The 72,089-nt window shown below is 35.5% G+C and overlaps 3 protein-coding genes across 3 annotated transcripts in view; all 3 read right to left on the reverse strand.

The window, feature by feature from the left end:
* Window positions 1-299: 299 nt before the first annotated feature.
* On the reverse strand, window positions 300-7,725 carry LOC110453570. The gene is made up of 3 exons (XM_021502548.1): window positions 7,270-7,725; window positions 2,518-2,679; window positions 300-1,890 (listed from the first exon to the last, which is right to left on the reverse strand). Exons 1-3 carry the CDS (start codon window positions 7,673-7,675, stop codon window positions 1,634-1,636), a joined length of 825 nt encoding a protein of 274 aa, XP_021358223.1. The 5' UTR covers window positions 7,676-7,725; the 3' UTR covers window positions 300-1,633.
* Window positions 7,726-17,993: 10,268 nt separating this feature from the next.
* Window positions 17,994-23,040, reverse strand: LOC110453573. The gene is made up of 3 exons (XM_021502551.1): window positions 22,460-23,040; window positions 20,798-20,959; window positions 17,994-19,926 (listed from the first exon to the last, which is right to left on the reverse strand). Exons 1-3 carry the CDS (start codon window positions 22,902-22,904, stop codon window positions 19,646-19,648), a joined length of 888 nt encoding a protein of 295 aa, XP_021358226.1. The 5' UTR covers window positions 22,905-23,040; the 3' UTR covers window positions 17,994-19,645.
* A 43,093-nt stretch (window positions 23,041-66,133) lies between these two features.
* The window catches only part of LOC110453577, a 24,281-nt gene continuing 18,325 nt past the window's right edge, over window positions 66,134-72,089 (reverse strand). Inside the window, exons 3-5 of the mRNA XM_021502556.1 lie at window positions 67,896-67,969; window positions 67,333-67,477; window positions 66,134-66,871 (exon numbers count right to left, since the gene is read on the reverse strand). Coding sequence (XP_021358231.1) covers window positions 66,462-66,871; window positions 67,333-67,477; window positions 67,896-67,969 — 629 coding nt within the window. The 3' untranslated portion in view covers window positions 66,134-66,461. The remainder of the gene's footprint in view (window positions 66,872-67,332; window positions 67,478-67,895; window positions 67,970-72,089) is intronic.

Raw genomic sequence — 72,089 nt, forward strand, 5'->3', positions numbered from 1 at the left:
CTAGAAATGAAGACAAATAATATATGTTTGATTGATGAAAGACTTTTGATTGCGATTTGTTTCAACCAATGACCTAGCCTCTCTCGTAGACTGTCAGGTAAATGTCCATCATATTTATAAGCAATCTCTTACAGACTATTCGAGAATATTATTCATCAGATTGGACACCCAATTTGCGTACACTTCCTCTCATTTGAGACTGCAATATTGGTAGATTACTACTGTGAAAAAGAAAGCCTGCTTTAGAGGCAAGATATGGACATACACTAAGTATATTAGATGAATAAAAATACAACGCGTTAAATTGGTGTTATCTTTATTGAAAAAACACGAAATGCATAGGTTAGTGGTAAATCGTACAAATTAACAAACAGCCAAATGCGATACATGTTATGTACATTTAAGTTTTATCTAAAGGTGAATACAGTATAATTATGTAAAGACATTTAGACATAACAGAGATACCCAAACGAGTTTCCACAGCATCGTTTTGATAATAGTTACTTTAGTGAGCTTATAATTGTCAATAAACATTGAAACACGTTTCAGATTCTCTTTTATCATGATGCGCACATGTACATAAATGTAGAAACAAAATTACACAAAATTCTTATTAACTCATTCACCCATGAAGGAAGATTTGATTTCTTCTAATTCAAAGGTTGGAATAGTTAATTATAAAACTTCAGGGGTGAATGAGTTAAACCGAAAGCATTGATAAGTAAGCAACATATTGAGTCTACATGTGGTGTTAATACAAGCATGGAATACAATACACGGAGTGTTATTCAATATGCAATTATTTCGAAAATGTTAATAGACATATTAAAGTTTCAATTCAGAGTAATAAACTGTTATTAGGGCCTGTATTCATGAAACTTTTTTCAAAGCTTGAGCACAGAATCTGTGCATGAGCATGAGAACGGTTTCATGAATACGGGCCCAGGTGTATGCTTCGTGACACATATGTAAATTAATTCCAAATTAGTTTATCAAGATGTGCGGTAACCATCTTGTAGCAGACATTTATTTTGTTCAATACTGAACCAATTTAGCAATAAATATACCATGTAAAAAGGACATCACCGTCTCGTTATACTAAAAGTAAAAACTTCAAATTATAATAGCTGGACATTAAATGTAGAAATATACCTAAATAAAACCATCAAATTCAGCAAACTATACTTAAATGTCGGTAATCATACCACGGCAAGAGGTCATACCATAAGTAGGAAATATAATAGAATAAAAAATAAGTCTAACATATCTTGAAGGTAGAACAGAGAAATGTTCAACCCTCGGGATGACGATTTGGTTGTGTATCCCTTTAGCCGAGAGTTGGATCACCAAATGTTCATCCAAAGGGTAGGATATTTCTCTGTCAAATCTTCAATGTAGGGGACGATTCTATAAAACCTATATAGCTTTCAACCATGGTACATTTTGTAAGCTAAAACGTTTATTCATAATAACTGGATTATCCGAATACGATGCCATGCAAATCTATCTATATTTGTGTTAACGTAGTTTAGCAGTTTAACAGCAAACTAAAAATATTGACGTTTACATTCGATTACGATTTCTGCACTTCAAATTAACATTATGTATATAGCATACAGTTCACAAGCAGCATTCAGGGCGAGTCCTCATTTTGCACAAGAAGGTTGTACTCCACATCCGGCTTTCTCTCCTCTTGCTTCTTCAGATTGGAGACCAACACCAGCAGATGTGTCACTGCGAGTAAGATGGAGACAAGCACTGCTACAAAACCCAACACCAGAAATCCGTAGCCTTGATCCGTTACCTTCATCATGGTATATATGTCTCCCAAACGCGACATCTGATGCAGTTGTTGCGCATATGCACCTAGTGTGACGCCCAGCAGTATGGCTGAAACAGTAAAGGAATATTATAAAATCGGAAATGATATTAAGATATAGCTTCGGCCGTAATTTGATAAAATGGTCAAAGACCACTTCAATTCAATGACAAGGGACATAGTCAATTCACAACCGGACCAACGAATTGGTCAATTAAACGTGTAACAAGTTACACATATTTCAAAATGGATTTTTGCCAAATTTGCCAATTTTCTTCTCTTTCAAGACGCTCTAATTTATGAATCCATCTCAAAATATCTATAAAGACGAATTATTTCTTCATAATAACTACATGTAAAACTATGACAACGTCCATGATAAATTGACCCATGGGAAATATATTGATATCAAGTATTACATGAAAATTTGTTTTTGTATTTAAAGACCCAATCTTAATCAATGTTAGATTAATAAATCATTTAACCCAATTTACCGTTCACACATTTTAAAATAACCATTAACTGCTTACTGGCAATGGATAGCCTACAATCTATTTTGAAACGGCATCTGCAGATTAGAGAAAATGAAATCGTTAGAATAGGACATATTGGTCTGGTTGGTAGCATATGCAATGCTTTCTTTGCGGAAATGTTTCCTATACACAAACATACTCGCTAAAAACGTCATTGGTTCATACCTGCGACCAAGTGACTCAGAGCTGAACAGGTGACGATCAGTGGTTCCATCAGCCCTTCTTTCTCACGCATGCTTACAGATGACGTCTTAAGTGCGATGACGGCAAACACCAAAGCCAGAGTCACTTGTATCTCGAAACGAAGGGCCACAGTCCCCACTAGATCTGGAAAATTATATTAAAATTTACCATGTAGTTAATTAATTTAAATTTTTAAACATAATTAATTAAGTTTTTGATTGTCGATAACTAGGGCGGTAGCTGAACTACATAAAATTCCCGTTCCCGCTAGTTGTTTGCTAGTGCAATATTAACTAACCATTGTAATTTGTTGCAAATATAACCTTATTTTGCTCGTTATACGAATTTTCCTAAGACATTTTAAGATTTGACATGACCAATTTCATTTTCTAATTAATATTGAACTTCGACTCCTTACTAAATGCAAAATTTACATTTTTGTTATAGCCATCTTCGCTGTTTAGTCGATCTGCAAATTACCTAAGTTTTGAAGGTAACTAGAAGAACGGATCCACCAAGAGTGGTTAAAATTGGACTGGTAAGAACGAAGAAGATATAGTGTCTTGAACTGTGATCCATGACGATAAAAGGAAGTAAGTACTTTAATTGAAAATAAACAAGACAAGAGCTGTTGGAGAACAGCATATTTCGTTAATTTGTGATATATTTAAGTTAGTTTATATCAGTACAAATACATATATTTTAACATATTTTAGGTTGCTTAACTCATATTGGTTTTTTTAGCATCATTCTTTGACATACAGTATAGGTAATCACGCAAATTATGAGCAACAGTTACGATTCGGTGTTAAATATAGATATATATATATATCCGATTATTACGATATATAATTACAAAGAAAAAAAATTGAAATTAATGTAACACGTAAAGGTGTACGACATCATAAAAAGCTCCTCATCAAGTTGAATTTAAAGTTATCCCTTTTGGCCCCTAAAATATGTAAATATAGTTAATCTCATTTTGTACATACTACATCAACGCCTTTACCTTGTAATTTTCAACAGACTGTGATGATCCACCACTACACAACTAATCGTCTATTTTTTTCTACCTAAAGCTACCTTGAAAACGTTAACAAAGTCCAATTTAGCGCTGTTTTGACTAATAAAATATGACACTGTTATTCAGCACATTCCTTACACGTCAACAAAAGCTCGACCTTGTACATATAACAGTCAACACCCTATCAAATGTGGTGAAGTAATATTGCACAAACAAGTTCTCAAAAAGGTTAACATAAATCCTTCTTAAAAACTTTCAGCCCAGTCCAGTTAAGCTGATTTTGTCCCTAAAATATTAAAATTGGTTTAAGCATATTACTTACACCCCCAACCTGATAATAGTCGACAGCCTCTTGACTTATAATGCACTACTGTCTGAAACAAAGTTGCTCTAAACTTACTCTAAACACCAAGTTGGACGCCCACGCCAGAGAGACTACATTGGCCATATTATTTTCTTCGGACAATGTGTGGTACCAATTCAGTGTAACATATTTTGCTATAGAATGTCTTAAAAAATATGTTATCGTCTAGTTATAGGTGCTGTTCTAGCAGCCATATTTATTTTATAGTTTCCACTTATGACTGCCGTGGGATCCAAATGAAGACCACGTGGCAATTAGGTCCAAAATGCGTCTTCCTAAGACCATAACTTAAAACGTGTCAAAGTGTTTAGCACGTAACTGCTGCCGTTAAGTAAATAGATAGTAAACTAAATTTTTAGAGAAATATAATTCGACAATGGGTCTATTCACCTCATGTTAAAATATCTAATCATAATACCATAGTACAGCTTATAAATGAATACCATAAACACAAGTATGGCAAATGAAGAAAAAACCGTCTATTAAGATTGAACGTCTGAAAGAGCTAGAACCACGAAATAAACAGAAAACATCATACACAAAAACTGAATTGTGCAGTATCAGCATCATAACACCTTATGCAAGGGTCCCATTTTTACCATCCCCTTTCCGGCCCCCTTAGGGTAATAAAGAAACATAGTTCCTTTTGATTTTTTTTCTCCCATCATCAGAATTAAAACAAGAGGCCCAGAGGGACTGTATCGCTCACCTGGATATCTAAGCAATCATGGCAAAATATTCTCCAAATGAGATCCAAGGGAATATGCCGAACCCCAAGGACAATCCTTGTAGTATATCTGTATTAGATATTTCATGCCCTGCAATTTTATGTATGGTTATGGGGTGGAATCTCAAATGTTTCGAAGCTGTGACTAAGAAACTAGGTCCCTAGGGTTAGGGCCAGACCCCAGGATTAATTATTTTAATATGACTGCATTCAGCTCTTTTTGCCCAGCATTTGTATTTTATAGTTTTGGGGTGGGAATCCCGACCGTTTCAAAGTTACGACCCAGGGGTTAAGTCTGCAAGGGTGGGGTAGACCCTTGGGTCAATTCTAATATAATGACTGCATTCGTCTCTCTATGCCCAACAATTGTATATATAGTTTTGGGGTGGGTATCTTAACCATTTCGAAGTTATGACCCAAGTTCCCAAGGGTGGGGCAGACGCCAATGCCATCCTTGAAGCATATGTGCATTCATCTCTTTATTTCTCAGCAATTGTATATATGGTTATAGGCTGGGGATCTCAACTGTTTCCAAGCTGTGACTAAGAAACTAGGTCCCTAGGAGTTCGGTCAGACCCTAGGGTCTATTCTAATATCATGACAACATTTGTCTCTTTACGCCCAGCATTTGTATATATAGTTCTGGGTCGGGGATTTCAACCGTTTCAAAGTTATAACCCAGGGGCTATGTCTCCAAGGGTTGGGCTAGACCCTAGAGTCATCCTGGAAGCAAATGTGCATTCTTCTCTTTATACTCAGCTATTGTATATATGGTGATACGGTGGGATCTCAACCATTTCCATGTAATACAATTTTGTTGGCCCCACCCCTTAGCCCGGGGGTTCAGTCCCACCATTTGTACAGTTGTGAATCCCTGCCTCACATGAATGCTTCCGACCAAATATGATCAATATCCATGGCATAGTTCTGCAGAAGAAGTCGTTGATAGCAATATAGCCAAATTGATCCCTTTTGACCCCGCCACTCCACTCCGTTGGGGATCAGCCCAACCATTTGTACAACTTTGAATCTCTACTACCTAGGTATGCTTTCAGTCAAACATGGTTGATATCCATACCTTAGTTCCAGAGAAGAAGTCGCTTAAATCGATAAAGCCAAATTGCCCCGTTTTGGTCCCGCCCCTTTAGCCCCCTGGGGGGTCAGCCCAACCATTTGTACAATTTTGAATCTCTACTACTTAGGGATGCTTCCAGTCAAATATAGTTGATATCCATCTCTTAGTTCCAGAGAAGAAGTCGCTTAAAGCAATATAGCCAAATTACCCCATTTGGCCTCGCTCCTCAGTCCCCTGTGGGGCCAGCCCAATCATCTGTACAATTTTGAATCCCGACCACCTAATGATACTTCCAGTCAAATTTACATGTAGTTAAATTCCAATCCGTGGTTAAAAAGAAGAAGTCGTTTAAAGGAATTCTTGACGTACGGACGACGGACGCCACGGTATGGTATAAGCTCACCTTGGTCCTTCGGACTCGGTGAGCTAAAAAAGTGCTCTCTGGCGGAATCGAACCAAATATTTGCTGACAGACATCAAAAGGCACCATGTTGACATCTAACCACGGATATTGGTTTAAAAACGATTTGCATCACGTTCGAGGTACAGGTCAGGAACTACTGAGTTTACGTCATTTTGACAGAAACCGGATATATATCCGTATTGCATCGAAAATTAAAGTTGTCCTGTATTCTTCACCATATAAACTGTATGTCTTCACCCCCGAGTTATTGAATGAAGCTGCTAGGATGTATTTTTCATTTTTAATTACATGTACCCAATAATGGGTACATGTTACAGTCTGAACGTTATTTTATTGGTCAATATTTCAACGACGACGTCATGCTACAATGATGTACCCTGACATCCTCTATTGTGACGTCATAATTCTCGTATTTATTGGCAATTGTTTCTCCGATCGAAATAAAGGAATCATGAACTTCAGAAAGAGGCATATGGTTTTCAATATAATATGTTATCTGTTTATAATATATATCTTACTTTTTTAATGTTCAAATTGTAAAACCCTGTGTCCTTAAACAATGTGAAAAATACCTAAATAAAGTTAGGTACAGACTAACCACGATCACTAACCACAACTTTTTTGGGGAACTTTATATATTCTTTTTAAAAAAAATGCAATGCAAATGCAACGTATGTTAAGAAACGTGAATTGAAAGTATAATTAAACGAATAGTGTATGATTTCATTTTAATTGATATGTACCTCTTATTTCAGACATCTGTATATACTTTGTTATCATATTATACTTATATTAAAATGCCAATTGCACTATACATGAAAGCATAGACCACTCCACTTGGCTGCAGCGGCGGATCTCCAGACACCTATCTGGGGTGTGGGGTGTGGGTGTCCAAGTGGGGTAAAACTGTGAGGAAAATAGTGAAACTACATGATTTTTAAAGAAAATTATCGGGGGGGGGGNNNGGGCAAGGCCTGAAGCCAAAAAAAACACTCTGGTTCCGCCACTGTGCTAAAAACACTAATATGATGTATATACAGTACATAGTACAGCCTCTGTGGACTACTCACTGTCACACAATGTCTTAGTAAGATTAGCACATGTCCCGCGTGTATATCACCTGTAAGGGCGTCTCCTGCTTTGTCTCCAAACAACATTTTACCGACACCCATCTTGTCTAACATAGGTGTCATCAGCTGAAATCCGTATTTAATGTCATCCCCAAGCGTTGAGTAGAAACCTCCCCATGCGACTTCCTTTGGGGCTGTTGATTCCATCCAACAGCGCCAAATTCCAAGTGACACACTCACTTGAAAATCACACGGTGAGCTGTTCGATTCGACCGTTGCAGGTAAGCTCATCTGTGTTCCTGACATGGATGCCATACTACCCATGAGTTTGTTCAAATCAGTCATCGATATGCATAGTGTGTAGCTGATTAGATTCGGCACGTAAACCACGACTGCGATTTTTAGTATCAATACCACCGAGCCGATAAACAACAGCACATTCAACAATTTCGCCATCTTGGTTAGGTATGTTCGATTGCAACTTCCTGGTTGTCGGTAGTTCAATGTAATATAATATAATATAAAAGATTATAGAATCGGCATTTAAAAACACCTCGTCTTGACAATGAGAAATATATCCACTCGGTTAAACAAGGACTTGTATCCTGTGTCAGGGCTGGCACAAAATACGACCGTATATAAAAGGTATTTTTTCGTAACTCTAGCTCTCGGCATATGCGTACTGAATCGATGCATTATATATATATATTTTTAAACACCTTACCTTCCTATAGAACAAATAATACTAACACGGTTTTACAAGGTAAACTGGGTGATTGATCGACTAGGACAGTGGTGCATTAGTTACAAGGAGATACGACAAGTGCATTGTAGGTCGCTACTGCACGTATTTGTAAATGTGTATTGTTAGGTATCATAACAAACGTATAATTTGTACAAATAAATACACCGTTTATAGTTTTCGATGGCAGCATGTTTATGTTTAACCTAGATAATTATTACACGAATTGCATCTTTTAGTCAGTGAACACATACGGTTGTCAGGCGAACAAGGTACAGTTGGACAGTTATTCGTTATTCGTAATTAGTTATTCCCGGGGGCAAAAGTAAAGATAGAAAGTTATTCGTTATTCAAAATAAAAATAAAAAAAATATTGTAAAACGTGGTGCCCACATCGAGTTTCATTCAGATTGAAATAGGCATTCACTCCGGCATGCCGATCCTCTAATCTTTAGACACGTGATGTGTTCATATTACATTGAAATACCGACAACCAGGAAGTTGCAATCGAACATACCTAACCAAGATGGCGAAATTGTTGAATGTGCTGTTGTTTATCGGCTCGGCGGTATTGATACTAAAGATCGCAGTCGTGGTTTACGTTTACGTGCCGAATCTAATCAGCTACACACTATTCATATCGATGACTGATTTAAACAAACTCATGCGTAGTATTGCATCCATGTCAGGAACCCAGATGAGCTTACCTGCAACGGTCGAATCGAACAGCTCACCGTGTGATTTTCAAGCGAGTGTGTTACTTGGAATTTGGCGCTGTAGGATGGAATCAACAGCCCCAAAAGAAGGCGCAAATTATATGTTCCTGCTCCTGGCTCGGGGAGAATGCCTATTTCATTTTAATTAAACTCGGTGTGAATACTCTCTGAGGCACCCCCTGTACGTGTAACCTTTCAACAGCTGGACACTGGCATCCGTTTAACACTATTTTTCTTTTTGATTTTGAATAACGAATAACGAATAACTGTCCAACTTTACCTTGGTTATCAGGCGCGGATCCAGAAATTAGACTTAAAGAAGGGCTGTACAGGGGCGAGGGCCTGTTGAGTGGAGCGGGGAGGGGATGGGACAGGAGTCTGGGCCCATTGTCTGTTATTGTAAGGTTGGTGGGCTAGTCCCAACCCCCTAGGACATATATTTGAAACTAGCATGTTATGTCAACTCTAGTCAGTCTATACTGTACAGAACGTGTGTTGTGGTTGTGCCAGAGTACGGGTTTTAGTATCTTGCTTGTGTAAGTCAGTCTAAAATGTCTTAAGAAACTCTGCTTTGCTTCGTATTTGAATAAAAATATTTCATAGTTTCATCAAATTTATACCTTATACCCGTAATACAGTGTGTTCAATAGATGGTGGAGAGACAGGTCGCATCAGAATGGTTGGTTCCATTTATGTTTCTAATCCGGACATTGTACCAGAGAGTGTTGGAGGGAGAGAACACTAGGTCTCGGATTGAGGTAAATACTGATATGGGTGACGCTCGGGACGGTGAAATTATTCAAATTTAACCGGTGGCTACGATGACCGATATGGGCCGGCACAAACGTGTCATGACTTTATATAAATCTGCCTTGCAGTTTTCTCAGAGAAAAATATATCTAGTCATAAACCGTTTCTGCCGGACATATTTTTCTCTGAGGAAACTGCCGGGCAGATTTATATAAAGTCATAACACGTTTCTGCCGGCCCATGTCCGCCATCGTAGGTGGCTGCTGCTTTTGGAAAGAACAAAATGAGAAAGGAAACATCAAAAGAAATCCCGTGTTCCGATAATACAGACAGGTCGTGGTATAATTAGGCGAAGATTAAGAAAAAAAGAACAATATAAAGAACGAAACCATGCCCGACATATTCAAAATATATAAAAGAAAGCCGAATAATTAGCTGTATGATAGTGATGTGTTGGCTATAGTGCACTTAGTAGCACAAACAGTTACGAGAGTGTGAGTCCATGATCGAAACTGTTCTCTTTGGTGCATGTATGTGTGTACAAAAGGGGTTTCCCCTATTGGAAAAAAATCCCACAGTCGATTGACCTACATTCACAGCGTCGCGAGTGATCAGCAAAATACAATTCTACCGGGTCTATGTGTGAAATGGAACTATTCATCTTATGGATACGCGTATTATATGTAACTGATTTGTAGGATAGTGAACTACTCTAGAAAGCTCTCATTGCAAGACTCCGTTTTGTGGGAAAGGGCTCACAACCCGACACATATCGTCCCGATACCAAAACACGGGTGGTAGATGACTCTCGGTAATGTAGATATTGTCCATGTTAGGCTTTTTTTTGTACGGGTGGACGTGGGATGGGTCTCTGACCCGCGTCCGTTCTATTGACAGAGACATTTAAATACATTTGCATGGATATCGTCTTGATTTATGCATTCATATTTAGCGTCCGGGAAGGTTCTAGAAGACCGATCTGGTTAAAACCGGGAGAGTCTGAATATAGATAAAACGCAGAAAAACCCGTGACGTCATCATTACGGTAACACCCGTTTAGGGTGGTGCTGCGGGGTGGTGCGGGGTACCCCCGTTGGTGCTATAGGATTATATAGGCGGGGGGACTGGTCCAGAATCCCCACTTTCCCCACTACTGTTGGCAACGGACATATTCTATGGTTCAAGTTAGTGCTCCATAAAAGAATATTTTCGTTTCCAACTGCGTTCATACTACCGTACACATCCCTTGTTATTAACTAAGACCCCTTTGTATTTAATGGCATCCTTTTGTATAAACTGATACTTTAAAATAATCACTTAGTATTAACTGTTATCGATTTGGATCAACTCTAATCGTTGTTCGTTTACGGATTTCTTTTTGTATTTACTGACATCCCTATGTATTAGCTGACATCGCTTTATATCATACTGAACTCCCTTTATATAAATTGACATCCACTTGTATTAACTCACCTCGCTTCATATTTACTGAAATCTCTTTGTATCATACTGACCTCCCTTTATATAAATTGACGACCACTTGTATTAATTGACATCCCTTTATATTGACTGACATTCCTTTATATTAACTGAAACCCATTTATATTGACTGACATCCCTTTGTATAAATTGACACCAATTTATATTGACTGACATCCCTTTATATAAATTTACATCCATTTATATTGACTGACATCCCTTTGTATAAATTGACACCCATTTGTATTGACTGACATTCCTTTATATTAACTGAAACCCATTTATATTGACTGACATCCCTTTGTATAAATTGACACCCATTTATATTGACTGACATCCCTTTGTATAAATTGACACCAATTTATATTGACTGACATCCCTTTGTATAAATTGACACCCATTTATATTGACTGACATCCCTTTGTATAAATTGACACCCATTTATATTGACTGACATCCCTTTGTATAAATTGACACCCATTTATATTGACTGACATCCCTTTGTATAAATTGACACCCATTTATATTGACTGACATCCCTTTGTATAAATTGACACCCATTTATATTGACTGACATCCCTTTGTATAAATTGACACCCATTTATATTGACTGACATCCCTTTGTATAAATTGACACCCATTTATATTGACTGACATCCCTTTGTATAAATTGACACCCATTTATATTGACTGACATCCCTTTGTATAAATTGACACCCATTTATATTGACTGACATCCCTTTGTATAAATTGACACCCATTTATATTGACTGACATCCCTCTGTATAAATTGACACCTATTTATATTGACTGACATCCCTTTGTATAAATTGACACCCATTTGTATTGACTTACATCCATTTATATAAACTGACATCCATTTGTATTGACTGACATTCCTTTATATTAGCTGACATTCATTTATATTGACTGACATCCCTTTGTATAAATTGACACCCATTTATATTGACTGCCATCCCTTTGTATAAATTGACACCCATTTATATTGACTGACATCCCTTTGTATAAATTGACACCCATTTATATTGACTGACATCCCTCTGTATAAATTGACACCTATTTATATTGACTGAAATGTCTTTGTATAAATTGACACCCATTTGTATTGACTTACAACCATTTATATAAACTGTCACCTATTTGTATTGACTGGCATTCCTTTGTATAAACTGACATTCATTTGTATTGACTGACATCCCTGTATATTAACTGACATCCTTTTTGCATTATTTGATATTCCTTTGTATTTACTATATTTATTTCTGTTCTATTATCTAGTGTCCCTTTGCCGTATCTGCTATTATACAATTATGGAGAACAAAAGCCCATACCAGTTTCATTATATGCTATTATGATTTTATTAAATAACAAGAAAAAAAATTAAAAAAATCAAGATTCTGATTTGTTTCTCCATAATTTGCCCCCATGAGTTCAATGGAAATGGCTTTGGACGCTCGTTTTGACTTTGGAAATTCTTAACCATTGATGATGTCAAATTCCTGCAAAATATCTATCCAACTCATGCCTTACAGACGTGAGAGTGGGCTTTGTGTATAGTTCCATGACCTTAACTGGAACGAGCATGAGTTGAATCCAATAGCTTGGCATAGTAGCTTTCGACGACATCGTCAAGGTTCTTTTCCTTAAGAAAAGCATGGAGGACACGCATACTGGGTGTTCGGAGGCCTTTATTGTGTTTGCCAACATCTTTATCTTAGTTTATCTATATTTGGACAGTTTCAGATAAAACAGAGTTAAAGCGTTCGCCAGTAGTCGTCGACAGGTTGCGGGAATTTCCATATATGCTATTTTTAGAAATCGATATTCACCGGATAACCAGTATACATGAGTTTTTAAGGACTGGTCACGTGAATAAGATCCGTTCAGTGTGATTGCGAGAAGTTTTCAAGCATATCATAACATTTTGAATTTACCGACATCCCTTTTTATTATTTAGTTTTCCTTTGTATTATCTGGTTTACTTTTTTATAGTAAGTCTCATCATTTTGTATTAACTGACATATCTTTGTATTAATTGACATTCCTCTTTATTATCTGTCATTCCGATTAAAGTTTATCCGCATCCTCTATAATCCAGGGTACGCTCACTTGCCCTCTCTGGTTGCTGGAATAAATCGTATCAAAGATCCAGGAACACGACTACGTATTTGATTGGTCTCGGGTAAACTTGGCCAATCTGTAGACTGTTACCTGTCTTTTAAAGAATACAGAGGAGCAACTCCCGCTTCAAAGCCAGTCAATTTTACCGTTACGCTCACGCGTGATTCGTGTGGAGAACACCAAAGGGTCGAACTAGTCTTCTTCATCTAATCCACATTGTGGCGCACACTGAGCCTTCGAATTTCCATGACATATTCCGGGATGAATAGAGCGGAACTGAGCGTAACCCATGGATTATCGAGGAAGGCCGTCGCGGTTTCCCTTTGTGTTTACTTACATTCCTTTGTGTTACCTGGTTTCCCTTTGTTCTAACTAACATCCCTCTGTATTAACCGACATTCCGTTGTTTTACCCGGTATCCCTTTGTATCAACTGACATTCCTTTGTATGACCTGGAATTCCTTTGAATTAAATTACATTCCTTTGTGTTACCTGGTTTCCCTTTGTATTAATTGACATTCCGTTCTATTTCCTGGTCTCCCTTTGTATTAACTGACATTTATTTGTATTAACTGACATTCCTTTGTATTAACTAACATCCCTTTGATTTACCTGGTATTCCTTTGCATTTTATTACATTCCTTTGTGTTACCTGGTTTCCCTTTGTATTAACTGACATTCCGTTGTGTTACCTGGTTTCCCTTTGTATTAACTGACATTCCGTTGTGTTACCTGGATTCCCTTTGTATTAACTGACATTCCGTTGTATTAACTGGTCTCCCTTTGTATTAACTCACATTCCTTTGTATTAACTGACATTTATTTGTATTAACTGACATTCCTTTGTATTAACTAGCATCCCTTTGTTTTACCTGGTATTCCTTTGCATTTAGTTACCTTCCTTTGTGTTACTTGGTTTCCCTTTGTATTAACTGACATTCCGTTGTATTACCTGGTCTCCCTTTGTATGTACTGGCATTCCTTTGTATTAACTAACATCCCTATGTTTTACCTAGTATCCCTCTGTATTAACCGACACCCGTTTGTATTACCTTGTATCCCTTTGTGTTTGCTAACAAGCCTTTATATTCGCGAACTAGCCTTTTTATTGGCTAACAACCCTTTGTATATACTGACGTCCATTTTTGAACTGAAATATGTTTGTATTACATCATGTTACTGACATCCCTTTGTATTAGTTGTTATCCTTTGTCTTTACGGACATCCTTTTACATTAACTGACATCCTTTGCTTTTACTGGCATCTCTTTGTTTATACCGCCACACTTTTGTGTTTACTGTACTATTTTTATATTAACAGACATTCTTTTTATTTTACTGACACCTATTCTATAAGCTAACACCCTTTTGTATATATGACATCCATTTTTATAAACAAACATATATTTGCAGCACATCACGTAACTGGCATCCCGTTTTATTAACTGTTATCGATTTGGAATTACTGTCATCGTTCTGTATTTACTGTCATCCTTTTGTATTTATTGACATATTTTTAGTCCGTCGTCCGGCCTCCGGCCTCCGGCGTCCGTCGTCTGTCCGTCGTCCGTCAACTTTCCTTTAAACGACTTCTTTTGAATAACCAGAAGGCATAGAGTCATGCTATTTGTCTGGTAGCTTCCTTATATGGAGCCCGACAAAAACGGAATTTGACCTACTTTCAAGGTCACAGGGGTCAAATATGTAAAAACCTTCAAACAACTTCTTCTGAAATACCGAAAGGTTTAGAGACATGACAATTGGTAGGTAGCTTTCATGGAAGAAGCCGAACAAAGTTTGCGAATAAAAATGGCCTTGACCTACGTTCAAGGTCACAGGGGTGAAATATGTCAAAATGTTCAAACAACTTACCTTCTGAAATACAAAAAAGCCTAGGGATATGAGAATTACTTGGTAGCTTCCTTGGTAAAAGCTAAAGAAAGTTTGCGAATAAAAATGAACTTAACCTACTTAAAAGGTCATAGAGATCAAATATCTCAAAAAACATTAAACGACTTCTTCTTAAATACTGAAATGCCTAGTGACATTGTATTTAACTGGTGGCTTCCTTGAAATTAGCCATACAAAGTTTGCGAATTAAAATGACCTTGACCGACTTTCAAAGTCACATTGGACAAATGTGTCAAACAATTCAAACGACTTCTTCTGAAGAACTGAAAGGCATAAAATCTTTATATTTGGCAGGAGGCTTCCTGGGATAGAGCCCAACAAAGTTTGAGAATGAAAATTAGTTTGACCTACTTTCAAGGTCACAGGGGTCAAACATGTCAAATGCTTCAAACGCCTTCTTCTGAAGAACTAAACGGTATAGAATCTTTATGTTTGATTGATGGCTTTCTGGGATAGAGCCCAACAAAGTTTGTGGATGAAAATGACCTTGACCTTCGTTCAAGGTCACAGGGGTCAAATTTGTCAAACACTTCAAACGACTTCTTCTGAAGAACTGAAAGGTATATAATCTTTATGTTTGGCACGTGGCTTCCTGGGATAGAGCCCGACAAAGTTTGAAAACGAAAATTACCTTGACCTACTTTTAAGGTCACATGAGACAGATAGGTCAAACTCTTCAAACGACTTCTTCTGAAGAATTGGAAGTCATAGAATCTTACTATTTGGCTTGTAGCTTCCTGGGAAAGAGCCCAACAAAGTTTGAGAATGAAAATGACCTTGACCTACTTTCAAGGTCACAGGAGTCAGATATGTCTAACGCTTAGAACAACTTCTTCTGAAGAACTGAAAGTTATAGAACCTTAATATTTGGCTGGTTATTTCCTGGGAAAGAGCCAAACAAAGTTTGCGAATGAAAATGACCTTGACTTACTTTCAAGGTCACAGCGTCAAGTATGTCAAACGGTTCAAACTACTTATGATGAAGAATCAAAAGGCATAAATTTATAATATTTGACTGGTGACTTCCTGGGATAGAGCTCACCAAAGTTTGCGAATGAAAATGACCTCAACCTACTACAGAGGTCACAGAGGTCAACAACATTTTAAAGGATTTGTCCTTAAGAACTAAAAGAAATGGATTCTTTAGGTTTGGCTGGTAGCTTTTTGGAATAGAGCTAACCAATTTGAGAAGAAAAATGAAATTGACCTACTTACAAGGTCACAGGAAAAAATATGTCAAGCAACTTCTGAAGAAGAATCAAAAAGCATAGAATCTTACAATAATATTTTGCTGGTAGTTTCAACAAATGGAGCCAACAAAGTTTGCGAGGGATATGATTTTAGGTCAATATAATATTTAATGATAATATTTCGCTATGACTGCTTAAATATTCAGGTGAGCGATACAGGCCCTCTTGGACCTCTTGTTGTATTAACTGACATCCCTTGATTTTACTGACATCCTTTTGTATTAACTGTCATCCTTTTGTAGGTACGGTCATCCTTTTGTATTTACGGTCATCCTTTTGTGTTAACTGACATATTTGTGTATTAACTGACATCCCTTGATTTTACTGACATGCCTTTGTTTTTACCGACATCCCCTATAGCCTTCGGTTAAATGAAAGTCATGCATGAAGTCGAAACAAAACAGACCGCATTTAGATTAGTAGAGACGATACGTTCAAACTAATTTATTTCTAAAAAAATGCGGGAGCGATATCGGGGAAAAATATATAAATTACCGTCATTCCCATGCTTTACAGTGTATCGCTGCTTAATCAACTTTGATTTGATGAAAACAATTTCCCTGTAGACTTCAAGCACATTTCTGCTATAATTTCCCAAAAGACATCACGTTTATATACATTGTACATCAACCGTTATTTTGCGTTTAAAACTTGACTGAAACTAAACCGTGTGTATTCATAAGAAAATAATTGCTTTGAGTATATCAATTGTTAATATGGTGCTGCTGTGATGTTTATCATTACCAGCATACTTAATATATAACAGAGATTAAAATTGATTGTTATATATACGCAATGTGGTAAACATTCATTCTAATCTTTACATTTTCTTTAAATATAACTAGGGGAGGGGGGGGGGTATGTACGACGGCAAAGTGTCTGGATTTTCTACGATCACTCGAACGACCTCCACCACTGGGTCGAGGGTTCAGTGCAGTCGCAAGATACTGTCCGTAGGTCATCTGTTGTTCTCTGGGTAATCCGGATTTCCTCAAAAGCCTGTAAAACCTGGCAGTTCCTTAAATGACCATTGCTGTTAATAGGGCGTAAATCACAAACAGATCAAACCAAATAAAACTAAATCAAGACGTTTTAAACATTTTTTTTTTTTAATTTCAAATGGTCATAGTCTATCATATAGCGACCTCAAAATAATATCACCTGCTAACTGACGTTTTTGATAAACCATTAGTACAATGTACTTCGGAACCGGGAGTTATATTTAAATCTACAAATTAATCTTGGCTACAAGTAGGAGATTAATAGAAATCTCCTACCCGAGGGATGATTGTTTTGGTTGTCTTACCCGAGGCTCTGCCGAGTGTTAGACAACCAACACAAATCAACCCGAGGGTAGGATTCTTCTCTGTTACACCCTCAAGGTAGGGGGTGATTATTTTGCTGCCATCCTATTTTTTTTCCGTCACAACTCCAACGACAAAAATCTGCCATGTTTGTAAACAAAAACACATGCGGGGTATGAATATCATCATTCACATTTGATGACGTCATAATTACACTGGTCACACATTTTAATGACGTCACATTGAACACGGGCTAATCGGCACGAGGCTCACTCCGCCTAGGGGGTTACAAGCTGATCTTTCCCGGCTAAAACGGGGGACACCAAAACAAATCTAGGGTACGCAGGAACATCTGGAGCACATCAGGATACCAGAAACACACACATATTTTCCTTATGATATACAATAGCTTTTCGAATAACCATCAATATATAATATATAAAGACATACGAAAAATATCAAAAGAAAACGTAAACCAATTCAATTGTGGTTAGTTTTATTGATAACGCGGTATGACTAATCTCAGTGACATACGATTTACAAATATAGCTATTAACGAATGGTATGGATTGCTATACGTCGTACTCGAGATAACGGTTTCCGGAACAAATGTTTTGTGATTTGGAGTCACGTGGTACATTAGAGTGGAAAGGCAACTCATTACCGAGTCAACTAAATCGAGGTATACAATTGATTAATTAGGACAGATATGGCCTAAATTTCACACTTCACGAAAGGGGTATCTACTGAATAGTACTCTCTAGTAAGTCAGGAACCGCACAACAGTGTTTTATAATTCTGCTGGGCATATTATCTGTGGAAACCTGAAATATATAAAGTGTACATGTCCCCTATTTTGTTGTTTGTTTAACAACATTCGCCTATATACATGTTAATCACTAAAGCCTCGTCAAATAGCAATAGCTTTTTGTTGTTTACCACCTAAATCTAGCTGGACCTTAAAACAAAATAACACGTGACAAGGTTAATTAGAACGAATCATTAGTAAATTATACTGCGAATTCTTAAAGTGTCTAAACTGTTTATACGTTTGTCAAAAATATTTTAAAATACATAAATGATATATAAAACTATATGTATAAGCAAATCAATATTTTTAATATTTTTATTGTTATTTGTTTTCGTTGAAACATTTCATGTTTAGCTCCGAGCATCATATACGTTCATCGTATTTTACCCACTAATTGTTAAAATAGTCTATTATTATTTTGGACGGAAAAAAATCACCGCTCAAAGTTATGAGCGTTTAATTGAGGGCCTCTTTATGTAATCGATAGGCCTGGCTCTGTATGGGTACCATTTTCGCATTTTCGTCCTGTGTTTTATTGTATATTATACATAACTTTCTACCAACAAACTGATAATGTCCGATCTGACATAGATATTCGGTAGATACATGTACCAATATATTTAATGAAACAGTGTCTTGTAAATAACAGAATCAGTCTCGGATTATAACAGGTACTGTGTACTGGGTCCGATGTGCTTGCTACATACTGTACATGTTCCGGTACTTCCTGTCAGATAACGCTTACCTACCATACGAGGTGGTAATAAGCACCTGTAAAGTAAATCATGATCACTGTGTGGTGAAACAGTCCATGATCCAAGCCGAAGCACTGTTTCATCAGTGTATCATTATCTCTCCGGGCCTCTCCATTGTCAGCTTGAAACTTATGTCCATCTCATATTACTCCTTCCGTGTTCTGCATGATAATGACGCAAGTCTATACGCTTTTTTAAAATTTGTTATCGTCGTTTGATATTTTTTTTTTATGAAATGCAAAATATTTTATGAACACGTAATAACACCAGCGACAAGAACTAGGCCTAAGGTGATACAGAAACTCGACTAGGATCGGTATACTTATTGCGTCATATTCTATATATTCTGCATGCACATTAGAATAATCACTCAGTATGGTGCAACATGTGATTGCGTTGAGCACACGTGTTCATATCATGATAGAACGCTGCATTCTGTCCATTTCCTTTTATCGAGAATTGATTTTACATCCGAATCTGGTACAATTCTTAATATCCTGCAACCCACCTTGTATTATTGCCATGATGTTTAAGTAGTCCAATACGTTGCGGGCTGGTTATATGCAGCTAAACATCGTATTCGCCATTGAGTTTAAATTTCTCCCTAGCAGGATATGCAAGTGAGTCGTCACTTTGGTTAAACCGTTTGTATGGTTCCTTTGCAGGGTAGGCCAGCATTCGAAGATTGGTCAATGCGAGTGAGATGGAGGCAAGGACAACTAAGAACCCAAGCACAACAATTCCGTAGCCTCGATCGGTGATTTTCACAAGTGCATATATTTCTGCCAAGCTCGTAACCTGCTGCAGAGTTTGTGCAAATGAACCTAATGCGACGCCCAGCATTATGGCTGAAACAAAATGGTTATCATTTTATCGGATTGTCATATCATTTTGATAATTTCAATAACGTTTGAAAAGTTATGTATACAAATTAGCAAAAAGACATATTGTAATTTCCCTATATACTTTACAGCTTACTTTACTCCCTCCCGACTTGGCTTCAGTGGGCCGCTTGGATTTTGATAAGAATCCTCAGGCAAATTTCATCTTTGAAGATTTTTTTCAACTTATATAATTATTATAATTATAGATCTGATGATATCTATTGAATTTTTCGGTACATGTAGTGTTCTCTTCTAGCCCGATCACCCAGCGTCTTTAGATGGAAACCATATACATAAATTAAATTTACCTTTGCCATGAGGAATCGCATTAAAATATTATTAAAATTCATGCATACATACAAATATATCTCGTTACACAATGCATTATAGATTGACTCTACAAGTAATTGTCCATCAATTTATTTTCCCAATAACCATGAAATATAGATGAACGTATATACGTTTGGATTTAGTAATAGATACAGAATGTCAAAAGTGAATCAACCTGCACCATAAAGCTGTTTCGCCCTTACATGACTCGTCAGGGATGCCAGGGTTCAAAAAGGTTGAAATAGAAATTGATCTTATTTGCAATTGGAACAACCGGGGAGGTTCATAAACCCCTTATTTTTTTGATATATTTTTTTCAAAACGAAGGAGAGCACTGGATAATTTCGAATTACCAATGAGCAAAGTGAATAGATTATGAACCATGTCACTACTCAAAGAACATCATTGTAGCCCTTATATTATATTATATAGTAAAACATAGGACGTCAAGACAAAAAAAAAGTATTTATAGTGTCAAATTCTGTTCTTATATATTGGTGCATACCTTGGATGAGATAACAAATTGCTGTGGAGGTGACGACCAGAGGATTTGTCTGTCCAATCTTCCCACACATTACTGCAATTGTTATCATTAGAGCAACGACGGCAAACACCAAGGCGACAGTCACTTCAATTTGGACGCGAACGAAAATGGTCCTTATCAGGCCTGCAAAATGTACCAATACACATTTAATCTGGTATCTACAACGATAACAAGAAATAATTGCATTTATAGTATTGACATTTTGCAAAACATGATTGATACAATAATTTGAAATGATAATAGTGATAATAATATTTCGAGGTTTTATATACCGCTTTATCACAACCTAGTTCGTAGATCGTCTCAAAGCGTTTCATAAAATATTATCCGTGGTTATAGGGCTTTTGCAACCAGCCAATATCTTCCTCAATTCCCTGGGGAGCATACATATCTTTATCTTTAAGTTATAAGAAATATTGAATGTATTCATGGCATATTGAGCGTGATGCAATGTCTATCACTGAAAAATATATGAACCCTTAAAACTTGTAAATTTGTAAGCTTTCTTCAGGAGCATGATTAAATTGTTCAAGCACTTTTCAATCTTCCGAAAAACAAATCATTCTTTATGTGCGTTTAACGACTTTTTACGACTAAATAAACACTGTGTCATCTTTCACTGGCCTCATTTGTTTTCTCTCACCAGATCAAAACATGTATTCCGGAAACTTTTCCTCTCGTGCCATATCTGTGTAAATGTAAGCATACTAACATTCTAATTGTCAATGTCCAATTCAACGATCCCCCCACTATCATCCCTACCCCCTACCCCATACACACACTATTTTAGAGTGGAATTACGAAACTACAGATAAGTATATAAAACAACAATAATTATGCAGAACAAACCAAGTTCCCCTTCTGTGGCCTCTTGTGCACTTGCGTCACCGTCTCTATTAACGTATACAATCCATGCCCGCTGTTTGTTTACATTTTTCGCGACATCATGTATAAACAAACACGGATTTCATTGTTTAGTAACGTTTATGGATGTTTACAATGTATGAAATGAAACCTATTGATAAATAAATTAAAAAAACAAAATCAAAAAAAAACCGCGATGCTCTCAGCTTAATTGCTGCCTTCGGCTGCTTTAGACGAGGGGACTATTGGTTTTATATAATAGCTATATTTTCAATAATAGTATATCAGTTATATCATCTTGTAATATGATGTATATGTACATGTAACTGTTCTGTTTCACTGTGTCTTGAAAAAGGAGCGGATCGCTCCGAAAATTTGCCAACCTAAACTTGTCCACACTGTTGGAATTACTTCTTTGCCCCATATTATTATATTTATATAGATATATGTTTTGCTTCAAGACAGTAGTTTCAATCATACTATAGTTTTTAGTAGGTAACACTTACGTTTTCACAAAAACCACGAGTTTATAGTTACTGATTCAAATATCAATATTGAAAAGGGAGTCTTAATTGGGAAGATATTTGGCCATGTATTTTGTGCGGGGTGGAATACGGGCCTGGTGGTGTTCCTTAAGACTAGCGAAACCGTCTTGGCCCGGTATTGGTCTATGATAAAGATTAAGAAGCGTATTTAGTAATCCCTCGGTATCTACAGATAATGATGCTAATCCCATGTCATTAGCTAATTTAGTCTTACCTGCCATCGCCGGCACAGCGTTTTCTCCAAACAGGAGTTTAGCGAAACCCATCTGGTCTAGGGAAGACATCATCTGGTTAGCAGTAGTTTCGAATTTATCTCCGAGGGAAACATATGATCCTCCCCAATTTATTGGCATTGGTACTGCTGGTACCACTGTTTCAAAGTCACAGCGCCAAATCCCGAGTGAAACGCACAGTCGATAATCACCAATGCCAGGTGGTAGTCCTGTTGTAGGAATATTTGGTTCTATTATCCCAACCGTATAGGTATGCTCCGGAATCATTCCAGACATGGAAGTCAGTTTACCAGGGAGCGCCATTATTTCCGTCATGGATATGGACAGCTTGTAGCTGATCAGATTCGGCACAAACACTATAACTATCGTAATCACTACGATTAAAGTCGAGATTAACAATGAAAACGCAGCGAGTTTGGAGGCCATCCTGATGTTGGCTAAATTAACATAAAGCGCAAAACGAATGTGTCATAACGTCCGACCTAAATCGATTTCGAAATACACACGTTCCCCGAATGCACCACACGTTTTGTAGGTCACACACTAGCTAGCCAGTGCAACATGCATCGCGTCTGTATCCTCCTTACTGTACACTGTAGGCGCGTGATACATCGGTGGTTGATTCGAAGCTTGTTTTGTTTTATCCAATACGTGTTTTGTTCGAGTTGGATTGCGCTTTACATGTCCATATATGTGTCGGAAGTGACAAACGAGTTTTCTGTTGGAACCTTGATCGTGTAAATAGTTTTTTTGACCGATATTCTATTATATATACTTCGTATGTATACATCATACCAATGTTTGAAATTCACTTCATTGTTCATTTATAATAATGTGATATGTTTTTGAAATCTACATACATATATACTTGTGTTTGTCTTATACTGATCAAGGATTATGAACTATTTTGGAGAACGATACCTGTATCATGGACCAGACTATCAGATTGGGTAAAACTGATTACCCCCTTCTTATCTTAAGTATGTGCGTATGTTTGTACATTTAACCCTGCCTTTATATTATGTGTTCGTATCATAAAATCGTTTTCTTTCCATGCTGACAAATATGTTTAAGTCCGGACTATGAGAGAATAATCCATATTGATTGCAGTTTTTCCTGGCCTGTCGGATCCTTTGGAAAGGTACCTAATGTATTAATAAATAGTGGCTATTTTTGCTAGCTGTGATGATAAATTGATCTGAACAATAACAGCACATTGTTGAAGCCGAAAAAGGTCAGTGTTGTAAAGATTTGTCTCTACCGTCTAGTCCACAATTTCTCTAAGGTCTGTAAGAGTTTACCAGTGGCCAGGGACTTTTAAGATTATGAATATATCGAATCAAGAACAACCTATATCATTTTACTGTTATTGATTGGTTGAGACAAGTAATGTTTGGGTCTTCTCAGGATTAAGATTCCTTTGCAAGTCTATGTTTTTTATGGGCAACCATTTTAATTTTTCATTAACTGCCTTTTAAAGTTCGCCGATCTTTGGGCAACTAGGTCCAGAAGATAATTGGGAGTTTAATAAGTTTCAGTTGGAAGACATTGCTGGAAAGTTTTAATCATGTAGCTAACACGGTCATATCACTGAGTTTGGTAACTTTTGCCAGCGAGGCTTGAGTAGAAGTTTGCAGTGCCACATCTGCTCCATAGTGGTAGCGATGATATATTTCAACAACAGTATATGTTTGTATCACGTATGCCGTGTCATATTCTATTTCTGACACTATTTAGATGATGTCGAGATGATTTTATCATATTTGTAACATGTAAGGTCGACTTTTCATGATAATTAAGTTGACCAATCATATAAATTAAGTCGACCAGTGGTAATAATTCAGTCCCTTTTTTGTGATAAGTGATAGCATCCTTATCGCCTTGATATTTCCCTTCTTATGGAAACGTAAATTGACCTCTTCTACACAACTGTTAACCAAATGTACCATCGACTTTTACGGATGTTGTGGTAAAATATTTTAATACGGCGTCGCCTTCAGAAACCAATCCAGTCGTCATGATAATAGACTGACCACCAGTTTTTATGAAGAATTTCTCGACTGCATTTTACTATTAGCTTATCTCCCCCTAGTTTAGAATCATACATCCAAGTGAGCAAAATGATTGGAGTTAAAAATAATGTCATAATATTCAATATTAGAGAGACGGTGGCCAGTCTATCATGAGAGTACGCGTACTCATCGTGTAGTCTAATTTAGACATCATGCCGGGTTTATTATCGTTAGATGCTGGAATGGTGACATTTTAAAATCAATTTGTATGCTTTTCCACGACAGAATGTTTGTTTCTGCACACATATATTTTGAGAAAAAACCCGGATAATTAAAAAAAGATTTACTATGGAGCCCTTTAATTAACATAGTTCACACTTATTTTATTTATTTTTATCGAATTATTGTTTCGTTTCTCCGAAATAATTGTTTCGTATTTGTTTCGAAATATATTTTCGTTATAACAACGGCACGTTAACAGGATGTCTATTTCTGATCACATTCATGTACATTTTTTTTAAAAAAATGGTGAGGAATATAAAAAAAAATCTCAACTGATTGCTATTAATGCGATGCTGGCAACGTATTTATCGACAGAAAACTGGATGTCTTAGAAACCATTTCATAGTCCGGATCATAGTCCATATTACATTAGCCCACTGCCTTTCAGATACTCCGGATTATAGTATGTTTAATAAGTGAACTGCTCTCAGTTGATATTCATATTTAACATGAGTGCCAAACGGATATGACACGTTGAATGAAGAGTTGTGCATTAGAGCTTACTACAAGTATTGAATTTGCGATTTCGTCTTGGCATTCATATTGATTATTAATACCAACTGACAACAGCCAAGTACTAATATATAACATTAGAAATAAATCAGCATTAAGATTATATCTGTATGTATTGTGAATGCTCATTTAGTTAATAAAGTTAACATCTTAAAGGGAAAGTCAGTGTTATCATACCTTGTAGTTCAATAAAGGAGAACGCTGTAAGTTGGCGATTTCAAGAATTGGCTAATGGCATTCATTACTTATATGAATGTCATCTGTATTTCGGATGGTATTACACTTGCAATGTCTATATTAGATGACGGATATCTTTCGTACATCCTCATTGATTGGATCATAATCACGTTGAGGTCGCTGATTTGCGATATTCGCTCTGTATAACTATTTTTATAAACAGCAGGTCACTATTCACTCCATAAGTCATTTTAATTATAATATCGCAATCCTTTTGCCAAAGGCAGTAATTTCCTCCTACATGATCATGTAACCGTTTTTATACGTTCTATCTTTATTAATGATTTTATTATTATTCAGCATCTAATATAACATTTCAGGACTTGTATTTCGGTGAATAGGAAGTTATATGAACCCGAATAAACATTGAATGATCAACATTTATCTATGAATGTATTCATAAATTTACAAGGAAGTATAACAATTTAAATAAATTATTAAAATGTGGCTTAAAACACGTAACAAATGAGTGCAACCTTACCAACTATTTATGTTCTCCAGTACTTTGAATAAGAGAAAACAAAACTATAAAAAAGACCAAAGTGTTTTTTCTCTTCCCCAGGCAACTCCAGCAATCAAGGTGGAGTATAAAATGGTCTGGTGGGGATGTTGCGGTATCTGTGCTGTAACATTCAAGTGAGGTTGCACTATAACATATGCCGTTAGAAGCACGGTCCCACTACAAACGGAACACAATAAAAACCCTGCACACACGTAGGGAGGTATTAGCAAATATAAGTTATGGATATTAACCAGTCTATATATCCATAGGCGTTGACCCTACAATGCACAGACGTACTGATCAATTTCAAATTACATAACGCGTAAAGTGTGTATATCATTACCCGTGTCACTAGACAAAAAGATTACTGTGACTACCGAGGTTATGCATGTTAAATGCTCTATGATAGCTTTTTTTTTAAATATTAAGATCAAAGCTTAAAATAAGGAGCACATCTGTCTTTAATATTAAGAATAACCCCGCAACATCACAATATACACTAGTAATATGGCAATCGTAGATAGAACAATAACAGGATATTGGCACTTGATGAAATATGTAATATGTAATGGTTATCAATATAAAGGTAAGTGGTTAAATATAAGTCAAACATAATTGCCACTTTAATGCACAACTCCGTAATCTACTTATATTCCCTTTAGAAGGTCTGTTTTACGAAAAGGTTATTAAATGGCAGTTATCCTGCGAGGACATGCGTTTAATGATATTGGTCAAAGGTCAATTATATGCCGTGTTGACTCTTAATTTCGTTGATTTCATGGGTAATATTCATCCACAAAATAATTAAGAGCTTGATATAAAGCATCCACAAATTCATGTATCCACAAAATGGTGTTTTGTTCAGAAACCATGAAATGTTGACCCCACGTATCTCCAACGAATTGAGTTGTTGCGATTCGATTCAAGCTTTCAAAAGGAAATAAAATTGCTTACAATCCTCAAACATTTGTTTGAAGTAGACCGGCAAATGAAGTCGTTGTAGGTAAAGGAAATTATGTATAAAAAATCGTTTACAAACGATGACAAAATCGAAACACTATAAGCCCCCACTCATAACTGAAGAATACCGTGATTTACAAAAAAAGTAAGATGCTTCATCAAAGAGACTCAAACGTCTTCAAGAAGGAATTTTCTCCGTTAACGTTATTGACCTTTGTCCCAGCTGTCAACAATATGTATCCTGAAACACCTAGTGCTTAAAATCTCGGCAGAGGGGACTCCCATCAGTATTATCGCTAATAGTTCAATAAGAAATTATAAATGTGTATACCTGAAAACCATCCCAAGAGTCGGATACTGTGTATGCATATGTGTGTATAAGATAAACAATAAGGCAGTCACTTCACCAGTTTAAGTCATCGGGAATAAACGACCCTGATCTATGACAGATTAAATTCCCAGTAAAGGCCGTAAGCCAGAATAAAAGTTCACTCCTCGGGAGTGATCATTATATTTATCTTGTTTTTACATTTTTTTCACATTTCCTCTTAATTTCCGCTCTTGATTCGTCGAACCCTTCATAACCCATGTCAGTCTTCTCGGAATGCCAATTAATCGCATTAACGTCGCTAATAAACAATTATGTGAATGTCAATGTATAGTTAGGAAACCATAAAGAATCTCAACTAAGCTAGATCCAACCTATCTTTCCCAATACGGCAAAGTTCAACGGTCATTAACAACAAACATGTCGGATGTACAAAGCATTGGAAGGCCTCGTAAAATATTTAAGATTCCATCCGCTTGACGTTTTTTTTTTTGTCAGTTAGGGATATAACGCAATAACAAAAAAAATCACTTCAAGAACTGGTTCGTGTAATTAGATATACACATTGTATAATTGTCACGTTTCCTTCGGGGTTCCGTCACATTTACGTATAATTTCTGGCAAAACCAACTTTTGTTATATTTCAAAGGATCCTAAAGGACAAGTCGTGCGATGAATACCTACTTATAATGCAACGACCTATACGTCGTTTGTCCCTGAGGGGGTATGTAAATATTAGATAATAGATTATGAACCATCTAGTTACTCACTCGACTAGACGAATTCCCGTTTTGCCGAATCCTCTGAGCAATTGACTGATAACATGTAGTCCCTTAATCGTTCAACTCCTAGCGTACATGATTGCTTTTCTTTGTGTGGCTCTAAGAATCTCCAGGGGTACTGACAATTGCAAGAATTCAATCTGGAATGATAAGAGCAAAATGTTAACAACGCACTGTGGTCAACGGACGCGGAGTACACACCACACTCCTAATTTATTGTTGGGTCTTTCAATGACGCAATGTATTTTCTGTCTTACATAAAAGGACGATTTCCAATCGACTGGCATGGTAAAGAAAAGCATCATGGTGGACTGAAGATTAGCCCGTAAATATAACAAAGTAGTGTTCTTGAAGCTATGATTTGTCATGTAAGTATGTGACGTGACATCTAGGTTGAGTTGCCAAATAATGATAATAACCAAATGTAAATCATGTTATATTTTTATTGGGATTGTTTATAAGCATCCACCTGTAACTAATAATGAATATGCCGTAGTCCAATTACGGTTATATGAGGTGTTTTTTTAACCAAAACAAAGCAAACAAAAATTATCATTCCCAACAATGCATATTTCAGCGGTAGTAAATGAAAAGAGTCACTTTGCAGTTTTATAATTCCTGGATACTACAGAAGTTCCAGGGAAGGAAAAGCTGTGCTTTATCCAACCGGAAATTAGCATAAGACTTATTTACGTTCGGCTCCAAGCAGAATCGTGGATTTTCTTCTGTATTGTCTGCCTAGGGAATATAAAGGTAACAAACTTGATTTGCTGCCCCTACTGCAGTCCTAAGGATATATATATATATATTATTTTCTCACCTCCCTGCTCGTTTCTATCGGCGATGTTTCCCCGGGCACACATATTCGAATGACCTGTACATAAATTGTGTAGTTGCGAGGTCGTTAAACCCTTAACAAACAGACAAATAAACTAACATACCAGTTCCTTGTTTCAAAACTATAGTGGCATCATAACCGAAACATTTGCCTAATCATTTATTGTGTAACCTAACAATTCACTTGTACATTCATACGCTGTGATAGTTTATGTACAGTGTTGTTTTATGCAGATAGGCATCATAAACACTTTTTTTTTTGTACACAGACACCCAATAGGACGTAGCAACTAAGACAAGTTTTATTAAGTTGTAACATAACTCGGTTCAATTTAAAAAAAGAAAAAGAAAATACAAATAAATACTAAAAAAACATCTCTAAATACCTCCTACCAAATAATTAAATATCAGAGCTGGGGTATGTTCCCAATCTTAATGACGTAAAGTCTCGCAATATATCTCATTTTCTACAACGTGTAAATAATGATGAAACAAAGTTAAATAAGCGCTACCGACATCCAAGAAAGGCTACGGGGGCAAACAGCGCACTGTTACTACCGAGGGAGTAGCTTTGTTATAATTTAGCTAATTAAGTGATAATATTACCATGGCATTTGAAACCGACAATAAAATAGGACATTTATTCGCCAGTCTTGATGCAGTATATAGTCATTACGTCTAAAAGAAGAAGCAATAATTCACAAAGGAGAGAATAGTGGTTCATAGAATTGCTGGTTATATTGAGTATTCCGTTGCCTGGTTTCATTTTCGTAACTTTTCCTAGACAAGTTCAAGCATTAAATTAATATATAATGGGATATATTGTCCCTGACACAATGCTGGTTTAAGTGTAAGGCTTTTGCAGTTGAGTATAACAATATTGTTGATGAGAAACAAAAGTGCAATTCAGATGTTTCCTCAGTGAACGCTGAATTAATGAAACAAGTGACAACGCTAACGCGATTCATGGAATATGTCCAAAAAGCCATTGTTGTTATGACCTCATGAATGTTGAAAAAAATAACTTTCATTCCTTAACTATTCAAATCTTTGAATTGAGGTTGAAATGTCCATCAACAGCATGTAACCATGCTGATGTGTAAAATCAGCGCATTATCAACGCGATTGGATGATCACATACTGGTTAAAATGGAATAAACTATTTTTCAAATAACACGAAATTATCTAAATACAGTACGAATACATTATATATTATAATGCAGTTAATTTTATTTGTTTTATTTAACGTCGTTTTCTGTGTTTGACTCCGCCATGATCGTTTAAAAAATTACATTATAATAGTTGTATGGTTTGTCATTGACCTACTACAAATCCATAGAAGGTTTTGAGGATATTACTAACCCTCTTTGGGTCCATAGTAGGTCGGAAACAAATCATTTGACTAATTTATTGCACAGAGGACCATTTTTATTAATCAAAATAGCAATCATAATGTGCATGAATAATATCATAGTTATTAAGGGGTTCATTCAGATACCGATTCGGTGCATGACGTAGACACTTTAACGTAGTCTCTATATAAAGACTCCTTGTTACGTAATACGACTTTGAACATACGAAGCGACGCCGAAAATCGACGTGTAACGGCCATATTGCCCCCTAATAAATACTACTTACCCTCTATTGTCTCATAGGGGGTAATCATATTACATGTTTTTAACTAATAAAGTTCGACGATTCCCTCCGGGGTGTAATGACATCTTTTAAGAAGACCCCGCAATGATCTTTATGGAAAAACTCCACTTTGAAGTTTAAGGAAGGAAAATTACGTCCCAGACAGAGCTTAGTTTGTGTACTAAAGTACTAAAACAAATAATAAATATGAACAAATTGTAATGTTTGTATAATTATGAAACTAGATATGGTTGTTCTAGGAGTTGAATACTGAAGATGCAGTTTTACAGCGTCTTTTCTTTTGACTATATATTCAGCAAATGCTATGTACGGTATAATCCCAGCGCTTTTAAACACTACGTTTTGGTGGAAGATCGCTCAACTATTGAACAAACGTCGGACAAATATATTCATTTTTTGTATTATCAATAGTCCAGGTGTGTGTTAATAGTCAAAAACAACGAATGCATTGTGATAACACAGCTACATCATATGTGTCTGACATCAATGTGTTTGGGACATTTTTACTTGCAATAATTAAAGTGATATTGAGACGGTGTTCATTGAATTTGTTTTGCGACTAAAGTGTTACTTGTAATTTGCTTCTCACGCCAATGTCATCATCTACACAAAAAAGTATGACACTTAATCAGGTATCATAGCGCTGACAATGGGTTAAAGAATGTCATATAGGAACACATCGCGGAAAGGAATACTCACACATATCGATCTCAATAGAAATCAGCAATGATTCATAAAGTCAACCGGCAGAGACATTTTCCATTCAGTGAAGTGTAATAAAACAAGAAAATGAAAACTACCTCAGCGGCAATAAATAAGCAAGACAAGAAACAGCAAGCACGTGCAATATCAGGAACTAATAACAATAGTAATAATAAGAAAGAACCCAATCAGAACAGGAACTAACGACAGAACAACAACAACTATAAAACAGCAACAATAACAGGATACAGCGGTAGAAGGAATTTGAAATAACAGGAAGAAACATCAGGCGTTACAACAATAGGCAGCAGAAACTACAGGCATCAACATCAAACAGCAATTGGAAATCACAACAGAAAAGAAAAAAAGACATCAGAAGCTAGCAACAATATGAACTAATGACAGCAGGAGCAAACGGCATCAAGAACAAACAACAAATGGAATTAGAAACAACAGAAACTATAACCAACAACAGGAACAATAGAAGAAGACACAGACAGAGAAGTTTTGTGAAAATCACCAATATTTCTTCTGTCAGATCCAGATTACATGTAGATATCCATCATTTATAAAAAAAATCAGTTCTGAACTGTCACAAAAACATGATGAATCCAATTTATCATTTGAAAAAGTACCAGGGTATTGTAGATGTTTTGTTTGTGAATTTTGTCTGCCAATAATAACATGATTTTTACACTAAAATAATGTCTGCTGTCTCCAACAAATTGCAATTAGGTGCATAAATGTGTATTGAAATGTTTGTCACTTGTAGCCGATACTGATAAAACAATACATGTAGCAACAAACACATATACTCCGATATATATATATACATGTACAATGGGACGGCCGGATTTAGTGTACAATGAACTCGCATAACTAAAATTCAGATAAAAACTTAGGCTGCCATAAAGGATGCAGATTTGTTCCTGATGTGATTATGAATTTTTACTTTCAATCCAATGCCCCATGTTTCTTTTATACGTTCGGTTTAGTAACACTCAAAACTATTATTACTAAATATGTTACAAAGCTTTGACAAAGACGATTGTAACTATTTAGAAATGCATTTAAGGTAGTAAGACAACATGTACTTCTTCAATGCTATCTACAAAGCAGATGATAGATTAAAAAAATCTACAACCGGAGGAGTTATTGTTCTTGTTGTCTAACCTGAGACTCTGCCGATGGTTTGCTAACCAACTTATTTACTCGAGGGTCGAAAATGTTTCTGTTACATCCTCAAGGTAAGGGATTGTTTTTTAACTCCCATACAATTAGTCCACTTGTCGCCATTTGTATGACGTCACAATTGCCAACCATTCACGTGTTATGACGTCACAAGTTAGCGTGTGCTATTCTGCACGAGACTTTCTCCCTCTAGTGGGTGACAAGCTGATTTAAAATAGGCGACACAGCTCTGAAGTGTGGGAGCACAATCAAGCCAAATGGATACACGACCAACAACCTACATGTACATCTGGTTTACATAAATTGAGAACAAGTGAAACAAAACGAAGATTCTGTATAAGAGTTTGTATCAATTAATATTTCAGGAAAAGGAGGTTTAAAGCTGATTTGAGCGAATAATTGATTTTTGTGTTATGTTTCGATGATGTATTCAGTTTATGTTGTTCTTGGGTGAACAGTCAGAGGGATTTTTAACAACGATTGACTGTCACTGTATACGTTTCGCTATGTTTTCCATGTGTTGAAACGGTGAACATTTACAACACTGTACATGTAACACCCATCTGTAATCTTCTCACACATATCAAAAGCTAAAGAGAAATAGCCATTACGACATTAGTATCAGTTCACTAACGTCACTTTACTTAATATGATATCCAATGTAAAATGTAACATAATATTATATTCAATGCATGAACTAAAATAATGTGATATTCAATGCACGGGGTAAACTAATGTGATATTCAATGCATGCGATAAAATAGGTGATATGTATTGTACAAAGACACCATTATTACTCGTGTATACCTGTATCACAGAGTACTTTAATCCTACATTGTTTATTATGCTACATCACCAGTCATCCCGATATAAAACCCTACCAACGTAATATAACACCATCTTTCGTACACATATTACATAAACCCTGGCAGTTACGTAAATAACCACCCCATGGGCAAACTAAAATCCTTCTTTAAGTCCATAACATCTCTCGTATACCTGAGCATACTACCATTCATTTTATTTACAGAACGGAAGTATTTTGTTTGTCCTCACGAGCATCAGTTCTCCAGATGTTCGATTACCTATGGTTCCCCAGCCGATACTGTAGTAAGTGACTAATATTTTATCAGGGTAACACATCAAAACATTATAACAATTAATGTGTAAAATTTCGTTTTATGCTTCATTTCGATAGCTGTATTGTTGAGCCTATGAATAGGTCTACATCGACGGGAAATGCAAGTGTTGAAATATGACCATTTCAGGAAGGAAGTAGCTATCACTGTACCATACGAAATCTCTTGTTTCTCTTGGTTGAAGGCCAGTCCTGACAATCCTAATTCATCTCTGTTACAAATTCTTCTATGAGCTTCCCTATGGTTGATATTGATTGTGCTGACAGTGTCAATTAAGATTTAGCTGATCATGAACAACAATCATACCTTCTGGCCCTTATTATATCCATCTCTATGCAAACTTGTAAACTAGTCATTTCCAGGTCTTTGATCCAGTCAATGTACAACAATTGCCCTCTGGTTTATTAAAGCAAGACACGTAATTTAGAAATAGAAAAGAGTTTGGAAAGGTCAGCATGGCTTCTCTTAGAAGTTTATGCATCTCTTATTCGTTCAAATTTACAATGGAATGCTATGATTTATTCACAACACATTTTTTTTGTTAATAGAAGAAAGTAATCGGAAATATGTTAAACATTTACTTACAAGTAACAATTAAGAGCTTGTTCTTTTGGTGTAGGTGTCTGAGGTTAACTCCAGCAGCCACCCAATGAATCTGACTTAATGTTTAGCAGCCTAATTGGCAGGCTGAAAACAACTACTCCTGATCCTCATTTTGTCGGACTTCCTTACATCCAGGACAACACCCTCTGTAAGTGTGCTCGTTTCGTCCATGTTGTCGGTGTGTATATCATTGATTTTATTTGTCAATTGTTTTGTTACTTTTTACTTCTATATTTTTTGTTGTAGGGACCATTGCTTTCTATATGTGTTGTATAGACAATTGTTTTCTATTTGTGCTCTATAGACAATTGTTCTTTATTTGTGCTATATAGACAATAGATCTCTATTTGACCTGTATAGACAATGTTTCTCTATTTTTGCAATATTGTTAATTACTATCTATTTGTGCAGAATAGATTATAGTTCTATATTTGTGTTGTATAGATATTTTTTCTCTGTTTTTGCTTTACAGACATTTTTTTCTCTATTTGTGCTTTATAGACAATTGTTCTCTATTTGTGCTGTATAGACAAGTGTTCTCTATTTTTGCAATATTATTAATTGTTCTTTCATTGTGCTGTATAAACAATTGTTCTCTATTTTTGCAATAGTATTAATTGTTCTCTACGTGTGTTTTTATAGACAAATGTTCTCTAATAGTGCTGTTTAGATCATTGTTCTCTAGTTGTTCTGAATAGACAAATGTTTTTTTTTTTAATTTTGGCTGTATAAATCATGTTTTTCTATTTGTGTTGTATATATCTTTGTTCTCTATTTGTGTTGTATAGATAATATTTCTCTTTTTGTGCTGCATAGACAATTGTTCTCTATTTGTTCTGTATAGACACCTGTTCTCTATTTTTGCAATATTATTAATTGTTCTCTATTTGTACTATATAGACAATTGTTCTATCTTTGTGCAATATTGCTAACTGTTTTTCTATTAGTGTTTTATAGACAACCGTTCTATATTTTTGCTATCTAGATCATTGATCTTTATTTTTGGCTGTATAAACAATTGTTCTGTATTTGTGATGTATAGACGATTGATCTCTGTCTGTGCTTTATAGACAATTGTTTTCTATTTTTGCAATTTTATTAATTGTTCTCTATTCGTGTGTTCTAGACAATTGTTCTCTATTTATGCTGTATAAATCATTGTTCTCTATTTGTGCTGTATAGGTAATTGTTCTCTTTTTGTGCTGTATAGATCATCGTTCTCTATTTGTGCTGTATAGATCATTGTTCTGTATTTGTGCTGTATAGATCATTGTTCTGTATTTGTGCTGTATAGATCATTGTTCTGTATTTGTGCTGTATAGATCATTGTTCTGTATTTGTGCTGTATAGATCATTGTTCTGTATTTGTGCTGTATAGATCATTGTTCTCTATTTGTGCTTTATAGACAATCGTTCTCTATTTGTGCTTTATAGACAGTTGTTCTCTATTTGTGCTTTATAGACAATTGTTCTCTATTTGTGCTATATAGACAATAGATCTCTATTTGACCTGTATAGACAATGTTTCTCTATTTTTGCAATATTGTTAATTACTATCTATTTGTGCCGAATAGATTATAGTTCTATATTTGTGTTGTATAGATAATTTTTCTCTGTTTTTGCTTTACAGACATTTTTTTCTCTATTTGTGCTTTATAGACGATTGTTCTCTATTTGTGCTATATAGACAATAGATCTCTATTTGACCTGTATAGACAATGTTTCTCTATTTTTGCAATATTGTTAATTACTATCTATTTGTGCCGAATAGATTATAGTTCTATATTTGTGTTGTATAGATAATTTTTCTCTGTTTTTGCTTTACAGACATTTTTTTCTCTATTTGTGCTTTATAGATAATTGTTCTCTATTTGTGCTATATAGACAATTGTTCTCTATTTGGGCTGTATAGACAAGTGTTCTCTATTTTTGCAATATTATTAATTGTTCTCTATTTGTGCTGTATATATCATTGTTCTCTATTTGTGTTGAATAGACAATTGTTCATTGTTTGTGCTGTATATACAATTGTTTTCTATTTGTGCTGTATATACAATTGTTTTCTATTTGTGCTGTATAGATCACTGTTCTCTATTTGTGCTGTATATATCATTGTTCTCTTTTTGTGCTGAATAGGTGATCTCTATTTGTGCTGTATAGCCAAGTGTTCTCTATTTTTGCAATATTATTAATTGTTCTCAATTTGTGCTGTATAGACAATTGTTCTCTATTTGGGCTGTATAGACAAGTGTTCTCTATTTTTGCAATATTATTAATTGTTCTTTTATTGTGCTGTATAGACAATTGTTCTCTATTTTTGCAATAGTATTAATTGTTCTCTACGTGTGTTTTTATAGACAAATGTTCTCTAATAGTGCTGTTTAGATCATTGTTCTCTAGTTGTTCTGAATAGACAAATGTTTTTTTTTTTTAATTTTAGCTGTATAAATCATGTTTTTCTATTTGTGTTGCATATATCTTTGTTACCTATTTGTGTTGTATAGATCATCGTTCTCTATTTGTGCTGTATAGACAATTGTTCTCTATTTGTGCTGTATATATCATTGTTCTCTTTTTGTGCTGAATAGGTCATTGTGCTCTATTTGTGCTGTATATACAATTGTTTTCTATTTGTTCTTTATAGATCATCGTTCTCTATTTGTGCTGTATAGATCATTGTTCTCTATTTGTGCTGTATAGACAATTGTTCTCTATTTGTGCTTTATATATCATTGTTCTCTTTTGTGCTGTATAGGTCATTGTGCTCTATAGGTAATTGTTCTCTATTTGTGCTGTATAGGTAATTGTTCTCTTTTTGTGCTGTATAGATCATTTTTCTCTATTTGTGCTGTATATATCATTGTTCTCTATTTGTGTTGAATAGACAATTGTTCATTGTTTGTGCTGTATATACAATTGTTTTCTATTTGTGCTCTATAGATAATTGTTGTCTATTTGTGCTCTATAGATAAGTGTTCTCTATTTGTGCTCTATATATAATTGTTCTCTATACGTGCTGTATACATAATAGTTCTGTATGTTTGGTTAAATGTGTTCAATCTTACTCATCAACCTTATTTTAGTCAGTTACAAGGCCCCGTGCTAATGTTACGTAATTTCGATTATGTCATTACATCTTTATTTTATTTTGCTATGTAAACCTTACTCATTATCTTAACGCTAGCCCATTTTGTGTCCTGAATTTGCAGTTTGTCCTTAATCAGCCGTTCGTTAGTCTGAAAACTAAGTTAGTGCTAGAGACTATTTCCCTCTACAGTTTCCCTAATTTCCCTGCAGACATGACCGAGCTATTCAGGTGAGAGCTTGTTTCGACCTGACCCAGATTTACATGTATTAAGAAGTATCGATCATGAAATTCAAGTGTAAAAAAAACCATATTTTGGGAACCTGCAGTTACCAAAAATGCCATTGAATTCCAGAAAACTTTCGCCCAGTCAAATTTTCGTCTTTCACTGGTGAAAATAAATATTCGCCGTACATGAGTTTCGCCCTTTTCATGTTATATCGAATTTTGTTTATAAATATCCATTGTCCTTCATTATTGAGACAAAAAGGCGAAAATTGAACTGCCTGAAAATGTCCTGGTATGCAATAATTAGGAAAAACTGTTTTTCGTTGCTGTTCAGCTTAATTATAACCACCCTTAACTTACTCTCTTTAAAAGCATGTTGCTTGTGTCTACATCCCCGCTTTTGTTAAAAATGTCCAGGGATTCCTGTGTCCGTAAAATACATCAATCCCGTAGACTTAATCCCTTGGCAATTCTGTAACTTTCTATAACAATGAGGCAATCAGATGACATACAGGCGGAACTTGAATTGGCATGGTTCCTCCTTGTTATTGATCGCGAGACAAAAGTGGAGACTGATGCCCTAGAACCTGGGAAACAATATCATACAGTGAGCGGTTTGAAATATTGATCTAAAAGGGAATATCTATGTTGTATACATAACTATACAAATCACATTAAGTATGTGCTCCCAAAACATAGCAACTGTCTGGTTCCTTTCAACTAGATCTATTTACAGTAACTCTGGTAGACATTTAAGCATTGAACTGTTTTTGTATGGTATTTATGATCTATTTGAATGACACAGCTTTGCAAGCAAACAACGTAATACCATACAAAAACAGTTCAATACTTATATTTACGTTTTCTCTGCCTCTTATGTTCTTTTTTAACTGATAATTTATTAAAAGATGTGTTTAGAAGCCATAACTCAGTATAACACAAAAGGAAAGCATGTAGTCAATATGCAATTTATGTAAGTCTACTTAAATGAGTGAAGTTGTAAATGTCAAGTCAAAATACTAACTAGAAAGGAAATTATTGAGAAAACAAATTACTTTTCAATTGAAAATGACTGAAAAGACCCCCCTGACGTAATCCTTCGTTTTATATAAACAATCTTTAAGTGACGATTGAATTTCTGTCATTTTTCAATCCGTTACATATGCTTGTCTAATTTATACATGTTTTCAAAAACAGAAATGGTATTATTTTGCTCTTTAAGCTGATTTTGAAAGCAGCAATCTATATTTGTGCTTTACCATACCCCTTTTGGTACCCCAAGAAACCCACTTTAGGTCAAAGTGTTACCTTAGTTTTTCCGCATGTCATACAATAGGACATCTTTGAACAAAAAAAGGAGGTGAAAATCCGAATATACCGGGACCCAAAAAAAGGGTCTTATAGACACCCTACCTTTTGAATCAATCTTAATTAATTAATTAGATTACAAAATCGATCGGGACTTTTCGGTCCAATCAAAATTCAAATATTATCAATCAGTCTTTCATCAACAATATTAATGAGGGGATCAATAATCAAAACATGGGTAGTCGGTTGGCGCAATGGATAAGGCACTCGCCTTTCACTTAGATGGGTGGGGCTCGATTACTCGATCGGACATGAAAAGGCATGAGGCCACGTGCTCGATCACGAGAGTTTGCATTGGGTACTCTGGTTAACTCCAACATAACACCCCACGCGTTAACATCTTGGCCAACAGGAGTGATTAATATAACATGAACTAAGTTGTTTAAAAGCTGTTGTAAAATAAATGAAATACATCTAACAGCGTGATGCGCGATTGAAAAAAAGAATCACAGAAATCCAACCATTTGACTGCTCAAGATGAATTAAAACTCCATAAGAAAAGTGTTTCGAAAAGGGAAAGATATATATACAACCTTTATAATAACATTAAATAGCGTTATACATTCACAATGTTTGACTACAACAGATAATATATACTTTAACTGGAACATGCATTTTAAATATACCGTGAGAAAACATATTGCTAACGTCAGGGACTGATAGTCTGCTAGAAATATTGAATAACCAGTTTTTTACGTAAAGTAGTAAACAGAAATTCGAAGAAAAAAAGCTTATACGTAAAATAATAACCAGAAATCTACTATTTGTTATCAATATCATACACTTATTGTTGAAAAGGCCAAAATCAAAAGTTTCGCTCCTAAAAAGGTTACTGAATGACCATTCGTATTATCTGCCATTCATAGGATTAAATGTAGGAGGAACAACGATGCATGCCTCACTAGGATAAAAAGGTCTTAAATATATGATCCATATATATTATATAATATATGGGCGTTGACATGAAATGTAACGCAACTTCAAATTATGGTTCATTCATTGTTTTGGCTTGCTGCATTACCGTAAATGGGCGTTCACCACGAAATCTAGCAAAGTTGTTTAAGCTTGACGTTAGGTATGTTTGGTTATTAAACTAAATGACATAATGTTTAATGTTCGGAGTAATACGTTCCCACGTGATTCCTTCTCATACATTTGATTAAAAAATATATTAAAATTACCTTTAATTGCTTATAGAAATTGAAAATTTAATTTAAATGCAAAATGTTTGCGTTGGGAAAGTCTGGCACTATGTGACTCAATAGATTAAAGTAAATGACTTTCAGTTGCGGAGTTAACTGACAGATGAAACTTTATTGTACTCTCTGGGATACTTGCACCGATAACTTGTACTTTTGTGAAGTACGTATTGAATATTTTTTAGGTAATTTCTCCAAAGTTTAAAAAGATAAATCAATCAATTAAAAAAAGACAACATAAAAAAAAAAAGCATCAATAACCAAACAACAAACACTGATCACATACACATATCATTTAACTTGTTCTTAAGCTTTAATGCATTTTATTATGTATTTTACATGTACAAGAATCATTTCAGAAAAGTTCTACGTACATTTTGCTACCAATGAAAAACAAAAAGGATAAACGAAATCGTTATCGACCATTAGGGTGATATAGTTTGTACTCAAATTCATCGTTGTTTAATGAACCGTTGTGTGTGTATAATTAAAAAATAAAGCTTAATACATCAGTAGGTATATGTATTCTTGCCGGTAAAGTGATCCATGTTCAATATTTACAAAAGGTTTCCTTTTATAACAAACAATATGTAAAAAGCTATTCTGACTGAGTTTATAATTACAGTAGCCAAGCGCTTCGGTTTTCATTTTTGTGTGCGTGTTGATGCTGTCGCTTATTTTATTATACCTCTACTGAGTTTATTGTGGCCATCTCATCAGAGTTACAAAATGTATGAACTCGACTCCTGTACAATCTAAAACAACTGCTTGTTACATTCGAGTATCTGGATACTAGACTACCTCAACTGTTTGGTAGTGTAATATATATACAAAATGTAGCTGAATGAAATAGCATTCCATAGCACAGTATTATTTATCAAGCTTAGAGGTAACGTTACGACCTGTATTATTCCATCGCATGCTTTCTTACAGTAAAACTACCTTAGTTAGACTGCAAGAGGATCATTCAAGGATAATGGGCAGTGATACATGTATTCGTAACCATCCATAACTATGCAATAGTTGATAGTTTGTATCATAGAGGGCAACGGAAAAGCCATAACTTTGTTCGTAAATTAGACTCGACGTCATTGAAACTCGCAGAAACCTTTTTCATCACTGCCTCATGATCATGACAGCCCGTGTTGATGAAGAAACAGAAAAGGTTTAGAAGCAAATATGTCATTGCTATTTTCACATGTCAATCACGCCAGCTCATTATTTGTTGCCAGCATACAGCGACACATGTAACAGGCCAGATTAATGAGGTGTACATACAGCGACACATGTAACAGGCCAGATTAATGAGGTGTACATACAGCGACACATGTAACAGGCCAGATTAATGAGGTGTACATACAGCGACACATGTAACAGGCCAGATTAATGAGGTGTATATGCATTTGCAACTCACGCTGTGTAATGAAAATAAGAACCTCTTCCAGTTTACCTTTTACTTGCTATCTACATACTGTCAAACTATGCTGCCATTTTTTACCAGAATAGTGTTTAATGAACTTTTTAGCGAATCTGATCATTTGTTATTGAAACAAGCATACACAATCCTGAATCATTGTCCGTGTTCGAAAAACACTGATTCACTCACTTTTTAAAAACAAACCTGTTCAAATTCGGATTGATTCTTAAAATCATATTGGTAACGAAAGTCTTCGTCTGTCACCCGTGATAATTATCGTTATTTCGCTGAGCGGAGCGACAAACTAAGATATTCGTTATAACGAAATGACATATATAGCAAATACCTTAGAGTTAGCAGTGCCAAGAAGTATTATATGATAGATTGTCATTGTCCTCTCCACATATCGTGATAAATCATTTCAATGTGCCGACACCAGAAAACACATAACGTATGATTGATTAGTGAGCAATTGCGACATTCAATGTTAAAGTAGGCATCACTTCGTTTAAATTACAAAAAACCCCACGAATGATGTTGGCATCATATCATAAACTACATTTTACAACATATCCCCATCGTAAAAAATACCCATCAGGATCTAAGATGGATTTACACCTTAATGTTGTCAAGGAACGGCAATTCGAACCACTGTGTTACGTTACTCCTGGTTAACTATGTATGACATGGTGTGACAAACGTAGAAATGAGAAGTTGTTACCAATGAAAGAAACTAGGTCAGTTACGTTAAACGTCACAACTAAATCGTAGAAACGCGGGCATTCGTAAATTATTTACCTTTTATTCTGCGCATGACACATTAATAATTATTAACCGATATCGAAGGTAAATCATATTGCGTGTCATTAAACGTCAGATATTATCAATCAGTATTTCGAAGGCATTATTAACTTGCTTACTACATGTGACGTTGTTATGTACACGTATATTGTTACAGTTTGACGCCTCACACTTGACGAGAATTACGTAGATAATAGAAGAAATACGCTAGGGTGATCAATAACTGCCAGGCGAGAATGCCAAAGGTGGAAAACTACAAAATAAATTCAGTAATGTAGTTACTGTTTTTTTTCTAACTGGAATTAAGAGAGTTACTAATAAATGATTTATAGAAGAGGTTCGGTATGTACAAACAAAACAAAAATGTATAGCTGTTTACAGTGATAGGGATGGTAACTACTAAATGCCCGAGAACGACATTGTTCGCTTAGAAAATACTAAACATGCAACCTTCAGTGTTAATGATAAGAAAAAAGAAAGAGTTGTAGAGGTATCAATTGCGAGGAGTGCGATATTGGACTAACTTGGATGAACAAAGAATTACATATATAGCAAAGAAACGTACATGTAACAGGAGAATAAGACCAGGTGTTCTGGAAGGTTAGTCATCTTTTACTTTAAGAGTGTGGCCAACCCATCGCTGTTACTTTACTTAGACGATATCTAATTCATGATGGTAATTTAATTTCATGACAATAGGTCACCCAGCAACGTACAGACAGATTTTTTTCCGTGACCATGACAATGCAAATTAAATGTATACTTTTTAGCAAACAGAAACAGTGAGTAATACCGAAAAGCCAATGACGACTGTGAACACCCCCATATAATAGCTAGGGAGGCGAGAGCTGTGCCATAATAGGCCATACATCTCTATTTAGTCAAACAGTCAGGTCATTTAAGTCACGTGTTAGAAAGGTGTATCACGTGCCTTCAGTTTGAAAATGGTATATATATGTGATGTCATGGGACAAGGACGTAGTTCAAACAGCTTAATTTCCCGGGTAATTCCGCTCCTTTATGTAGCATGAAGTGTATACATAAATATGGTAGCTTTAGACAAGTAGTAGATGTATAAATATGCTAGCTATAGACATGAAGTGTATACATAAATATGCTAGCTATAGCCATGAAGTGTATACATAAATATGCTAGCTATAGACATGAAGTGTATACATAAATATGCTAGCTTTAGACAAGTAGTAGATATATAAACAAGCTAGCTATAGTCAGGTAGTAGATATATAAATATGCTAGCTATAGACAAGTAGTAGATAATATAAATATGCTAGCTATAGACATGAAGTGGATATATAAATATGGTAACTATAGACATGAAGTGGATATATAAATATGGTAACTATAGACATGAAGTGGATATATAAATATGCTAGCTACAAGCCGGTAGTAGATATGTAGATAGGGTAGATCGGTTATAGATATATTGATAGTTAAATTATGTTATTAACAATCAATTAATATAGCAGATTAGACAACAAACCCTTTGATATTGTAATACACATACAAACATAGTTATAAACAGGAAGTAGATATATTACATTTACGCTCTAGGCAATTATAAGTTATACTAATATGATAGCTTTAGACAAGTGGTTGATATATTTATATATGCAAGTTATAGGCAGGAAGGAGATATATTACATTTACGATGTGGGTAATCAGTAAATCTATAAATATGCTAGCTAAAGACAAGTAGTAAATGTATAAACATGCCAGCTATAGACAAGTAGTATACATATAAACATGCTAGCTATAGACAGGTAAAAGATATAAACATGCTAGCTATAGACAAGTAGTAAATGTATACAAATACTAGCTATAGACAAGTAGTAAATGTATAAACATGCTAGCTATAGACAAGTAGTATACATATAAACATGCTAGCTATAGACAGGTAAAAGATATAAACATGCTAGCTATAGACAAGTAGTAAATGTATATAAATACTAGCTATAGACAAGTAGTAAATGTATAAACATGCTAGCTATAGACAAGTAGTATACATATAAACATGCTAGCTATAGACAGGTAAAAGATATAAACATGCTAGCTATAGACAAGTAGTAAATGTATAAACATGCTAGCTATAGACAAGTAGTATACATATAAACATGCTAGCTATAGACAGGTAAAAGATATAAACAGGCTAGCTATAGACAAGTAGTAAATGTATACAAATACTAGCTATAGACAAGTAGTAAATGTATAAACATGCTAGCTATAGACAAGTAGAAAACATATAAATATGCTAGCTATTGACAAGTACATGTAGTATATATATAAATATGCTACAATTGTATCTTTAGACAGGTAGTAGATATAAACATGCTAGCTTTAGACAAGTATAAGATATATCAATATGGTAACTATAGAAAAGTAGTATATATATAAATATGCTACAATTGTAGCCATAGACAGGTAGTAGATATATAAACATGCTAGCTATTATGTATCCGTGAGGTGGGAATGCGGGACCTTCTCTGTTCCTTGTTATGAACCATGGACACGTGGGGATATCCTTGGCAAGTACTCTCAAGATAAAGATGTTGGCAATGTGTTTCCCAACTCATTTTCATATTATGTTTTCTTACGTCCTTTCGTCATAGTTTAGCAAGGTGTGATGATTTTACTTTATTTTTTAATGTGAGTGTGTTGGTTGTGGTTATGGTGGGGGGGGGGACTATTTGAAAAACAATTTAGCGCTACATTACATTTCTCATTTCGGAGCTGTAAAGTACATATTACATATGAATTGAACAATACTTATTGAAATCACGATAACAAGGTGACACAGAAAGCTGAAAGCCCTTCGAGCATAGCTGACATAATAACTATCGTCTCTTTGTATATGTCTTTGATGATGATGAGTTGTATTGGGTAAGCGTATACGAATATTAATCTATTGTTGTTTTTTGAGGATGTTTTGATGCAACATTTTGCTTGCAGCTTCTTTCACGCATTTCAAGTTATCAAACGGCCATTGTTGCGTTATAGAAGATCAGACGCACGTGTACTCTTGTTTTCGTTCATCTTATTGTTGATGTCATCTTCCCCTTCTAGCCATCACGTTTATATCCCTCGGTATGTTAAGTTCGTTAATCGGTCATCATAGATATTACAAATAAATATGCAGGGAAATAAGATCACGCCACAATAATCAGTATGTGTTAATTGTTTTTTCAAACCAATGATATGCCCTAAAATCACAATAAGAAGCCTGATTGAAAATAGGCCAGCCTTGAAGTTAAGTGTTGGGTTCCTTGCAGTCATACATAAAAGCTGGTTTTCGAAATAAGCCGATCTTGTAGAATGGTAGCAATTTTGCTTTGAATTGTTTTTTGAAAGTTCAAACAACAGATCATTACACATTTTACAATGCAATTTCTTCATTAAGATTTCCTTGTTTCTGGACATTTTTTAAAATAGTACATGTCTCTACGTAAGCCGTTAATTCCTAGCTACAAAAACATAAAAATTAGCCGCCGCTTATCAACAAGATTGAGTGTACTGCAAACGACAGTATTGTTTTCATGATATGACAATAGTCATTTGAATATAATTAGACATTGTATCCTCATACAAAATGCTCACATTATATTCTATAATCAACATTAAATGGTAGTTTATCTTGTTTGACAGTCACCTGATGGAAGAAAATGTATTGCTGTATTCGCTGTCTCCAAAGATTATGCGAAGTAAAATACACAGCAAAAATTATTAGACTGGGTTAGAATCTCCGTGAAATATATTTTTGTTAACAAACAAAAGTACTCGTTTACTGTCAAATAAAAAAGTAAACAACAATCGAATATCTTATTATACTTTCTTTTCGCCGGACACTTGTAAAGTAAATACCAGTACCGAAAACCGAAAGAACTCTCATCGTGACCGCAATATGTTGTTTGACCATGTTGCGCGAAATTCTACCCCAATAATTAGTTCTGATTCAATCAAACGGCGAAATGATATCCCCACAAAAATAAATAACTATACAGTATACAGTATTAGTTAAACAGTATTTATGACTTGCACGAAGTTTTTTTTATTTAAAGCATTATATGCCAAATGGAGAAAAACTGAAAAAAAAATGAAAAAAAAAAAGAAAAAAAATGTGGTTTGACATTTCGATAATATCTTCATGTAAAGCACTGTTTAATTTGTCTTAACATTAAACATTGGTTCATACAGTGTTAAAGGAATATATTAAAGAAATGTGTATACGTGTTAAACATAACAAAATATGACAAGGTCAACAACCTAACATACAAAAGAGATTCGCTATCCAAAGGCACCCAATACTTTACTTAATAAAGCCACAGCATATGTATACAATATAACCACAGACGAAGCCTTTGGAATATGTTTCTACCATGACTGCCCTTGACAGGCTATTGCATAAATTAATAAACATCAAAACAGGAGGCGGCAGTCATACTAGTACACATGTAGGCTACAGTAGCAGTCGTATAAAGGGGTCGCTTAGACAACTATATTTTACAACACGTGTCTGTGTCAATACACGTGATTGGGCATAGTGTAACAGAAAGCCTGTCACGTGTATAGGGAAGGGGATACCATATTTTAGAGGAGGTTAGGCAGTGCGAAACTTCATGCTATATGGATCGTCTCTTGTATAATACGATGATAACTATCATAATTAGTTTCGCTCTAAATCACAGACAGTACGAAACACCTTTCTTTCTTTAGTCTGCTCAAAACTGTAAACATAACTGTTTTAAATCAAATTTCATAAAGAAACTAAGTACATGTACATATCGATTTTTAATTCGGTGAAATTTTTAGAACATCAAAACAGGAATCTCAGAATTAAATATTAACACGTGACTCGCCACGAACTTTCAATACGGCCTATAATTCCAAAAAGTAAACTTTGTTCTAAACATATCGTATGTGTCAGCATGATCCGAAATGATCAATTCACATTTGTACTATTTCATTAATCTTACATGATTCACATCAGCACTTTGTTAATGATTTGGTGTTTAGAGCGTTTGGAAACTCAGATTTTGGAATTGATGCTCTCTTTGAGAGTATTTATTGGTAAACGATCAAGGTTAGTAATCGTTAGATTCGGGCTCATATGATTTCGGTTAAAAAAACGAACAAGGACATATTATTTGCTTATATGAAAATAAACTTGTTTTTACAACAAATAGGAAATATTTATCTTCAACTTATATTAATCGCTCTTGTTTGCCCGGATGTTAGCGCGCTGGGGTCTTATTACGGGGGGAAACTGGAGTACCCAGAGAAAACCAACGTACATGTAGTCGGGCAGGTGACCCAAAACAATTTCACGTCCGACCGGGGAATCGAACCCCGGCCACCTTGGTGAAAGGCAATTTTGCTATACACTGCACCGCCCCACCACCCGACCACCCGATCACCTAATCATTATTGCTTATGATTACATATATGATTACCTTATTGTATTGGCAAACAATCACCAAGATGTTTATTTCCCAATAATAGCGCCGTTATTTTTGTTTTGTCTCGGTGAAGATTTCAAGCATGAACATTAACATCATAAATAATTTAACCTTCCTTTCCTATTATTATAGTAACAGTTTCCAATTTCATTGTAGGAGATGAACAATATATATACAGTGATACAGTAGGAAACAATTACACACGTTTGGAATTCAGATAACTGGAGACGATATTCTTGATAATATTACGTTATATTACGAGTTTACCATATAATCGTTTCTATATCCTACTGTGTATTAGCCCTCGACCAATATCAGCCGAAGGGCCCCGGCCCCTTTGGCTGATATGTAAGTCTCAGGCTGATACGAAGTAGGTCATGCAAACTTTTCATCATACATTGCTCTATAGCATCAAATTATTATCAATAACGGATGAAACACACAGCAAGTTTATGTTCCATGCTAAAGAAAAACACGTTCTACTATAAAAATAAAATACAAGAACGGTGTAACAAATATACAAACATATATCAAAACATAGAAAAGAATAGCTTTTACTATCAGTTTGTTTCACTCATTGCCTGACGATAAGGGTATACTGTTAGATTCCCCTGGAAAATGTCGAACCGGAAGTCAAAAGATAACGGGCACTCCTTAATAAAGTTAATACCCTTAATTTAAAATCATGCATACATCATGTAAAAACAGGTACGCATTTGCAACTCTAACATAAATATATGTATAGTTATGTCATATACATATAAAGACCTTGAACGTTTTTGTTGTTTTTGTAGGAAATCGCTTTGTTTACATATTCACATGCAATAATAAAAGTCATAATAACGCTCGCGATATTGTTCTACATGTTTCGTAAGCAAATGGGATATAATAAAGCTCCTTTGTAGAATAAATTATCTAGAAGTTGGAACATATACTATTATTAAATTAATACGTTATAGCTTTGAATTCCCAGTATGCATGTTCTTATATAACAGGTCTCTGCAGGTAGTGCGTAAGAATTGTACCTGCTGCCCCCATTGCATGCTCTTTGGGTTCTGTCCCCTGGCCGAGACATACCAGAATCTGTAAAAATGGTAGTTTCTACGCTTAACGCTTAGCAATTTAGGAGTGGGATGACTGGTTCGCCCGTTGTAAGTTTAGTGTGACCAGGTGGGTGTCCTGCCGGGTGTTTTCGGCAGTATGTTTGAGTGAGGTAGCACTTTAGAGTCGGCATCAGTTCCGCGCTATCACAAGGAGACCAACACAAACATATACCAGACTCCCAAAACACACACGCATACACTACACGCATGCATCTTGCGCACAGAGGAGGCCGTACTAAAATGGCCATAGCTGTTGATAGGACGTTCAACAATACTAAACTAAATCAAACTTATAGAACAGGTTGGTCGTATAACAGAGCTTACAATTGCTATAACAACTGGTTTTTTTCAGCTCATATTTCTTGGAAACCAAATACAAGCAGATTACAAACGATTTTCTAATAGATCGGTCTTATGTAGGGGAATCGTCCCTTGACCAACCAGTAAGATACCATGGTCCCATCTATGCAACACTTAATATTGCTCAATATTCAACCGACTCGTACCGAAGGAAAATTTGGCTTTATAAGCATGGAAATTTTGACAAACTAAGAGAACTATTAGAAATGTCGGATTGGCCTCAAGTATATGATGCTAATATTGATCTAGTATGCAAGCGTCTAACTGACTTCATCAATTCCGCTTCTTCTTCGGCTATCCCTAACAAAACGGTCATTATGAGAAAACGTGACCATCCATGGATGAACAAAAAAATCAGAAAATTAATATCAAAACGTAAAATGAATCACAATGAGGCTAAACTTACTGATAGCCAATCTGACCGGTCTATTTTCAGACAAACCTGTAACAAGTGTGTAAATGCCATTAGACAATCTAAAGAATCTTATTTTAACGGGTTGGCATCAAAATTATCTGATTTTAAGACAATGCAACAAGTCATGGTGGTTAACTGTAAAACTCTTCATGAACAACAATGGTAAATGTGGAGAAATACCAACGATTTTTCATGATAATGTCTATTACGAAACTGATGTTGATAAAGCTAATGTTTTTAATTCATATTTTTCAAGTCAATCCGTTGTGGATTATTCAATGGTTATGCTTCCTTCACTAATATAATTCCCTAATCGTATTTGTCTGAGTAATATAAATATATCATGTACTGATGTTAAGGATGCCTTACTCAATTTGAAAACTGGTAAAGCTGTAGGACCAGATCTTATTAGTCCCAAAGTGCTCAAGGAAGCTGCAACATCACTTGCTGAGCCACTATCTATATTTTTTAATAATTCCTTATCACAAGGAATATTTCCATCATCGTGGAAAGAAGCAAATGTTTTACCTATATATATAAAAAAGATAGTCGTAATGATGTTAAAAACTATCGACCAATTTCACTTTTAAGTATAATTGGTAAAGTGTTCGAGAGGTGCGTTTATAAACATGTTCATAATTTTCTTCTTGATTTGAAAGTAATAACAAAATATCAATCAGTTTCTACACCAGGCGATTCCTCTATTAACCAATTATTTCCAACGATTTTATTAAGGCATTAGATTCAGGTAAAGAAATAAGAGTAGTATTTTGTGACATCAGCAAAGCTTTTGATAGGGTTTGGAACAAAGGGCTGTTGTATAAACTATCAAAAAATGGAATAACTGGATCGCTGTTAAAATGGTTCGAAAGCTACTTAACGAATGGAAAACAAAGACGTATAATCAATAATACTCACTCTGACTGGACAGGAGTTAAGGCTGGAGTTCCACAGGGTTCAATACTTGGACCTTTGTTGTTTTTAATCTATATTAATGACATAGTCAACGATATCAAATCTTCTATCAATTTATTTGCTGATGATACTACTCTGTACATGATAGTTGAAAACCCCTTAGAAACAAACAACATTATGGAGTCAGATCTACAACAAAATTCTGAATGGTCCAAATCTTGGTAAGTTGATTTTAATCCTAAAAAAACCGGAAAGCATGACCTTTAGTAAAAAAAGAAACAGTCAATCACATTTAATTTTACATATGTGCAATGAAGAAATATCAGAAGTCACAAGTACTGTTGCATAAACATCTTGGAGTTCTTTTTTCGAATAATTGCAGTTGGGTTGAACATGTTCAACAAATAATTTAGAAAGCAACGTCTAGATTAAATATTATGCGATCTCTAAAATTTAAACTCGACAAGCAAACATTACAAAATACATATTTTTCGTTTATTAGACCACTTGTAGAATATGCTGATACTGTCTGGGATAGCATTCCGAAAGAATGTATTTCTAAACTAGAGAATGTTAATTTGGAAGCTGCTAGGATTGTTTCAGGTGCTTCTAAACTTGTAAGCTTAGACAAACTATATACAGAAGTTGGATGGAATAAATTAATAGACCGTAGACTTAATCATAAATTGTTACAATTCCATAAAATGTTTTATCAAAATACTCCAGAGTATCTGTATAATCTCTTACCTTATTCAGTTAGTGATGTTCATAGTTATAATACCAGACGTTCTGACCCATCATGTCTGTCACCTATTCTTTGTAAAACAAATATTTATCTTAATGCATTTCTTCTTTCTGCTGTAAACAATTGGAATTCTCCTCCATTACATATTAGAAAAAAAACTTCCATTTCCCATTTAAAAGCCTTTCTGAAATCTAATAGTAAATCTTGTCCACTTTCATACTACTTTGAGGGTTCACGTCTGGGTCAAATCTACCACGCAAGACTGCGTATGTCATGTAGCTCCCTAAAAGAACACTTGTTTACGAAAAACATTATACCATCCCCGAATTGTTCCTGGGGTGCCATTGAGAACTCAACACATTATTTGCTAAAATGTAATAAATATACATCACTTAGACAGCTTCATATTCTGAGTTTGCCGTATCAACTATCAACTAATCTTTTAATCTTTAGTGATGACTCTCTAACCAATCTAGAAAACACTACGATTTTTCTAGCCGTCCAAAACTATAAGATTAAAAGATTTCAAATAAACGAGTAGTCCTTAACAATTTAATTTTGACATATATATATATATATATATGTTGTGTTGCATTCGTTTTACTACTATGTTTTAAAATGTATTTGAATTTATATGCTTATTCAGTGATTTTTCCATTGCATTTCTTTATACCATATAATGTCACTAACTCGCCATGATTATGATTGTTTGATAAAGTGAAGTGTTACCTTGAAAGAGCAGGACGTACCAGGGACGAGGCGGGAAAGTGTTTTATGGACTTATATTTGATAAGTGTGATGGCTAGTATATGAACTGCAACGTTTTTAATAATCATGGCGGTGCTTTATGACATACTAATTTTGTCAATAGTTGATTTAGTGGTGATTTATTCTATGTAACTTGTATATACATTTTAACCTTTTTCGAGTGTCCATTTACAGGACTGCTGACATTTTCATCTACTATTCCATAGTTATATTTTACAGAATCGTGTTCGACATTCTAATTACAATAGAACAATATGATATTACCATCTGATGATCATATGTATATTGATATGTTATTCATTCCTGGTTTCCACTGCATACCAATCCATTACCCACTCCCCTATTCCCGTAATTATTCCATTGTACATATTACTTCATTCTATTAGCTAGTGTTGTAAAGCTGATTACTAAGCAGGTAACAAAGGGCCTGTTTCCAGTAATGTTAATTCTCCATAGGAGCCTGCCCCCGTATAATTTCTTATCTAGCTCAACTACTGTTTTTTTCTTTTCCGAAGAATAATTTTACACCTTTCCGACACCCAGATTTCATAATTTCAGTGAAAATGTATTTTTATAAAGTTGTCAATTTCAGCATCAAAGACATAAGTTCGTAAATAAAAGAAGGTTATCTCGAAATTGTAATTCGCAACATAGTATAAATTTCTTTTGATAAATATTTCCAAAACATCGTGTTTATTCATAAAACATAAAAAAAAAAATTCTCGGATGAAAATGCACTTGCAGAGACACAATTATGAAGAAAAATGCCATAAAATTGCAATTTTCTCCCGTTATATAGTTTTGGATGCAAATTTCCATCAGAAAATCGGATAGAGCTTTACTTGTTTCATATGTGTACCAAAAATCAGCTAATTCCATGTGGTGGAACGTTCTCATATCGCCGCCTGAATGTGGTTGTAAATTGAAAGAAAAGGGGAAATGAGTAACAACCTTGTCTGAAACCCTATTATATAGCTTATTATATACAAACTTTTATATTGAATATCAGAGCGGATATTTTCATGACAGTTTTATGATGTGTAACGACTAAATAAACAGTATCGATATAAAGATTTACACTGAGGACACCCTGATACATGAATACTGTTCTATCTCAAGTTGTCCTCTTCTGAATTTTCTGATCGTGTGGCCTTGTACATTTATCCGTATCTTCTTGTCTTTGTCTATACGTTTACGGAATCATTGACTCGACGCTAGCTATTCTTGTCTCACTTTCCTTGTTTTATTGTCCCATCTCCAAAGCGTTGTGGCTCTGTCAGGGTTGGGACCCTGACTTGTCTCACTTTCTTTGTGCCTGCCGACCACGCCACATCGAATAGATAGATTATCCATATGAAATACTTTATTTTGTTCTAAGTAATCAATCAATTCTGCGCTTCTTGGAGGTATTGAATGTGATTTATTATATTGTCTTGTTATTTTGTGTAATTAGTTGTTCGTTATTTATCACACATTTTCGCATAATTGTACCAAACTACTAAGTATTAGCTGTTTACAGCAATCATCGGTGGCTTGCTATTTTGTTACTTTATCGACGCTTCATAAACCAATCGTTATTGTTTCAAGATGGAGGGTAAATGTGTTGGAGAAGGGTGTCAAGTATACTTCAAGAAACGTAGTGGCAATAAGAACAGAAGTGCACGCAATGTAAATAGTCCACAATATAAATGGCTCCTAGATACGCTGGTGCAACAAGGATTGATGTCAGCAAAGGAACAAGCACTTATTTGCCAGAAGTGCTACATGAAGTATCTTCGGAACAAAAATCAGCCTGAACCTGAACCCGAGCAGAACCAGGAAATAGAGGAAGAAGACGACTCCCCGTCCCATATCCTGCCGTTGCTGACCCTTCATGATCTTTTGAATGGATCATCTTCACACAAAAAATGCTGTCTCTGTCTTGTTACCTTTGCAAGAAATGGAACAAAATCATCAGTCTTACCAAAACGTGCAAGACATCACCTGATCTATTCACACAAACTGTGGTGTCCCACCTCATCCCGCGTCTGCTCCATTCACCTTATTGGTAACGACTTAGATCCGTCTACAGAGGTTGTCCTTGATGGTAGAGGTTCCTTGGAATCTCAGTTACCATCAAAATCGTCCGAAATCATTAATGACCTCCTAGAGGTGTCGCACGTCCTTTCAAAGAACCAGTCTGCGTTGACAATAAGCTTTTCCTCTCTTGATGACTCGGCATGCATGGCCTGGACAGGTTGGTCCAAAGATCAGTTCCTCGAAATCCACTCGCACTGTTCCCCATATCTTTCATCTGGTATATATACCAAGACTACACACGATGCTCTATTACTGTTCTGGGTAAAACTGAAAACCGACATTTCCTGGAGTCAGTGTTCTTCTCTTTTTGGAATTTCCAAGTCAAGTGTGTCCAAAACTTTCCACTCCATAGTACAGGCATTAGACACATCGATAGTCCCACAATTTCTAGGTCCGGATCACTTGACAAGAGAACAGTTGCTCGGGCACAATACTGTCTTTTCAGAAGCATTTTTTGGAGATAAAGCCACTGCCATATTAGATGGCACCTATATTTATATCCAGAAAAGCTCCGACCACAAGCTCCAGAGAATGTCCTACTGTGGCCAGAAGAAGAGAAACTATCTCAAATTCATGAGCATCGCCTTACCAGATGGCTACATTCTGGACACAGTAGGACCATTCACTGGCAGCGAAAATGATGCTACAATTACAAAAAAAGTCATGGACAAGCTAGTTACTTGGCTACAACCAGACGACAACGTTGTCGTTGACCGAGGTTTTAGAGATGTCCTACCAGTTCTCGAAGCCTCTGGCCTCAATGCTAGCATGCCGTCATACCTGAAACCCGGTCAAAGTCAACATTCTGACGTCCAAGCAAATCTTGACAGAACTATCACCAAATCGAGGTGGATTGTGGAATCCTATCATGGTCGTCTGAAACACTGGACGTTCTTCCGAACGCAATTGGTGTCTAACAGCTTTATCAATGTCATCGAGGCTTTGCTTCGAACCGTCACAGCCTGTCTGAATGGTATTAGAGGACCGATCTACCAGAGATCTCCAGAGAGAGATGCCAAAGATAGGCTAATGGCTGAACGTATGAAGGACCGTTTGACAACACCGAATGGTTTAGCTCAGAGAGTCAAGACAGATCCGGATCTATCTAGACGGGCAAGGTCCGAGTTTGTCAAGATGGATGCATCTTCCGTACTGTTTCCCCGTCTCGATCTTGATTACTTGAGAACCATTACGTGTGGAACGTATCAGATATCTCTGGCTCCTGGTTACATCGCCGAACATTTAAGTGATGACGGAGACTATGAGGTGTGGCTTTACCAGCACTCCCCAGACCTTCTCCGATGTCAAATACATTCTCGACACAAAAGCCAAACGAAATATAACGTTTGGATACGGTTCACCGTTTCACCCGATGTTGAGGCCCCAATAAAGGACTACTACTGCCAGTGCCCAGTTGGAGAGAGAACGATGGGAATGTGTGCGCACATCTCCAGTATCTTGTACTACCTTGGGTATTACAGGACGCTGGAAAACCCTCGACCATTACAACCACAGGTAAAGAAATTCCGACAAAACTTGAAATAGTTTTCCATGCGGCAACGGAGTGCATATGTCGAAAGTATGTTTGGGGCTCGATATGAAAGATCCCCGTTACCATGTGACTAACCAAACTTATAAATATAGGTATTATACAATCGCCCGTAGCTATGAACACTCCCGTAAATGCGAAAACCAACCAAAATCATAAGGAACACGTTTTGTTTGTTGTTCTGTCTATTTGTCAGCCAATGTCTTCAACCACGGGGACTTGTGAAGTAGCCATCTTGGATTTTTTTTATGAAAAAGTGTTTCTCTCACTTTTTTTCATATCTGTGTACATATTCTCAACATACCGAGCAAATACTCTCGTTTTTTTGTTAATTATCTAAAGAAAGTCGAAAATCGGCAATTCAACCATAGGCTAATTCAACCCAACATTTGAAAATGTTCCACCACTTACATTTTGATGATTTTTCCTCTCATCAATAGCATATTACGTACTGTTTAATAGGATAAAAATTGGTTTGCATCCAACGCCCATAAAAGGGTGTATTCTCTAAAAAACACAGTTTTTGTGTCTAAAATGTTATCATCGAAAATGGCATTTTTGAGATTGTTTCTTCCATAAAACAGCCAAATGGCGCGATGGAAACATGATTTTTTGTCACAATCATGCCATGAATGTATTCTTTACGGTGACCATCATTTGATTAGATTTTCATTAATATTTTACATAACATGCACATTTTATCAACACTTAGACAGCTTCTGAAAGGTACAACTTTGAGGAGCCATAAAAAACAAACCAAGTGACCTAAATCTTTATACTTTATAGATTTGTGACCACAACGGCATGGGCAATGCACCACCAACAGGAAATTTGAATCAGAGAAGGGGCCGTTTTGGAAACCGGCCCTTTACGTAAGTGTCACGACACTTGTTTTTGTTTCCTTTTCTGTTTTATAAAACATGTATTTCGATGTATTGTCAAACAAAATTTGAATAAAACAAAGTTTAAACTAAGCAGATAACATATATTCAGGTCTGGCCTTTTTTCTTTTTTCCCCCTTTTTTGTAAATTCACATCACGTGAACATATTTTTCAGTAGGAACCCATACATTTAGTTTATCATGGAGAATTTAAAGAGAGAAAGCGTACAATATTAGAGGCAATTATCACAATAGAGCTAGGCGAATATCCATGCAAACGATATTTTTCTACAGCAATTGGTGGTTACTAAGCGTCGAAGGAATGAGAAAGACAAAGTGCATGAACGGAATAGGGGGAGACAAACTGCTAAGAATGAAGTAACCATTACCTTCACGAAATGTACATTTGAGGTTGTATATGTAGTAAGGATCCGTCTAGTAGAATAATATAAGGAAACTACAGAAACCATTTAAATCCATCCTCAGCGCAAGTATGATAAGGCAAAAGATAAATCCTATCAAGGAAAGAAGTGTGGTGTTTTGTTCTTGCTCAACGTGCAAGTGATAATGCTTTCCACATAGTCGAACATGTACAGCCGATCGGACATAAGCCACAATCTAGAGACGTGACCATTAGCAGTTCTGACGTCATGTCCAGGAAGTTATATCTATTCGAACAAAAAAGTTAATACCTTCAACCGAATAAAAAAGGGGATTCAACTGCCATCAGTAAGAAACCTCCTTTTTGCACGTGACACTTGTCCAAGACACACAAATGATTTAGTGGTCATCTAAGCTGTACGTCTAATTCGAGAAATAAATGACTGTAAAGTGAGTCCTTGATGTTATGAATTCAATACAAATGATAACACAAGAACAACATAAATTGCATGAAAAACGTTGACTTGGACGACAAAGGTTAGCGTTATTCTATTAGGCTATTGCTATACTTATTAACGAGTGTTGGTATATTTTATTTGTTATAACGTATGTACGATACACTTGATTTAACTTGTTTTTTAAAACATGAGCTAATGTTCCATGTACGCCTAACTGGTATAATTTGGTACAATTAATCTGTCAAGTGTCCAACAAAACAAGAGACACGTAGAAGTAGTAGCGATACATAGTGAAGCTATATCGAGCAATACGGCCGCTATGTAATTATAGAAACCTCAATAAGTGCACATTACGACTGTTCTATGATCCCTAACAAAGACGCCGCTCCCGGCCTCCTTGATCATTAGTGGCCGTATGGGTGATCATTTCCGTGCCTTAACACGAGGTCACGTTTGGGATTTACGTTACGGCTAACACATACGCACTACCTGAAGTAAGGGTTATCACACGCTTATTTTCTTCAATACTAAACAAACAAAAAAGATGACGCAGTTTTCTGTTTGTTTTTATAGCATTCTTTCGGAATAAAGTGTTGATTCATATAGGTCAATAAAACATCCAAATGATTAACAATGGATGTTGTATAAATAGGAAACACATTGATATCGAGGTTACTAAACGGAATAATAATTACCGCCACACCGGAATCACGTGTATTCGTTGCAGTCGCTTTAGGTTTTTTCATTCATTTTTTTTTTAGCTCTGTCGTGAGCATTTCGCTTGAATAGCTTTGTCAAACTTTATATAACACATTGGAAGTATTTGATTTGATTCAGATGCTATTTTAGAAATACCCTTCCCAAGGAAGAAAGAATATTAAGATATTGACATGTTGATATCATATTGAAATCATATTATTTTTGTCTGTGTGACATCATACTGAAATCTCCATAACATGTAGCACATTGATATCATGCTGAAATCGTACTTACATAATAAAAAATAGAAAAAAAATATGTTCCTTGACGTCATACAGAAATCAAATTATAACCTGCATATTGACGTCGAACAGGAATCGTACTATAATGTTACCCTTGACGTCATGCAGAAATCGAACTACAACATGCACCTTGACGTCATACAGAAATCGTACTATAATGGTTACCTTGACGTCATACATAAATCGTACAACAATGGCTACGTTGACGTCATACAGAAATCGAACAACAACATGCACCTTGACGTCATACAGAAATCGTACTATAATGGTTACCTTGACGTCATGCAGAAATCGAACTACAACATGCACCTTGACGTCATACAGAAATCGTACTATAATGGCTACGTTTACGGCATACAGAAATCGAACTACAACATGCACATTGACGTCATACAGAAATCGTACTATAGTGGTTACCTTGACGTCATACAGAAATCGAACTACAACATGCACCTTGACGTCATACAGAAATCGTACTATAGTGGTTACCTTGACGTCATACAGAAACCGAACTACAACATGCACCTTGACGTCATACAGAGACTGAACTGCAATCTGCACCTTGTTGTCATACAGAAATCGAACTACAATCTGCACCTTGACGTCATAAAGAAATCGTATTATAATAGTTACCTTGACGTCATACAGAAATCGAACTACAACATGCACTTTGACGTCATACAGAAATCGTACAATAATGGTTACCTTGACGTCATACAGAAATCGAACTACAACATGCACCTTGACGTCATACAGAAATTGAACTGCAATCTGCACCTTGTTGTCATACAGAAATCGAACTACAATCTGCACCTTGACGTCATACAGAAATCGGATTATAATGGTTACCTTCACGTCATACAGAAATCGAGCTACAACATGCAACTTGACGTCATACAGAAATCATACTATAATGGTTAACTTGACGTCATACAGAAATCGAACTACAACATGCACCTTGACGTCATACAGAAATCGAACTGCAATATGCACCTTGTTGTCATACAGAAATCGAACTACAATCTGCACCTTGACGTCATACAGAAATCGTACTATAATTGATACATTGACGTCATACATAAATCGTACTCTATTTGTTACCTTGACGTCATACATAAATCGAACTACAATCTGTACCTTGACGTCATACAGAAATTGAACTACAATCTGAACCTTGACGTCATACAGAAATTTAACAACAATCTGCACCTTGACGTCATACAGAAATCTTACTATAATGGTTACCTTGACGTCATACAGAAATCGAACTACAACATGCGCAGTGACGTCATACAGAAATCGTACTATAATTGTTACATTGACGTCATACATAAATCGTACTCTATTTGTTACCTTGACGTAATACATAAATCGAACTACAATCTGTACCTTGACGTCATACAGAAATTTAACTACAATCTGAACCTTGACGTCATACAGAAATTTAACAACCATCTGCACCTTGACGTCATACAGAAATCTGACTATAATGGTTACCTTGACGTAATACAGAAATCGAACTACAACATGCGCAGCGACGTCAGACAGAAAACTTACTATAATGGTTACCTTGACGTCATACAGAAATCGAACTACAACATGAGCCTTGACGTCATACAGAGATCGTACTATAATGTTTACCTTGACGTTATACAGAAATCGAACAACAACATGCACCGTGACGTCATACTGAAATAATCTTTCAATTGCTACCTTGATATTATACATAGACGTTTTTAAAACGATGCGGACTGAAGCTTAGCGGGGATTGTTAGGCACACAAAGTCCATCGACCTGTCAACAATACACGAATGTATAAAAAGAAACCCTACATTGTGATGATAGATCGAGTTTCCTTAACTTGTCGCTTAGACAATTGTAGAACCCACAAGAAATGCATCATCCAGTCGTCATCTGGTTCTCATTATGACGTTACTTACCATCTCCTTGACCATAAGCACGTTAACTCACGTGCATCAACACGCAGTCTTGTGTGGGATTTCCGACCCGGAAAAACAAATTTATCAAAACAAGGGGTAAAAGACATAAAAGTACTTTTCTGGAAAAAACCCGGATTATTGATATTTTCATAAAACACATTTCCCAAAAAAACAAAGAAATGGCTAAGAGATATCGGAAGCCATGCTCGGTTATCAGAAGAGTAAGAGTCCGCTTACATAAGCATAAGAAAAATAAATCTTCTGAAAAGATGACAGATATTCGAGTTTCTAGGCAGATAAAATATTGTTATTGAAATTATATGTTTAATATGTAATTATGAGTAATAAAAAATGAATATAGCTTGGTACGATGTATATCCAAATATTTAATATGTTTAGTTACGCAATATATCATCATTAGACCATGTAATGATGAATTAGCAATGTCGAACTTGTTGTTTCAGGGAAAAAATAACTTTATCAAGAGGTTTTTGAAAAACTCTTTTTTTTCCAAAAGGAAGCAAGTGCTTTTTGAAGAAAAACAAGACCACAAAAGACATTTATCTGTTTTGTCTGAACAAATATATAGTAATGAAAATATATTATATGTTATTGATTTTGTTGTGCTAATGATTGAACATTTCGCTCGCGGCTGGTTAACTGTTAGCATTTTAAGGGCATCTGGGACAAGAGGTTTTTGTCCGTGCTATATTAATCCTGTATAATATTGTTATCGTCAGTTTAATTGTGAACTTCAGTTGGTCACGTGATTCAATGTGATATGCGTCATTTTGGTACATGCAAGAACATGAACGTCATTGTGAGATTTTGGATTATAATTCAAGCGGTCCAGAACAAGTATAATCCAAAATCAGGAAAGAGTGCTGGATAATTCCAGTTATATTTGTCACTGTAATTGTGCGTTCATATTTTATCCAAGTCTAGTATTGCCTATTGTGAAATTATGTCATGCCAAAGATTCGGTTCTCGAAAACAGTCTTGATGAGTTTCATATTCAGGTGGATAAATACCAGTTGGCAACGTCACATAATATATAATCCATGTTCCAGGCAAAACCAGATGTAGTTGAGACTACGTCAAACGTTGGCACGTGCCACATCTATAATTGCTATTACCTTAATCGGATATTCTTCATGACACTCCTCAATACATGTAAACATAAATACATGCACAGTCATTGTCACGATCGCATTCTAAATATGTTATTTCCATGCCGACTATGATTAAATACAGATGTACAAATGACTAACATAATACGCCTGAAACGTGTCGAAGGTTATATCATCCCTCAACATGAGGTACAGTCGCAAACTTGTTTTTTGATGAAAGTGTTTGTTTTTTATCGTTCTCGGGTCTCGATGTCGTCATTTCTGATTTCGCCCTTGCACGAAAAGCATCATTATTATACAATGTTTGGTGTAAAATGGCAGATATACATCCACAAACCTCCAAATAAAAGGGCGTATTGCCCAAAGCTCTATTAACAACATATACATTTATGACAAAAAATGTTAATACTGATGCAATAAACAGCAGTTTACCGGGTCCTTTTTAATGACGCCGCGACCAATGTTGTCATTTTCGTCGTCTGATTGAAAACTTAGCTTAACAGCAATAAATAGATGAATAAATAACTTACGGTTACATTTTGCAATCACATAACTCAAAATACAGGACAAAAACAATGATTAGGTAGTTACTACTAAATTCTAAGGCTTATGTTAAAGCATGCCCATTTGTTGGCTTGTAGCCGATGGTTACTTATGATAAATGAATGAATAACTTGTATTTGTTGGTAAACGTTATATCTCAGCTGTGGTTTCTATCATGGAATTGTGTTACTACATTGTCGTAGTAATTGTTTTAGAACACCATCTAAAGAAGGATTATCAATTAAAAAATAATAATTGGATGATAATCGGTCTTTGCCTTGTATGAAGGTTATGTAATGTAATTACCCAATGTTCGTGTCTCGACAAAGGGGACGATTGCCTCGAATTTTAATATTTTTTACTGACCGCTCCGTCATCATTATTTAACTGTTCATAAATCATTCTCAGTCATTCACATCCGAGAAGCATCTGTTTGATTGTATTAAATGCCAAAGACCACACTGTCGCCATTACTTACCTGAAGAGCTATGTGAAGGGTGAAAGCAGCTAGTTTTTTAGTCGGTCGTTAATCTTATTTTTTCTATATTTACTTCCTTCACATGGACATGTAATCCCTTTTTATTATATATATATCTATATATCTATATATAACATGTATTTGAAAGGGTGATACACAAGGATCTCATCTGTTTTTCATCAATTGCATAAAACAATAAATGTTAATTTAACGAGGTGAAACGTATAGGATCTTACAATAGTTTCCATTTCATGAAACGAGTCTAAGAATTTTTCAATTTAGCGAGCCTCTGGCGAGCTAAAATGAAAAATCCGCGACGAGTTTCATAGATTTTGTATGAAATGAAAACGAGTGTAAGATCCTTTTTATCACAAAATCAAGATTTGTGGCATTTATTCGTGTAAATAGCAATTTTCATGCAACATTGAAATGTTAAAAAACGCCATTTTGGTTCCAGTGTGAAAGTATGTGACGTCATGTACTTGTCCTAGGCGTGACGTCACAATTTCAAAGAATTGAAACTTATAACCAAACACACGGCTAGAAGGTCATACCACATGGGTTAATATTCACTGGATAACGCAATACATTGTGTGATAACAAAACATGTTTGCATCTGAAATGTCTAAAACTGGTTGTGGTGGCACACAAAGATCATCCAATTCTCAACAAAACACGGATGTATAAAAAGAATCCTTTCATTGTGATTATATATCGAGTTTCAAAAACGTGTCGCTGAGACAATTGAAGAACCCACAAAAATGCTACATTTTGTCGTCATACATGTATGGCTGTAATATGACGCGACTTAACATCTCCTTGATCGTAAGTACGCCTATTTGTGTTATTCACGTACCTCAACACGGGGATTCGTGTTGCATTTCCGAACCAGAAACAAAGCATGTCATCAAAACAAGGAGTAAAAGACGTAATAGTACGTTCTAAAAAAAAGCGAATTATTATTATTATTATTTTCATAAATAACATTTCTGTTTGAAACATTTGACAGGACCCTTTTAAATATCAACAGTCCATTTACAGCTGTATATTGCAGTGCATTTCCCTTTTGATATACTTGATATATTACCAAATTTCATATTCTTATGATAACGTCAGCGATCTCTTTTGAGCGGTGGTGCCGTTCAAAAATACATAATTAATTCATTCACTAATTTCAAATTCTAATTCATTTGAGATGTAATACGGCATTTGATTAGTCAATCAAAATAATTTGCGACTGTTGAACAACGATAAAGCTTTCGCAAATTTTACATTTGCATATAAAGCCCGGATGGCGATTGTTAATGACGTCGATGACCCAGGCTGACCCTGACACGTTAGGAAATTGATATGTATGCCGTCACGAACGATAGCGTGATCCCGAGAGGTCAACGTATTTCCGCCTCACTTTGAATATTTCTGACGTCACCAATTCAGAGCGGAGAGACTCATAATTTGAAGAAAACACTAAAATATATCTTAAAATCGCCGTTTATATCGGTGGTTTTGAGTTATATGAATAAGAATTACGCATCGCCAGTGAAACTCAATTCGCGACAGTTTAATCACGATTTACCGCTGCAATTGTCGAAAAACGGTAGGGTTATCCCCTAATTAACCAGTACTTTTTTAAGTTTGGAAATTTGCATAAATTAGGGATTTACCGAGCTTCCACTTCTGTTTAAACAGCAGTTTAACCATTTGAATGTTAACCTTATTGACCTGTATTATTACCGATGAGACCTGGACTGACGAACGTGCTGTATGGTGCAGTGTTGTTCATTTTTGCATGCCGTTTATGTTACCATATTTTAATGATTCGATCATATATATCAGTTTCTAACGTTCATCTGACAACAGTTGCCATTCAGATTTTATGGTTTAGCAAACCTTTACATCATATCGAAATTGTTTGTATTTGAAATATTACTAGAAATATAGAAAAAGCTTAGGTGTAACCACAACTATAATTTCAACTGAAAATCGATTAACCTAGGATAGATTATAAACAAATTAACTCTCACATATACGTTTAACTGAAACTGTTTTACTGTCTCCCCAATACCTATATCACTATCGCCTCTAAGAGGCAGCCCATTACTAAGACCTCCGCCACTGAGAGGAGTCTTAATCACTATCGTCAAGCTAGGGTTCTATATCACTATCACCCACAAACAAGACGCCCATTAAGACCACTGCAACCAATAGGACCCTAGAGTACTACCCCCCATAAATATTACTAAGTACGCCGCCACTTAGAAGTATGGTCGATGCGACAACAATCGAGAGCACTGAGTGTACCGAGGGCTCAGAAATAAGACTCTAAGAAGGAGCTTAGCTCAACATTATGTTTTTATGACCAGCCGAAAGTAGGGAAGCGGTCGTAATAAAAGTACGACAGGACAATGTACATACCGACAAGTTCCAGAATGGACCGGATCGGGTTGTTTTTACCACGGGGTGATCTATAACACCGTCCCCCGTAACAAGCGGACAATACCTAAAACCTACGCCACTTAAAAATACCCATAACACTATTGCCCACAGTCGTCTGCTGGATAACCGAACTGCTTGGTAGTGAAGCGGACGTAAAACCTATCAAGCAATCAATTGCCCACAAACCAGCAACCGCCTAATAAGACCACCGTCACTGAAAGGGACCTATATCAATAATGGCCACAAACTAGCAACCGCCTACCAAGACCACCGTCACTGAGTGGGACCTATATCACTATTGCCCATCAAATAAGCACCATAATGCTTTATTTAGACTAATTCCTCGTTACTATTCAGACCTGTCAACATAATCAAACGGTTAACTTTATTATTTACGAGAGAAGTCATTGTGAGCCCTAGTCAATAATTTGAGCAAATTAAAATTAACTTAATAAGCCCAACACACCGCACAACCTTTTGAAAGCAAAGTTATCGATAAAAATATATAATACGTTCCCATAGGCTATAATTCGCAGGAGCAGATTTGTATTTCATTGTATAAAGCGACTTTTTCCGGATACAGACATCCCATTACATACTATTTCTGATATTCATTACGGAGTACCTCTAAGTTCAATATGAAATTGAAAGGTAGCTTGTTTTTATTGTTTTGCGGTTTTTTTGTCGTATTTTTCTCTGCATAAAGAATACTCGTGAATTGGTTAAGACATAAAAAGATGATTATAATTGAGATATGTAAAGGGAATTATGATCTGTTATTATAATTCCAAATGTCTTACTCATTTTTTGTAGTTTCAATGTTTACCATAAACTACAGATAGGCGCTTTTGACACCTTTGTCTCTGTCTCTATTTTGACTGTAGTGCTTAACTTATTAAGAAGCTTTTTTCTGATTTTGTTTTTGGTTACATGTATTCCTTAATTTAAAAACGCTTCTTCATATATCTCTATTTTTATGTTGGATTTTAATATCTTTTCCTTTGTCTAGATCTCTCCTCGGTTCCTGTTGATGCTCATATCGGTTTCGATTACGAATGTTTTTATGTTTTATTTTGTCATTTGTACTATAAGCAGTATTTATTCAAGTCCCTGCTGTTATACCAACTTTGCCAAAAAAGACATAAATGCAAATATTTTGTTCAAAAATAATTTAAATATCAAAACAATGAGCATTCAGATTTTCCTTTTTTGAATTTACAACTTCGTGTTATACTTAATGTCAACATATATCCAACAGTCTGCAACAATAGAACATACATATGTAATCAGTCGACGATTACTTTGAATTTGCTATAACATTTCAAAGAAAAGTTCAATATATATTTCAGGTGGTTTCTTGCAGTAGTAGACCAATCGTGATTAAGTCGTAGCCCAATAATTCCTCAAAAACATGGGACTTGAATGTATGTAAGTCGAACATAGAGAAGTAAATAATTGCGATCTTCTCTTGATCATAACCCCACATTGTTAGTTGTCCTCCTTGTCTTTGAAAAATCCTTGAGACGCTTGCAGGACATCTTTGAACATTCTTTCTGTGTGTTTAGTGATAGTAGCAACGTCTTTCTTTAGAGTGTCTAACTTACTGATGTTAGCGATGCACGCCTTCATGGCTGCAGGACCCTCCGCTGAATTTAAATCAGATTTCATAATATCCTTCTTCATCTCGTGTGCGTCGCTCGTAAGACACTCAATCGTTGTCTTCACCTGGGGAGCACGATCCAGTATTTTCTTCATAAGTTTATTCATACTATTGAAAAGGTCTAATACCGGAATAACCTGTTGATAATCCACAGTGCACGTGCGTAAAATCTCCTCAGATTTAAATTCAATTTGAATACAGTTTTTCATCTTCCTATCTACCACCAGCTCGGCATCACCTTAAACAAACGAGATGAATAACGGTATGAACAGCAGAAAGTAAAATTGTGGAGTTTGCAGTTTTTGCGGAGAACTTAATTTTGCTTAATTCACGGTCACCAAATTAGCGTCAAATGTATAACTCAGCGAATACATATACCATGAATAAACAGAAAATACTTTTGTTTACCTCTTTACTGTCGAATAATGGAAATAAATCCCAAACAATGTACAATGTACAAGTATAGTAGCTTTAGTTGTATTACTAACTGTTCAATTATCATTTTATCTCTTTTTTATTATTTTCAAAATATAGCATGCTTTTAAAAAACAATCCGGAGGCCATATGAAAACAGTGAAAATAATTTAATTGCATTTGAACGTAATCAATATCTCAGTGCTTTATTGTTTCCGTATTAATTGTCAAATCGGTGAATATTATAATTTCCTTATTTTTTATTCAATGCACTATTTCACTCACCGCATCTGCCCACAAGGATAACCACACACTTTTGGAGTTCAGGTATGCCTTCTGTTTCTGCAGCAAAATAACCCTTAAAACTTTCCATGTCTTGTTTTACGGTTTTGAAACACGTCAGTAGGTCGTCGTATAGCTTCGCCTGGTCCTTTAAATATTAAACAAGCAACATGACTACAATTGAAACCTACGAATCATTATAAATTTGTTGCTACAAATCCGGAAACTTACATTTGTAATTCTTTTCTATTTTATAATGATAATATCCTGATCAATACGGTTCGTATTAGCCTAGCTTCTATTCTAAGAGTAGTTAAAATTGTCTGGATTTCCAGCTTTTTGGCCCCTCGCATCGCCGATGAGTCTTAGAAGGACGAAACAGATATGTTACAGTGTTATTCATTCTTGGCAAGCTGTATATATATCCAATTTTAAAAGTGCAATCACCTCTGTATGTGTGTGTGTGTGTCCATCTTATAATTGTTCAAACGATTTCAAAATATAACACAATGCATCTGTAGAGGTTTGGGTGAACCCCTCTTCAACAATAAAAACGTTTAGTGTACCTGAAATGTTTTGTTCAACTTTGATAAAGCCACAGTTTTCATATCAGCCGGCCGTAACACGTCGACGGAAGTCGCTAAAAGAGACAAAACAAAATACACATTCATTTAAAGGTGATGACGTAGTCGTAAGTAGATAAAATACAAAGACAATAATATAAGCACACAATAAGAACCAAAAGTCGACACTGAAGAACCTCAGCAAAAAACAAAGTTTCGGAAGCTTCAGAAGCGTCAGCGTTTCAGGTCCAATTGCCATAACTCCTACATACCAAACAGCTATGCTGATCTAGTTTACATTCGGTGTAAATTAAACCCATTTTTAGATTGGACGTTTTAAAGTTCTTTAATGAAGTGTATATTGATTTATCTCCACAGACTCCAAGTTTAATAACACTTCAATGTAAAGGCATAGTCAATCAAACTTTCCATTGATTTTACTGAAAAGGTTCATCTAGCAGGAATGTATGGTATATTTGCAAGATTCATCGAGTCACTACTATATCAAAATATTGTTTTCCATTGATTTGTTTTATATCCTTCTACATGCTCTCTATTTTCCTTTGATTAAGTGTACAGCAAACTCGCTGTTCTTTTGTATTGATTTAGTGTAATGCAGTTTCTATCTGGTTTCCATTGATTTTGTGCAAAGTCATTCTCTATTAACTTTTTCTTCTCGTTCTGTTTCTCTGTGTAGAATCACTTTTGCATTTCTATCAGTTTTAATGTTCGATTTGATAGTACTTTTGTGTTTTGTAATTCCTCGTATAACCATTAGAGAACCCGTCCAGCTCTCTGTCAATTGAACGACATGCCTTACGAGTCAAACCAATATCGTAATCCCCATTGATGCTATCTGTACATAAACTCGAGTCATTTACAATCTAACCCATCCAGCGGCTTTAAAAAACCTTGAAAACCGGTAACAAAAATGTTGTCTTCGTTCTGTAAGTAAACTAATTTAAATTTAATATGGAATTATAACAATTGCTTTTGAGGGTTAATTTCTTTTTTCAATCAAGCTGAATCGCCAGTTTATGTGGATTCAAATTAATTGCTGTTGACGTTGAAGCGGCAGACAGCGGGACCGGTCGATGCTTCCATCTCTAGAGGTCAACTTTGTTAAACAGTTGATCATGCAAAGCTGATATGCATCACGTGACTGAAAAACAACTAAACGGGGAACAATAGAACGCTTCTCACACTACTTGTCACCGGAATGTTACGCTTCAGCGCAATCTCCCGGGTTTTCACCCGAGTATCATAGGTGTTACATTTGTTCTCAAACACTCACAATTATACATCAGAATCTCTCAACGTATCATTGAAAACTTTAAACGTCTAATGTCAAATTTAATATCAGGTTTCGTGGAACGTCGATCAATTGACATGGAATATATATAAAATATCTTGTTTTAATTAGTCGCCAGGAAAAAAATGTATTTTTAAAACTTCTGTTCACAGATATATTATATAGACATTGGTTTTCTGCAAAATGTTTTACATGCACATGATAACTGTTTCAGTAGACTTTCGGTATTTGATCCGTCATATGACATTGTGAAAAAGTGACGATATTTTTGTTCTTGAAAAGTTCATTATAAATCTACGCGCATTCGTCATTAAAGAGTTACATCTTTTCTTGTATCTTCATAGTACCCAACATTTACATAATAATCATTCTCCTCAATAATACATTCTGTAATAACGTATCACTTTTCGTTTGCATGGCCGTTTACGTTAGTATCCAGTAATACCATATCTGACTCTCTTTCATTAAACAATTAACATGTTTCAGTTATTTCGCTACTATAGACCATTTTCTAAATATCACGATTTTCTGAATATACTTTGTAGGAGGAGGTTCTACGCAACAGGTTTCAATAAACATTAATGCAATACCCTGTAAACGTGAATATGGTGCTTTACACTAATGTGAAACCATTTACTTGTTTAATCATTTTTTCTGACCTTGATTCACGTGCAGCTGAAGTTGTAAACCTATGATGAAAATATATGATCTGCTGCCAGTGTAACCTTTGATCCCTTCACCTATTGTCCTTTGAACATGACCGTCGTAAATCAATTGGAGGTCGAAATACAACCATCATTTAAGCCTGACGTTAAATCTCGCGAGAGAGCATTGAACCTGAATTTGACGAACGACATGTCAGTCCGACGTAATGTCATGTGCAATCATCTACGGCTGTGCTAGCATCTTGAAATACGTCAATGCAAATTGTTTAGATTTCAATTTGGTTTTTTTATGAATATTACTGAGGAACAGATTTGTTTTTTTCTAATAAACAACAATAATGTACTGTGCTTGCTGCCTTATCATCCTTTTGATAAATTTTGTTTTCATTTAACAAGACATTTCAAATAACTAACATCATATTAACAACATTGCTTAAAGGCATCATTTATCTTTTTTGTTTGTGTTTGTAAATATATATATTTTAATTATTAGGAAAATATCTGGTCACGTTTTAGCGACATTCGGTGCCGGAGTTTGTATGCATGCTATTCTTCGTCGCCCAGTCCAGATAAAAAAAAATATCCGAGAGATGCGTGCTTAATGGTAGTTAGAAATGATATAATTATACACTGTTACACGCAATGGTATACACTTACAGGTTTTCTCTAAAACCATATTGAAATATGTTTACATGTTTATATAATTTCGAATCGAGGAAAAATGCATGGAACACGCTGATTAACCCTTATTTCCAACTTTCTTTGATAGCGTATGTCCCCTTATATGTGATGGGTTTGCAACCGAATAATGTTGAGTTGAAATGAGTCTTGAGGACGGTTCTGATTACATGTAGGAAATTGTTATTTACGTGTGCTTACGTTTTTTATATATCAAATCAATCTGATTCAATATTCCAAGCAAATCTCAATAATAATGGCGATATGTTATCACAAAACTTTATTCAAAGAGATATTTTGTTTCATGTAACACAATACTCTCGTTTGTCCGATGTGATTTAAGCAATCAATGCTTAAAACTAAAGTAAATTTTGGGAGTATTTTTCTCGTAATCTATAAGAAGAATAACATTAATAAACTGTAAGATTTTTTCACTTTTTAATTGTTTTAGAACTATAGAAGACGTATTTTATCTGTGGTACATATTAAATTTAACGCCTATCGTAGGAATATGAACCTTTTTATCAAACATTAATAACAAGGTGAACGGTGTCTCATTGCTATAAGTATCTTTATAAGTTAGAGTTTTCACTGTATAGGAATTATTGAGTGTTTTATTCCAAATTATTGTATAAATCTATGAAAGTGGACTTTGTATTTCCTTGTAAATGTTACATCAATCACGACAGCGCGCGTGTACACGTAAATAGTCAATGATATAGACGGTAACATTGATGGGTAAATCGCTCACAACCATTGTTACGCTATCATATTAAATTAAACGTCACATCATTTCTGACGCCAACCCCCTTCACAACAACATGTTGTAGCTTACTAGCAGTTATAGTAAAAGGTTCGATGGACAAAGAAGCACTCCCAAAATGGTTCACACCGGAAAAATGAACCCTGACCTTTTAGTAAATGATTATTGAACGAGTAAAACATATTTCGTAACCTAGTTGACGCGCCAACTTTCAGCGGTCGGAGTACTTCTGTCTTGATTGTATGCTGTTGAACGTCCTTACAACATCCATTTTGAGATGAAGACGGATGAGTCGGGCAGATGCGGGGTGCGGACGCGGGGGCACATTTGTCGCTTCTAATGATAACATGCAAAGGTATATTGCAGGCATATGATTTACCCGAACCTTCCTAGCGTTAACATGTTAAAACATCAACCATATTTATTGTTCAGCCATTTATCAATGTATACCAACCACGATTGCCATCGCACAACGTTCGTCCATCGTCCGCACAAATGTGTGCAAGCAACAACCGTCCAGATTTTTATTGTTCGCACATCGTGCACACACCTTGCACAAACCGTGCGCACACCGCACACCGGTAACGTTGTGCGATTTCACAAATGCAATTGTATATTATTCTCTCATTACCTTTCTGGTATGGAAATACAAGTATTTCTTTCCTCGATCTATCTATCAGCGAAATAAGATTATTGGGTTTTCGATTCGTTCTGTTTGTCTGATTCAATCAAATGGAACTCCAACGAAATGCATTCTATTCATTTTTATGAGTCCCCGA

This window comes from Mizuhopecten yessoensis, unplaced genomic scaffold (assembly GCF_002113885.1).
Source record: "Mizuhopecten yessoensis strain PY_sf001 unplaced genomic scaffold, ASM211388v2 scaffold7461, whole genome shotgun sequence".
Lineage (NCBI taxonomy): Eukaryota > Metazoa > Mollusca > Bivalvia > Pectinida > Pectinidae > Mizuhopecten > Mizuhopecten yessoensis.

Excerpts from the sequence above, each read along its gene's own strand:
- LOC110453570 (XM_021502548.1), bottom strand. The coding sequence starts at position 7,675 with ATGGCGAAATTGTTGAATGTGCTGTTGTTTATCGGCTCGGTGGTATTG. Across the intron at positions 2,680-7,269 it reads AGCAGGAGACGCCCTTACAG|ATCTAGTGGGGACTGTGGCC; the intron begins GTGATATACACG and ends ATAATTTTCCAG. Across the intron at positions 1,891-2,517 it reads TCTGAGTCACTTGGTCGCAG|CCATACTGCTGGGCGTCACA; the intron begins GTATGAACCAAT and ends TTACTGTTTCAG.
- LOC110453573 (XM_021502551.1), bottom strand. The coding sequence starts at position 22,904 with ATGGCCTCCAAACTCGCTGCGTTTTCATTGTTAATCTCGACTTTAATC. Across the intron at positions 20,960-22,459 it reads CGCTGTGCCGGCGATGGCAG|GCCTGATAAGGACCATTTTC; the intron begins GTAAGACTAAAT and ends TACATTTTGCAG. Across the intron at positions 19,927-20,797 it reads AATTTGTTATCTCATCCAAG|CCATAATGCTGGGCGTCGCA; the intron begins GTATGCACCAAT and ends ATTTTGTTTCAG.